At 41.1% G+C, this 72,089-nt stretch overlaps 2 protein-coding genes and 1 long non-coding RNA gene across 3 annotated transcripts; 1 reads left to right on the top strand and 2 right to left on the bottom strand.

Annotated features, from left to right (window-relative positions):
- Positions 1 to 39,490: 39,490 nt before the first annotated feature.
- LOC149022323 (uncharacterized) lies at positions 39,491 to 42,174 on the bottom strand. The gene is made up of 4 exons (XM_089147588.1): positions 41,983 to 42,174; positions 41,835 to 41,884; positions 41,540 to 41,735; positions 39,491 to 41,431 (listed from the first exon to the last, which is right to left on the bottom strand). The coding sequence occupies exon 4, from the start codon at positions 40,592 to 40,594 to the stop codon at positions 39,491 to 39,493; it is 1,104 nt and encodes a 367-aa protein (XP_089003714.1). The 5' UTR covers positions 40,595 to 41,431; positions 41,540 to 41,735; positions 41,835 to 41,884; positions 41,983 to 42,174.
- A 694-nt stretch (positions 42,175 to 42,868) lies between these two features.
- LOC149022322 (uncharacterized) lies at positions 42,869 to 44,571 on the bottom strand. Its single transcript, XM_089147265.1, has 5 exons — positions 44,341 to 44,571; positions 44,011 to 44,068; positions 43,504 to 43,739; positions 43,247 to 43,399; positions 42,869 to 43,125 (listed from the first exon to the last, which is right to left on the bottom strand). The coding sequence occupies exons 1-5, from the start codon at positions 44,371 to 44,373 to the stop codon at positions 42,943 to 42,945; spliced, it is 663 nt and encodes a 220-aa protein (XP_089003391.1). The 5' UTR covers positions 44,374 to 44,571; the 3' UTR covers positions 42,869 to 42,942.
- Positions 44,572 to 46,205: 1,634 nt separating this feature from the next.
- LOC149022321 (uncharacterized) lies at positions 46,206 to 56,278 on the top strand. Its single transcript, XR_016172029.1, has 4 exons — positions 46,206 to 46,294; positions 49,016 to 49,153; positions 49,839 to 49,911; positions 56,016 to 56,278. It is a non-coding gene; the product is annotated as an uncharacterized LOC149022321 (long non-coding RNA).
- The last annotated feature ends 15,811 nt before the right edge of the window (positions 56,279 to 72,089 follow it).

The raw sequence follows: 72,089 nt of genomic DNA, 5'->3' as shown, positions 1-72,089 counted from the left end.
AAAGGCCCCTTCGGGGGGTCTCCAACCCGACTGGATGAAGACGGGATCAAGAAGGAGTAATCCCTTGGAATCTCACAAAAATCTCTCAAACGCTTAAGATGGGTTTGTTTAAGATCTCCGAGATAGAACTCGGGACCCGAGAGCTTAAGGACATAATCAATGTGAGACGGGGTTTTTGGCTTACTCCTTTCCTTAAGAGATGCCTCTTCAGAAAGCAACTCAGTATGGAGAAATGGTGGCCAACGATTCCGTCAATCTTGAGGACGAGAAAGGGGTGGACGAGGCGAAGAATGCCTTTGACTCACAACTCGAAATTGAGCAGGAAGAGATTGACTAACACTATCAACTTCTTGCTCGGGAAAAGAATCCACAGAAGGCTCAAAATCGACTAAGTCAAGCCTTAAGTTAGAGCATAGGGGTTCTTGGTCAAGAGGATCATCCTTAGCTAAGTTGGCCACTGCTCTCACAATATGAGAGTCAGAACAATCAAGGAGGTCATGTTCACTAGAATAAAGCACAGACTGAGTTCGGGAGGATGCCTCAGGATTTGAGACTTCAGTAGTTGGGACCTCCAGTCGGGAGGTTGTTCGGGCTAATCCCTTGCCTTTTCTTAACTTGTCCATAATACAGAAATGACAAAGGAAAAGAAATCGAGAAGAGTTAGAGATGACTTACTGGTTGAAGAGTTGGAAGAGCGAGTTGAAGAAAGCAATAAGCTAGTTGAAGAAAGCAACGAGCTAGCAACGGTGAAGGAGACCCTAGAGAGAGTTTGCAAGCAAAAAATGAAAATGAGGATTGAACCTCTATTTATAGTGAGGAGGAGGAAATGAAGAGACACATCCAACGGTTAGAAATCAAGCAAGGCGACGGTTGAGATCAGGTATGTGAAAGGTCACAATCCAACGACCAGCGATGAACAGACACAACGGTTGAGATTGAGAAGGCTCAAGATCTCAATTGAATGGTCCACGATCGAGTATCTCAAACGGCTAAGATTGCGTGACCGTTGGCATATTAGAATTTGCAATAGATGCATTAGTTGGAAGTTAAAAGCCACAGTATTTAAGACGACTTTGGAAGAGACGACTGTCATCAAACGACACGTTGGAATTTCTAAGAAAGAAGAAGAGACCTTCAAAAAAGGTGTGAGAAAGGCATTCCATGCACTCGGGAGACCAATTGCACGGAATGGGGGGCTCTGTTGTGGAGAACGTATATCCCGAGGACCCCCCTCGGGACGAGCACACACCCCTACTCGGGGTAGAGAAGTCATCTTAAGAGGATTCTAAGAATCCTCTTATGGAGCATAGCACATACCCACTCGGGACATGAGTCTTCTGCAGGCCTCGGATGAACAGCGCTCTCTCATGAGAGGCACAAAACACCCCCTCGGGAGAGGGCTTATTGACCCCCTCGGGAGGAAGCATATTCACTCCTTCAAGGAACATGTTCGGAATAAGCCCAAGAATCCCACTTGGACTAGGTCCAAGAGAGACGTTGAAGACGGCCAAGTCAAGAGAGTTAGTTACGGATAACTACTCAGTAAGGCCGTTCCGAGAATTGGGGAGACGAGTCATCAGATAACGGCTCTATCTGGTCCGACAAAGAAGGAGCCGTAACTCCGAAGATATTCCACTCACTCTTCAACTGTCAATCCAAAACTCAAGGAAGCGCCGCCTCCAGGTAACTTCTATATAAACCCACCTCCTACATGGAGAAAGGTACGAACTTCATCTGATCAATTATTCATTACATTCTTGAGAACTCTCAAGAACTCTTATTGTTGTCTAGGCTGACTTGGGCGTTGGAGGTGGTTCCCCGACCAAAACTTGGCCAGACCGTTCTTGTTTTCTTTGTGAGTGCAGGCATCTCAGCTATTCCAACTTGGCTGGGGAGCTCTTAAGGTGGTTATATTAATATCCAGCCCACGAAGAAGTTCTAGATGCAACAGTAGGTTACATTACTGTGAAAACCACACATTGGCTGAAGAATGTGTGGTAGCCAAGATGGCAATGTTAGTAGAAGAGGCTCAAAAAACAAATCCATAACATAAAGGCTCATAGATGATTGTACAAAGTACTACACCCCATGTCAGTAATAAGTTACTCAAAATTCAACATATTCTACTAAACCTCCCTTGTTGAAGTCTCTTCTGATTTCTGGGTTTCTTGATTTTTGCAGTTGTAGTGTCCAGTAGCATTAAGTTTTACAGTGATTCCTGCTGCATTAAAACTACACAGCCTACAAAGATGGTTTCACTTACCATTGGTTGTTCTGGTTAGTGCGTGTCTGTGTACTCTTATACTCTACACTAGTTGCAACTTTCTACACACTTACAAAGGCAGCAGCAACTGGAGTTCTTATAAATGGAGGTGATTATCTTGAGATTCTAGCTCAGATTAAAACCATGGCTTTCGATAAGACTGGAACGATAACAAGAGGAGAATTTGTAGTTACAGATTTCAGAACTCTCTCTCTCATGATTTTAGCCTTTACACATTGATTTACTGGAACAGTCCAATCTCCTTCATTGTGACCAAAATAAGCTTCTTCTTTTTTCCACTCTTCATATAAAGCTATTGGATGTTTTGAACTTTGAAGGATTTCAAGCGTTGAGAGCAAATCAAGTCACCCAATGGCAACTGCTCTTGTTGACGATGCAAGGTCTAATTCCATTCAACCAAAACCAGAAAATGTCACAGAATTTGAAATTTTTCCAGGAGGGGATATTTGGAAAATTTTATCATTTTTGTTGGGAACAAAAAAATTGCAAGGAGAGCTGGTAGTGAGACAGGTAAGAACATCGCTCCACTCTTGTTTCTAATTTTTAAAATTTCAAGCAAATCAGCTATGGAATTTTTCAGTTCCAGTAGGAGAATGTGATACCATTAATGGAGGGGCAACAGTTGGATATATTTACTTACGTTGATGAGAGCTATTGATGTTATGATTGCTAGAAAGATCACAGTTGTGGTAGGGTATGGAGATGTCGGCAAGGGATGTGCTTCCGCTCTCAAGCAGGCTGGTGCCCGTGTCATTGTGACTGAGATTGACCCCATCTGTGCCCTTCAAGCTTTGATGGAAGGCTTCAATGTCTTGACCCTTGAAGATGTGCTTTCAGAAGCTAACATCTTTGTTACCACTACCGGTAACACGGACATTGTCATGGTGGACCACATGAGGAAGATTAAGAATAATGCCATTGTCTGCAGCATTGGGCACTTTGACAATGAGATCGACATGCACGGTCTTGAAACATTCCCTGGTCTGAAGAGGATCACCATCAAGCCACAGATAGATAGGTGGGTCTTCCTTGACACCAACTCAGGCATCATCATTTTGGCTGAGGGTTGCCTGATGAACCTTGGATGTGCCACTGGTCACCCCAGCTTATAATGGTGGCAGTTTTGGGCACTTTCATGGAGTTATTAACAAAACTTGGTTCCTGCTACTTTGAAGCAACAACCGGTTGGAGGGCTTCCTGTTTCAACCTCACATTCTGTGATTCCCGCTTCTGTTTCAATTGATCCAAGGTAATAACTTATTTCTTATTTGTTAATTTCTTATCTCAGATTACCTTCCACTTTGAATGCTGAACTGAGTCAACTAATTTTGTAGGAACATCTCAAAACCCACAGGGCCTCAACAAGGTGGAACAAGGTCAAAAACATAATTATACCAGTTGCAGGTAAACTTCACATGAGAGTATTCACTTTCATTTAATCCCCACACACCCTTATTCCTTGTTCCTCGAGATCTGTGAGTTGGGTGATTGGTTCAGGAATTATATTTTGATGGACTCATGGAAGTATATTGTTGGAAAATGCCCAATCAGCATTTGCCACATCGGCCTCCAATCAGTTTTGATGATGACAAACACTCTACTAATGATTTCATGTAGATATGTTTTGTCTAGCTCATCACTACAGTGAATCTCGATGCAAAATAACCGGATTAAAGAATTACCGGAGATTCAAGCTCAAGACCAACTCAAATCATCTTAATCAAAGAACCAAAGTCAAGATGAGTATCAAGACCGTTGATCAATATCAAGTCAAAGACCAAGTCGAAGATCAAGACTTAGGCTGAATTAGGGCTTAGGACACTCTCGCATACACATGCATGTAAATGCATCCATTATATGTAATTCATGTTACTAGAGTGACCTAGGACATGTTAGTGAGGTGTACAATGCTTAGGGTTGACCAAAAAGTCCAAAAACCCAAGCCATGTCCCAGCCCCAAAACTGTTCAGCAAAACAGAGCTCAGACGGTCGACTTTCTAGTTTGGTAATTCTGTGTCTCAGAACAACAGAAGGCCAGACAGAATTTCCATCTGGCAAACGGAATTCTGTCTGAGCATGTCCAAGCCAAACCGACGACCGTCTAGGCAGACGGTCGTCCGTCTGGCCCTAATTTGAGTATACGGCTAGTTTTAAATGAATATTCTCAATAGCTGTGTTTCAACGGATACTTTTGAGATGGCTGACCGTCTGGAGAAAAATCTCGCTGAGATTTTATATCCATTGGGGAAATGGGAGGGCATTGAATTGAGGTTTATAAAAGCCCCATTTGAGAATCATTCTTCTCCCCCCATCAAGCATATACTCACTCACAAGTGAAAGAGCCAACTCTTGGTATTTTAGCACCATTACTGTCTTCACAACTCCATTTAACTTAGAGGGATATTCCAAAGTTAATAAGCAAGTTCACTGAAGCAAAGCTTGGAGTTATTGAAGGCCATTGGAGTCTTTATTGATGCATTGTTGTTCTTGATTCATCCATTCATTGCATCACTCACACACAAGGGGTAAAGTGTCAATCTCCTTGTTAGGTAATATCTAACACTTCTTGTATTCTGAATTGGTTATTGTATTCTAGTCTAGGTTGATTAGAATTTGTTGTTTGGGTGCTCTTGTCCGTGAACAAAGATTACTTGGGTACTCTTGTCCGTGAACAAAGATTGTAAAGGGTACTCTTGCCCCGTAACAAAAATTGTAAGGGTTTGAATCTCTACCCATTGTATTGAAAGTGATTCATTAGTGGAAAACTCTCTTGAGGCTAAGAGAGGAGTGGATGTAGACTCATAGAGTCGAACCACTATAAATTTTGTGTTGCGATTGATGTTTTTCTTAGATTTGGTTTTAAATCGTCAATTCATTTTGAAATTGCAATCAAACTGAGAATTTAGTATAAACCACGAGGTACAACCTAATCACCCCCCTCTAGGTTGCACCAACAATTGGTATTAGAGCGGGAGCTCAAATTGAGATTAAAATCAATCTCAAAAGGAGTAAATATAATGGCATCATTATCCAATCAATTCTCCTCAAGACCCGAAGGTTTAAATACCTCTAGGCCTCCATATTTTTATGGAGAAGGGTTTGCTTATTGGAAGAATAGATTTGAAGACTTTGTATGTGCTATTGATATAGATGTTTGGGACATAATTACATATGGACCCAATAAGATTACCAAACTTGATAAAGATGGTAACAAAATTCCAAAACCAAAGACTGAATGGGATGGAATTGAAAAAATAAAATCCCAAGCAAACCACAAGGCTAAAATGTTCCTACAATGTGCCTTGAATGAAAAGGTATACAATAGGTGTGGTACTTGCAATAATGCAAAAGAAGTTTATGATAAATTAATAGTTACATATGAAGGAACAAACCAAACAAAAAAGATAAATTTGGATGTTTATATGCTTCAATATGAAAACTTCAAAATGTTAGATAATGAGGATATAACTTCTTTGTTCACTAGGTTTTCTAACATTATAAATAAGTTGCATAGCCTTGGAAAGGAATTTGCAAATGAAGATGTGACAAGAAGAATCCTACGAGCTCTTCCACCATCTTGGAGACCCAAGAAAACAGCAATTCAAGATGTAGGAAATCTAGAACATATCACACTTGATGAGCTCATAGGATCTTTACATGCACATGAGGCAGAACTTGAAGAAGACAAGAAGTATGAAGAAAGCCATTCAAAAGAACAAAAGAAGAAATCTATCGCTCTTAAAAGCTCCATCAAAGATGATGAAAGCGATGAAGAAAAAAGTGACTTCGACAATGATATTGCCCTTATCACAAGAAAGTTCAGAAAAATTCTAAAAGGAAGGAAATGAAGGTTTCCATCCAAAGGACAAGAGTCAAAAGAATTCAAAGGTAAAAACTCATCAAAAGGTAAAACTTCATCTACTAACAGTCAAGATGTTATTTGCTTTGATTGTGGAAAACCAGGACATTTCAAGAACAAATGTCCTACCAAAGGGAAAAAGAAAGCATACAAAGCAGAAGTAATCTACACTACAAGTGATGATGAAGAAGAAAGTGAAGAGTCCGATGAAGAAAAGATCAACTTAGCCTTGATGGCCAGTTCACATGAAGAACAAGATCATGAGGTAAATTCCATATACAATAGTCTTGATTCTATGCATGATGAAAATGATATAGATAACATTGATAAAGAAGACTTAGCTAGTGGTTCTGAAACTCTATACCATTTCAGCAAGAAAATTGAAAAGAAAAACAAAATCTTAGAAGAAGAAGTACTATCTCTAAATGATACAGTAAGTGACTTACGAGAGTACATTAAGAGAATAAAAAAAGAAAATAATCACCTAAACAAAAACAATGTGAAATCCACAAGTGAGCAAGAGGATCTAGATGGTCTTCTAGGAGAAGTACATTATGTCAATAACATCGTAATTGAATTACGAGAACATATTGAGAAAATAGAACGAGAAAATGTAGACTTAAACAATTCTCTTGTGAAATTCACAAATGGTCAAAAGAACTTAGATAGTCTTCTAGGAACCCCCAAAAAGAATCCACAAGACAAAGAAGGACTAGGATTCAACAGTGAAACTTTAAATCCTAGAAAAGGGAAAGAAGTTCGATTTGAAAAAGGGACATCCAGTAAGAACTTCTTACCAACACCCAAAAATGTTCAAGGAAACATTCAAGGTGGGAACAAGACTCAACCTCAAACAATCAAAGGAAAGATTGAAAAGAAAAATTACTACTCCCAAAGAACAAGGAAAAATGGAAATCAAAAGAATGGACCAAAGAATAATCAAGGACAAAATCATCATAATCAAGATTATTCAAGAAGAAATAGTAGAACTCAAAACAACTATGACCATAGGCAAAATTACCAAAATGTCCAAAGCCAACATCATCAATTTTGGCCAAACCAAAATCAAATGATGTTTGGTTATAATTGGCCATACCCCTATTTTGCACCCTATGAGCATATCCCTCAACCTCCATTTATGCCACATATGCCAAGCCATCAAAAACCTAGAAGAAGTGAAAACCTCTTTAAAAATACAAACAAGATAAATGGACAAAGAAGTCAAAACTTCAATGGACCAAGGAAACAAAAACCTCAAGTCTAAGAACCATTTGACATTTGTGATCCAAGATTTCAAAAACCAAAAGGATATCAACCTAGTTGGTTCAACATGGAAACAATAAGAACTAACCAATTTGGACCCATGTAGACGTGGGGACCAATGCACATCTATCCCTTCTTCTGTAGGTTTGCTTGATGAACACTCAAAGAAGTGAATGGTACATTGATAGTGGCTGTTCCAAGCATATGACGTCAAATCCAAGCTCTTCACAAAGCTTAGATCATATGATAGAGGATGCATCACCTATGGAGATAATAGCAAAGGAAAGATAGTTGGCATTGGTCAAGTTAATATTAGAGGTACATCTATCTCAAATGTATATCTAGTTGATAAACTATCATATAACTTGCTTAGTGTAAGTCAATTATGTAGCATAGGTTATAAAGTCACATTTGATGTTTCGTCTTGCTATGTGAAAGATATAAATGAAAAGTTAATCATTAAAGGTATTAGGAGAGACAACATTTATACTTGTGTGTTCAATGAATCATCTCTTAATATGACTTGTCTCATGTCTCTTAAAGAAACTCTAATTTGGCATAGAAAACTAGGTCACATAAATAAGAAGCAAATTGAAATCATTGCATCAAAGAATCTAGTTAGAAATCTTCCAAAAATGAAGTTTGACAAAAACTATTTTTGTGATGCATGCCAAAAGGGAACTAGTCTTGGTGGAAAATACTACACTTTTGTCATTGTCGATGATTACTCAAGGTATACGTGGACTTTACTTCTAAAGCATAAAGATGATGCATTTGAGGAATTCATTATTCTTGTTAGAAAAATTCAAAATCATAAAGGATACCTCATAACCACTATCCAAAGTGACCATGGAAGGGAATTTGACAACAACAACTACTTTGGAGAATTTTGTGACAAAGAAGGCATAACTCATAACTTCTCTGCTCCTAGAACTCCCCAATCAAATGGAGTAGTAGAAAGAAAGAATAGATCACTTCAAGAAATTGCTAGAACCATGCTTAGTGAATTATCAATGCCTAAATATCTTTGGGCAGAAGCCACAAGCACCGCTTGTTATGTCTTAAACCATGTGCTAATTAGAAAATTCCTAAACAAGACACCATATGAACTCTATCACAATAAAGTTCCTAGGGTTGATCACTTCTAAATATTTGGATGTAAGTGCACTATATTGAACACTAGAGATCTTAAAGGAAAATTTGAAGAAAAAGTTGATGAGGGAATTTTCTTAGGATATTCTCAAAATAGTAGAGCATATAGAGTACTAAATAGAAGAACCCTTGTTGTAGAAGAATCAATGAATGTCACATGTGATGTATCTCCACCTAAGGATAAATATAAACCTCTAATTGATGAGGAAGATGATGGAAGGACTGAATAGGTCATTAGGGAAAAAGTGGATAACCAATCCCTAGAAGAACCTCAAAATGTTCCCGAAGATAGTAGGACCCCCTTTCAAGAATTACCTAAGGAGGTAGTTACTTGGAAAGACCATCCTCTTGACCAAGTCATAGGCGACTTAGGTCAAGGAATCCAAACTAGATCCAGGGCCCAAAACTTTTGTAACTATGTTGCATTCTTGTCAACTATAGAACCCAAGAATGCCAAAGAGGCCCTAACTGACAGTTATTGGATCATGGCCCTGCAAGAAGAGTTAAATCAATTAGAAAGAATTGATGTTGGGGAACTCATCCAAAAACCTCGAGACCATACCATCATAGGTACCAAATGGGTATTTAGGAATAAACTTGATGAAAATGGTCAAGTTGTTAGAAACAAGGTACGATTGGTTGCCCAAGGATATAATCAACAAGAAGGCATTGATTTTGATGAGACCTATGCACCCGTAGCCCGATTAGAATCCATAAGAATGTTATTGGCATGTGCATGCCATAAGAACTTCAAGTTGTATCAAATGGATGTGAAAAGTGCATTCTTAAATGGATTCATTATGGAGGAAGTTTATGTTGCACAACCCCCGGGTTTTGAAGACTCCACCTTCCCCAATCATGTCTTCAAACTCAAAAGGGCACTCTATGGACTTAAACTAGCTCCACGAGCTTGGTATGAAAAACTAAGTAAATTTCTAGTCCAAAAGGAATTCTCAATGGATAAGGTCGATAGTATAAGAAAAATGATATTATTATCGTATAAATATATGTGGATGATATCATATTTGGTGCTACAAATGAATCCCTATGTCATGAGTTTAGTACCTGCATGAGAAACGAGTTTGAAATGAGTATGATGGGTGAATTATCCTTCTTCCTTGGTCTACAAATTAAACAAAATGAAAATGGCATCTTCATTAGTCAAACCAAGTACATAAAAGAACTCCTTAAGAAATCTGATGTCACATCTCAAAAGGCAAATGGAACACCCATGAGCACATCTTTGAAATTATCAAAAGATGAGGATGGGAAACTTTTTGATGCCACCAAATATAGAGGCATGATTGGAAGCCTTCTATACTTAACAGCTAGTAGACCGGACATCATGTTTAGTGTTTGTGCTTGTGCAAGATATCAAGCCAATCCTAAACAGTTTCATGCTTGTGCCGTTAAGCGAATATTCAAATATTTGAAAGGCACATCAAACTTAGGACTATGGTATCCCAAAAGTCAAGAATTTAACTTGTTAAGTTTTTCGGATGCTGATTTTGCCGGGTGTCATGTTGACCGGAAGAGCACAAGTGGCACATGTCACTTGCTTTGACCATGCCTAGTGTTATGGTTCAGCAAGAAACAAAACTGTGTTGCTCTTTCGAAAACCGAGGCGGAGTACATTGCCACCGGTAAGTGTTGTGCACAAGTAATTTGGATGAAACAAACCTTGCTAGATTACAAAATTCAATTCGAAAAATGTCATATCAAGTGTGACAGCACTAGTGCCATCAATCTTAGCAAATATCATGTGCTTCACTCCAGAGCCAAGCACATTGACATTAAACACCATTTCTTTAGAGATTGTATCCAAAAGAATGAAGTTGTCCTTGAATTCATTGATACAAACCATCAATTGGCGGATATTTTCACAAAACCCCTAAGTGAAGACCGTTTTGTTGAACTAAGAAGGAACTGGGATTGATTGATCTCTTAGAATAGAGAAAGTCATAAAAAAAAAAAAAAAGCACTCCTAATCCTACTTCCCAAAAACTGGGCAGTTTAGCAACTCAGATGGTTGACCGTCTGACTACAGAGTCCAGACGGAAATTCCGTCTGGCCTACTGTGTTCCAAAACACAGTAAAGTATAAACTAGACGGTCGTCCATCTGGCTCACTTAAAACACACACGCATGTGTTTTGATTTCAAAAATAAAACCCTTTCACTCTCTCTCCTTCTCTTCCATAACCTCCCACGATTCAAAATCCCTGATTTTTCTCCTCAAATATCTCCTTCTTCCTCCTTAAAATCTATCTCATTCTCTCCATCTCTCTACATCGTGTTCAAGGCCCACGAACATCAGCTTTGATTTAGAATTTGGAACTGATTGTTCTCTTTGCGTGTGAAGACCAAAGTGCACAGACCTAAAATCCTCTCTCTCTCCTGCGTGCATATTCCTTGGTAAGTCCTCAAAGCTATCACGTTTTTCTTTGATGCATCCAACCATGCTCATCTTAAGTCTCAACATGCAGTATCTTTCTAGGTTGCTGTATGAACTTCTACTTCTGCTTCTTGGTTGCTTCTGTGTACTAGAACATGATTTTGAAAATGCAAAATCTTCAATTTTTTTAAAATCAAAATTCTGGGTTTGAACTGCTATACGACACCAGAATTTTTTTGTTAAGCTTGAACCCTTCAAAATTAATTGATTTCACTCTGATTTTTGCAAAAAGAAGTCCCAATGTTGAAGATCACATGCCTAGGGAATATATTTCTGATATCCTTGCTGGCTATATTCCTCTATTTTACTTCAAAATGGTGAAGTATTTGTTTTTCTTTCAAAAACCTGATTTGGTATCATGGGGCTCTATTTCCCCTGTTTTTATTTCAAAAACCTGTTTTAATTTTCCCTCTTCAAATTGTTTTTGAAACAAACTCTGAGACACTTGTTCCAAATCTTATCCTAAAGAATACTTGTTGATTGAAACAAGTCTCTAAATGAGTGAAACCAACTTTCAACTTCTAAGCTATGAAGATTACATGCCCTTACGGCAAAATGTTTGTGTTTTTCTTTTGGGCTAAATTTTTTTTTTTTTTTGGCTTATCTCAGTTTCTGAAATCTTATCTGGCTTGTATCATGATTTCAGCCATTGAATTCTAAACTCTGCCCCAAGCACATGAGTCCATCATGCATCTCTTATAGAAATTCTCAAAATTTATGTGAAGTGTGTTTGCTTATACCTATTGGCATCTTGTTTGATTAACAGCTCAATCATGTCTCGCCGCAAGAATCCGTCAGACTGAGGTGGTGCTGCCGCATCTAGAGTCCCCACTCCTCGCTCTTTCAAAAACCAACCCTCTGAGAGCCCACCTAGAATAGACAAATGGTTTAGGGATGCTAAGGCTCAACGGATGTACCCTAAAGTTGCTGCCCGGAGCATCGAGCAAGGCTCAACTGTTGACCTTGATGCCTTCTCAAAATTTCCCATCAAGGACATGTTCGAAGCTATGGGTTGGGAATCCATGCTTCATGTAGAGGAAATCACCTATGGCCGGCTGGTGAATCACTTCTATGCCAATCTTCAACATGAGGGATCCGGGGCAAATCTGACGGTCACCTCCTATGTGAAAGGGGTAGACATCATTCTCATCATTCCCTCCTTTTCCCCATATGCCAGCTCTCCACTGAGGATGATCTTCGCTTTTGGACCTACAAGGATACCCCACCTGAGGATGTTCAGATAGATACAGTCTATCAAAGTCTCCTCCCACCTAAAACCCCTCTTCGCTACCATGTGGACATTAAAGAAACAATGTTCACTGAACAAGCCAAAGTTGTCAGCAAGATCACTCAACGGAACTTAATTCCTAAAATGGGACATAGGTCTGATATTACCTCCTTTCAAACATGTGTCACCTACTGCATTATTCATCAAATACCTCTCTGCCTCCCATATGCCATCCTCTCCTACATGATTCAGTCTGTTGTGACTGGGAACAAATGTCTACCTTATGGCAGTCTCCTCACCAAAATCTTCAAGCATTTTAAAGTCAGCTTGAAAAATGAGGACCCTACCTCACCCCCCCCCCCCCCCAAGGATAGACGCCAAAGGCATTGTTCCCTCCCGCAAGTGAACCGCAGTCTAAGATCGCCAAAAGCGTGCCTCTCAGCCCATGGATGTAGAAGGCACATCAGCTGGGTCACAACAGACATCTTCCTACTCCTCTTCAACTGCTTCAAGATTTCAAGCTCTTGATTCTTGCCTCACAAACATGCAACAACACTTTGATGCCCATATTGACTCAATGGGACATTGCGTGGACACTGTTGAAGGGATGATTGCTCATCAGACCATCATGATACAACATATGATGACTCATCTCAAAATTCCTCCTCTACCAGTTCCGGGGGTCAAAGCAGCTGAAGGCAATGACGAAGACGATGAGGATGAACAAGGAGATGCTGAAGATGTTGAAGCCAGTGACAGTGGCAGTGGAGATGAAGAAGGTGGAAGTGGGGATGATGAAGAGGGCAGTGACGAGGAAGACTAGTTCAGTTGTCTCTTGTTTCTTGATTGGACTATAATATGTTTTCTATTTTTGGTTTACAAAACATTTTTTTCCTGTCCTGTTATTTTCAGCTGAACAGCTCTTCTGTGGCTGTCCTATTATGCTGTCACATTTCTTTTTGTTCACACTTGTATTTACATCTTTTTATTGGCCTAATTGATGAAAATGACATATGATGCAATGCAAATATCTGCTTCTATCTTAACTACTGTTCTCCTGTGTTTCTAATTGTGTTTTGATACAAGGAGAAGTTCATATTTAGGGGGAGCATGCCATGCCTCTTCTCCTTTTTGTTTCTGACAAAGGGGGAGAAAATAAGGGAGTCAGTTACAATCTTAAACTTCTCCTTAGATTGTAGATCTTAATAGCATGAAGATTGGAAATATATATGATAGATTATATGATGCTTACTTGGGGTAATAAGCACACTCCATAGCTATATGATCATCCAAGTGTGTAAATGATAATGTTTACAGTTTTTCTATCATTTTATCACTTACATGTTTGTCATCATCAAAAAGGGGGAGATTGTTGGGAAATGCCAAGTCAGCATTTGCCACATCGGCCTCCAATCATTTTTGATGATGACAAACACTCTACTAATGATTCCATGTACATATGTTTTGTCCAGCTCATCACTACAGTGAATCTCGATGCAAAATAACCGGATTAAAGAATTACCGGAGAGTCAAGCTCAAGACCAACTCAAATCATCTTAGACAAAGAACCAAAGTCAAGATGAGTATCAAGACCGTTGATCAATATCAAGTCAAAGACCAAGTCGAAGATCAAGACTCAGGCTGAATTAGGGCTTAGGACACTCTCGCATACACATACATGTAAATGCATCCATTATATGTAATTCATGTTACTAGAGTGACCTAGGACATTTTTTTTTTTTTTTTTTTCCTCCCCCCCCCCCCCCCCCCCCCCCCCCCCCCCCCCCCCCCCCCCGGGGGCGCCCCCCCCCCGGGATCCATGGTTTTAGTCTATCAATAATAATAAATACAAATACATGAATCAAGAGCAAGAATAGTACAATAATCAATAAAAAGGTTACAGGAGTCCAAATACTCCAATAAAAATCCAAGAACGAACGAAAGAAGGAAGATCAAGAATCAAAAGTAATATTGAGTTTAGCGGAAGCAAAATAAGTAACTAAATAGTCTTCATCTTCAGGAGGCTTCATGCTCTGCAAGTCCATGTACCACTGTCTGTCTCACATCAGCTTCATACGAGAAAGCTCTTTCATATGAATCATCTCCAACTTCCGACATTGTGCAACTATCTGTACAATTTATATAATACATACAATGAAAGGAATGAGTTCCAACGAACTCGATGAAGGAACAAGCAATTCTCATATATATGTCAATACAATCCACGAATGCACATATGAAATGATATGGATGATATGCAGAAATATGAATGCTACTAAGATCTAACTATGCAAGTCTCTAATGGCTGACATGCTTTAAGATATACACCAGCCCTCCTTTGGGTAAGTCTCATCACTCTGATCCGGCAAGGACTGGTTACCTCTGTAGGGATCCTGGGCAAAGGGGTAAGTCCACACCTGGCTCTCAAAACCGTGGCTGGGGGTTAAGTCAACACTCTCTCACCACGACCATTGGCAATGAGTACTGGCGCATGTCGGGGTTTCTAATCCAATGCAAGGTCATAATGGTAACATACTATATGAAGTCCAGATACTTCCCCTATGGCACCAACCAACTCGGTTCAAGTATCCTTCGCAACCTAGGAGTAAGAATCCTCACGGACTGGCTACCTCTCGTTGGACTCCACTCCTTAACCCTATGGTCATCCACATATTATTGGGGCGGATGCTCTCATGACTCCTCGCGACACCCGGTCCGCTCCTTGGACGTCCATGAGCCCAACCCTAACATATGCAACCCTACCATTACATGACCAATAGTGGACCACTGAGTCTCCGCACGGACTGGTTACCGCTGTTGGATGAAACATAGTCACGTCACCATTGTCACGGGTCACCCGGCTTCAATTCCCCTGCCGAAAGGGTAATAGCATGTGGGGTACCTAGCCATGCAATTCTAGACTCCCTAAGTATGTCATCAAGTAATCATGATAGTGCTGGAGACATCAGCAGGCATGTGTCCCATTCCACAAACCTTCGATATCCCAAGCCAAGATATCCCAATGGAATACCCCTTCCATCACAACTACACTACAATCACTCTTTATCATACCATGAACAGTTGTGCAATATCATGAAAGATGAAGTACATCAAGGAATACCACAAACAGCGAGTATACAATAAGATTTACATGCTTTATACAATTACAAAGAAGATACATGATCAAAGAATAGTAAATAGAACAACAGGAATCATCATGTATGTGTAATTGCATATAAATAAGAATGCATGTCCTTACCTGTAATTTAGTAGAAGTCCTCTAACTTGCAATCCAAAAACTATTATAAGACTTTTATTTGAAACAGAGAACACCTAGGCATAGGGTTACAAGAATGTATAAGTCACATAAACCAAATTGAATCAAAACCGAAATCTATTTGGTCATCATTTACCAACCAGTCGCTCGCTTGTGCCGGTCGCTTAGGTTAAGCGACCGCCACTAGTGACCGCCCCAAAAACAATGGAGCTTCAATCCGAAACTCGGGCTTCGATTACTCGATTTCAATCCGGTTTTCGAGTAATCTCATCCTAAGTCTCGAATTAAACACTCCCAAAGACAAAAGGGTAAGAGAAAGCAATCCCCTATCATCAGTGGATTATCCCTAACCCTCTCCTTTATTGAATTTTCCATCTCACAGAAGCAGGGTTTTGTTTATGGTTATTCCATCTCACGCAGATAAAAAAAAGGGTAAAGAATAACCAAGGGGTAATCACAGTGATGAGGAAAAAGGGTAAAACCAAACTAACGGAGATAAAAGAGTAGAGAACGAAGGGTTAGTTTAATACCTCACACCAGAAAGCCAGAGAAGAAGAGAACTGATCCTCCAAACCACCGTCGCATACTCCGGAGACTCTTTCGGATCTTCCCGCGCAGCCGTCTTAACTCCCAAATAAGAAATAACGAATAAAGTAATCGTTAAAGAGACGGAGTTTGCCTTTTATAGAAGTCTCTGGGGCAAAATAGGGCAAAATCCCCGAAAACAGACCGGGCGGTCGCTTGGGCCGGTCGCTTAGGTTAAGCGACCGCCACTAGTAACCGCCCCCATGAAATTTGTCATACAAGGGTGCTTTGCTCATGGGGTTGAAGACCAAGTACAACCAAACCCAAATGAAGACATGGGGGAGATCATAGTCCGAAAAATCAATCATAATAGGTTTGTAACAAAGAGGTTAGGGTTTCATCATAACATATGGCTCATGAAAAGGTTATGATCACGGAAAGAGAGGGAATGATTGTTATCAAGAAAATAGCAAGAAATCATAGGAAATCTAGTTTATGTTAACAGAACATTACCCATGAGGTTTCCCTCACATGGAAGGTTACAAGAGGTTTCCGAAAAGATCATTCAAGGGTTAGGGTTTCAAGGAATTTATTTGGCTAGGGTTAAGATCATGATGATGATCATAGATCTCAAAGAATAGAATGAGATCATGGAATAGATGGTTGCAAGAATGCATCATCTTCTTCCTGATCTCAAAAAGAACAAGAACGAAGAAAGAATAATTAGAAATCCTAATTAGGTTAAACATGGATCATGAATAAAATATAGTGATCAAGTTTAGGTTAACACAAATATCACCCAAGGGAAAGAGAAACAACGAATGCACAATCTGAAAAAGGTGTTGGGGAGTTTCCAACAGATAAAAGAACAATAGGGTTTCATATATGGTTACCTCTCATAAGAGTTGGTTACCTCTCATGAGAGTTACCCATAATTAATTCTCACAAAAACAACCCAAGATAGATAAAGGAATATCTCATTAGTATTTCAAAATAAAGGATGGAATTAGGAAGGGTCTACTAATGAGAGAAAATAAGGTTCTCAATTAAAGTGAAGGGAAACAAATTCAAATCATACAATTAGGGATTTACTAACAAGAATCCGTGTATCCCACGAAAAGACTAGGGAGAATAAAGATTCACCCTTAGGACACAGAATTTACAATCAAGAAAGGTTTTGGGGAGAGTCCAATGAATTAATAGAAAATAAAAGGGTTGCCAATTGTTCCAAAGAAAAACAAGGATCAACTCCTCAATCATGAGGACACAAGGGAAGGTCATGGTAATAATATGAGACCTTCCCCACAATAATAAAGATAGGTAGGAAATTAGGGAAAGTATCATTAAGAGCTTTGGTGGAATCAAATTCAAGGATCATCGCCATATGGCTTCAAGATCATAGAGTGAATTGGGGGATTCACTCTAGGGTTAAAAGAATTAAAGAAGAGGTCATTACAGTAGTGTAACACCCTTCTCATGATCAGAAAATCAGAAGTAGAGAAGAAAGAATGAATTAAAGAAGAAGCGAATTGAATACCAACATTTTAGAAGAGAAACCGATGAAGAAACCTGAAGAAACCTGAACGGATACTTGAGGATCTTTCTTGGCTTCGAAGGAGAGGATCTAGGGATCTTCCCACGTTCTCCCAAGGCTTAGAAACAGATTGAGAGTGAAACACATGGAGTTCCCCCTTTTAAATAGCACAAAGAGTTCAAGAGTTACTAGGGTTTCACCAAACTGACCAAACTGGCCCTGTTGGTTGATTGGTTGCCAAAGAGGAAGTTCAAAGGTCGATCCCACACTATCTAGAGGTTTAGAAACATGGTGGGAATAGTTTACCACGAAATTAAAAGAAATAAAGCTTTTGAAAACCTTCAAAACAGATATTTACCAAAATGCCACTGCCTGGACAGCTTATTCAAAAATAGGGATTTAATGGGCTAAACTTCAATATTTTTGGATGGGCTTCTTTCAATACATCGTACTACTTACCTAGTATGGAGGGAAGTCTTCAAACCAGGTCCAACTAAGCTTTAGGTCCATCAATCAAGGTCTTCTTCACAAATAAATAGTTCAACACCAAATCAAATAAGGTTTCTATAAGGAAACACCATCATCAATATCCATGGGTTTTGGGTCAAACACCATATCTTCTACTGAGATGGCCCACAAAGACATCTTCCTAAGATTTTCAAAGATAGAAAAACTGAAATCACGGTCAAACTTCAAAGTCAACATTAAATAAAACCCGACTTCACGCAATGGTTGGGTGTCTGGCCCCCCCCCGTTGTGCCCCCCCCCCCCCCCCCCCCCCCCCCCCCCCCCCACCCCCCCCCCCACCACCCCCCCCCCCCGCGCCCCCCCTGGTGTCTTCTCTCCCCCCCCGCCGCGCCCCCCCGAATTCCGTCTGAGCTAGTCCATGCCAAATGGACGACCGTCTAACCAGACGGTCATCCGTCTGGCCCTAATTTGAGTATAACGGCTAGTTTTAAATGAATATTCTCAATAGCTGTGTTTCAACAGATACTTTTGAGACAGCTGACCATTTGGGCATACGGACGACCGTCTAGAGAAAAATCTCGCTGAGATTTTATATCTGTTGGGGAAATGGGGAGGGCATTGAATTGAGGTCTATAAAAGCCCAACCACCCCCATTTGAGAATCATTCTTCTCCCCCATCAAGCATATACTCACTCACAAGTGAAAGAGACAACTCTTGGTATTTTAGCACCATTACTGTCTTCACAACTCCATTTAACTTTGAGGGATATTCCAAAGTTAATAAGCAAGTTCACTGAAGCAAAGCTTGGAGTTATTGAAGGCCATTGGAGTCTTTATTGATGCATTGTTGTTCTTGATTCATTCATTCATTGCATCACTCACACACAAGGGGTAAAGTGTCAATCTCCTTGTTAGGTAATATCTAACACTTCTTGTATTCTGAATTGGTTATTGTATTCTAGTCTAGGTTGATTAGAATTTGTTGTTTGGGTGCTCTTGTCCGTGAACAAGATTGTAAAGGGTACTCTTGCACCGTAACAAAGATTGTAAGGGTTAGAATCTCTACCCATTGTATTGAAAGTGATTCATTAGTGGAAAACTCTCTTGAGGCTAAGAGAGGAGTGGACGTAGACTCGTAGAGTCGAACCACTATAAATTATGTGTTGTGATTGTTGTTTTTCTTAGATTTGATTTTAAATCATCAATTCATTTTGAAATTGCAATCAAACCGAGAATTTAGTATAAACCACGAGGTACAATCTAATCACCCCCCCCCTCTAGGTTGCATCAACATATATAATATTAAGATTTATGATGGTTTGAATCTCTGTTGCCATTACCAAAACAATAGAATCTCTGTTGCATTGTCATTTGGAACAGTAAGAGCAGCAGCAAGACTAAGTGGTTGGTCTATCATGTCACGGGGTTCTTCAAGTGGTTTAAAGGGAATGTGAAGAATATGGACCAAGGGTAGACTAGCATTCATATGAACAACATTATAACTTGCTTTGAAAGCATTGTGACATTACTAACACAGCCCCTGCTGACCAAACACACAGGACAAATGCAAAGAGACTTGGACCTTATTTGCCAAGATATATGTGGCAAACCATCTCCATGGCTTGTATGAGGCTAAAGAAACCCAATGTTTATGAGAGGGTCATTGAGTCCATGGGTTTAAGTTGAGATTTGAATGGATTCTACTGGTGAATTTGGGCTGCTGTAAGGTTTTGGTGAACTAACATTTCAAAAAAGGAAAACAGTAAAAGGGAGGGTAGTTTTAGGGATTTGGAGGTTTCGAAGTAGAAATTTGGATTGGTTACTATCGAATCTGAACTTGAACATAGTGTTATTCAAACTAATGAAGAGTTTGGTTGATTGAGGACCCTCTAGGCTTCCCATCGTCAAGGTGATGACTGGACAACACCAATCCAACTAAATTGAATTCTCAATTGAGCATACATGACTAGAGCTCAGTTTATGGCTGTTAGAAACCTAGATTCTGAACCATGCTTATACTCAATCTATCATATGCTCCTCTCTAGTCAAACCAGGGCCCAGATTAACTCCATTACATCTTCCTCCAATTCCTTGATGAGGCTGACATGATCCTTAAAACAAAAGATATTGAAGTAGGGAAAATCAATCAAAGTATATCATGAGTAAATTATTTCCTGTGGTAGTTCTCTGACATTTCCTTTTATAGAGTTTCATTCTAACAAAACTGCAATTGTGATGTGAGTGTGTGATTGGAGAGTACAAGATAAGTTCCAAGTGAATACAAACACTTGTGAAGACAATAATCAAATCTCAGAGTACACTACTCACACCATTACGTAGAGGTGGGATTTGTTCAAAGTAAAAAATATAAGCATAGTTCAGAATCTAGGTTTCTAACAGCCATAAACTGAGATCTCAGGAACATAAAGATTCTTAGCATTGAAGAGAGCCTATATCAGATCTAGACACCAAGGGATATTTTCATTTATTGATTAAGGTATTCCACCATTAATTGGCAACAAGACTTTCTAATTCTACTTCAATTACCTATCAATGTTCTTAATTCTTGCTTTGAAGAGAGCCTCTTAAAACTATTGATACTGAAGTGCTTTGTAAAACAAAATGGTGCAGATGTACCCTGATGGCAAACTGAGTCAGTATTTTGCAAGTTTACAACCAGGCGATGTATTAGAAGTCAAAGGGTAACTTTTCATATGCACTGTTATCACCTAGAAAACTATTTTGTTGCTTCTTCTTACTAATTGATGGACTTTGATTTGTAGGCCAATTAAAAAACCGAAATACACTCCCAACATGAAAAACTTTCGATGATCTTTGCCAGTTTGTATTGTTTGATCATATTTGTTTTGTTTTATTTTGACATACTTGATCATAAAACTTTATCTTAAGAAAGGGGTTAGAATTGTAGATCTTCATATTTGACTCACTATTGTGCTTGAGGAGTTGTGAATTTGGTGCAGTTGTGTTATCTTTTATCCGGAATGGGTGGATGCTATTGTGAAGACCAGTCTTCTACAAGTATGGAGCAACCCACTCCATTATGCTACTGCGGGTAAGGGAGGACGTTGCTGCTGACTTCAAACACAACAAAAAATCCAAGTCACAGATTTTATAGGTGCCTAGATGGTGAAAAGCATCCACATTCTTTTATTTGGGTAGATCAAATGTGTGGCAGTGAAGCAGCAACGTACGTACATTCTAGAGCTTCAACGTCGTATGACAGTGTGAATAGTAGAGGACATGAGGTGAGATTGCCAAAAATATATGACAAGCCACTACGCAATAAGCTGAATTTGGGTGCTGCAAGGCGAGCCCCTACTCATCAAGTGCACAATCAATCAGTGTTTGACCGAATCACAATGTTGTATCATGTAATATTGTTCTTATGTGTTTGGGTTTTTTTCCTTTCTTGTTATGTACTTTATTCAAGAGACATGTAAAGGCCCTACGTTCAAAGTCAGTACTGTAACATAGACAAGAGGACAAGAGTAAAGTGGTTGGGTATTACATATTTATTGTTATGTACTGTATCTATGTCAAAGACTGATCACATTGTATTTTAAGAGTTGTAAGTATTTGTCAAAACAATTTTACCTCTAATATATGATATTGTAGACATTCAATTATATAATTTGTCATATCAATTGTCCATATGACAATTACAGTCTAATGAAACAAATAATTGAAACATGAGCTTCATATTGAAACATATTTTATTCCCTTAAATTTGTATATGGATAGTGATACTAAAAACAATGAAAGACATATGTACCATACAAATTATTGTAACTCTTCATTTTAAAATTTCAGTGACCATAACAGTTCGATGAAACAAAGACTTGGTATGTAAAGTGGTTATTCCAATTTACCAAAAAATTATGAAGATATGAAGATTTGGTATGTATGAATGCACAAACATGTATGCAAACTTGTAAAACGGAATGGTTCCTTTTTAAATGGAAACGGAATGGTTCCTTTTTAAATGGAACCATTCCGTTTCATCAAGACTCATCACGAGACGAAACGGAATGGTTCCTTTTTAAACGGAACCATTCCGTTTCATCAGACTCATCACAGAGACGAAACGGAATGGTTCCTTTTTAAACGGAACCACTCCGTTTCATCAGACTCATCACAGAGACGAAACGGAATGGTTCCTTTTTAAATGGAACCACTCCGTTTCATCAAGACTCATCACGAGACGAAACGGAATGGTTCCTTTATAAACGGAACCACTCCGTTTCATTAGACTCATCACAGAGACGAAACCGAATGGTTCCTTTTTTAACGGAACCACTCTGTTTCATCAGACTCATCACAGAGATGAAACAGAATGGTTCATTTTTAAACAGAACCACTCCGTTTCATCAGACTCATCACAGAGACGAAACGGAATCGTTCTTTTTTAAACGGAACCACTCTGCTTCATCAGACTCATCACAGAGATGAAACCGAATGGTTCCTTTTTTAAACGGATCCATTCCGTTTCATCAGACTCATCACAGAGACTAAACAGAATGGTTCCTTTTTAAACAGAACCACTCAGTTTCATCAGACTCATCACAGAGAAGAAACAGAATGGTTCCTTTTTAAACAGAACCACTCAGTTTCATCAGACTCATCACAGAGACGAAACGGAATGGTTCCTTTTTAAACGGAACCATTCCGTTTCATCATATTCATCACAAAGACGAAACGGAATGGTTCATTTTTAAACGGAACCACTCCGTTTCATCAGACTCATCACAGAGATGAAATGGAATGGTTCCTTTTTAAACAGAACCATTCCATTTCATCAGACTAATCACAGAGACAAAACGGAATGGTTCCTTTTTAAATGGAACCACTCCATTTCATTAGACTGATCACAGAGACGAAACGGAATGGCTCCTTTTTAAACGGAACCACTCCATTTCATCAAACTCATCACAAGAGATGAAACGAATGGTTCCTTTTTAAACGGATCCATTCCGTTTCATCAGACTCATCACAGAGACGAAAAGGAATGGTTCCTTTTTAAACGGATCCATTCCATTTCATCAGACTCATCACAGAGACTAAACGGAATGGTTCCTTTTTAAACGGATCCATTCCATTTCATCAGACTGATCACAGAGACCAAACGGAATGGTTCCTTTTTAAACGGATCCATTCCATTTCATCAGACTGATCACAGAGATGAAACGGAATGGTTCCTTTAAAACGGAACCACTCTGTTTCATTAGATCGATCACAAAGACGAAACGGAATGGTTCTGAAACCACTCTGTTTCATCAGATTGATCACAGAGACGAAACAGAATGGTTCCTTTTTAAATGGAACCACTCCATTTCATCAGCATGATCACAGAGACGAAACGGAATTGTTCATTTTTAATGAAACTACTCCGTTTCATAAATGTGATCAGGCTCATGAAACGGAATGGTTCTATTTCAAGTAGCTTCAGAATAGAACCATTCCGTTTTACCAAGTTTAAAAATATTTCCATTTCCTCCAAAATGCGTTTGAAACAATAACACATTGCATTCGTGAATTCCCTGGGTGTACGCCCATCGACGGCTTTACTAACTTGGTTAAAAGACAAGTTAAATTTAAACTGTATTTCAAACAAGTATTTAAAATGTATTTACGTTTGATTCACTAGATTGGTGCTTTAACTGCCACCATACAACATGGGCGTTCATAACCCAACCATATAAACCATTCTGCTGTGGGGAACCACAGATTTTCATTCGTATAAACCCCTCATGGAGATCACCATGCAAGAAACTACTTTTAACTTCCATGTCATAGAGCTGCCAATGATGTGTAGTAGTAACTTAAATCAATATCAAACAAAAGTACATTAGCTGATGTGGGCATGCGTTTGTCATATCGCATATAACTTGTAATCTTAGTGTCACGTTAAACTTGTGTTCAACTTATCTGATCCTGTATCCAATTAAAATTTGATTAAATTTTTAATGAAAATATGTGACCATTTACTTCCTTCATGGGAGGTGTGATTAAGTTACAGTTAAAACCAACAAAGGTGCATTGCAGTTGTCTAAGCCTTTATTTAATGAAACTATGATTAAACTTGTAATGAAGATGTGCAACAATTCACAAGTTTCATTGATGGGAGGAGTGTTAAGTTACAATAAAAGCCAACTAAGTCCCTTTTCCTATTTAAACCCCTTTGTCTCACTGAAAATACAAGATTCAGAAATAGAAAAAAGGAAAAAAGTAAGAAGATTGAGTCAAACAAATTTTTAGATTATTCTTAGGTGACAACTAGGATCTAAATTGAATTTTCCCCTATGACATGCTTCTCTAGAAGCCACCCCATCAGCACAAGAGTAATGAGTTCTTCATCAGTTACACCCGTTATAACCTACTAGTACATGGGGAGTCACAACCTATAGTTCAACCCCTTGTAGTTTTACACATTAAGCATCTTACAAGATCAACTGTAGTTACACAAAGATCAAATTTGAGGATCAAAGGACAACAACCTTCTCTGTTCATCTGTTGGATTCAATAGTCATCAACAATCATGCTGCCCCAACCACTGATGATAAGTAAGGAGAGCATTGCTAGAAAACCAAAATGTGAAACATCATTTGCAATTATAGCTACTCCCAACATTACAAACTTTGCAAGGCTTGCCACTGAAAATGTCTGCCATAGCAATTAGGTTTGCCTTGGAAGTTGGCATTCTAGTTTCAAGAATTTGAGCTCCAACAACACCGTATGACATATGACCCAATCTTGACAATGCCTGCACCAGGAAAAAGACAGGACAGTTACAATTGGAAATTATATCCACTCATGCTATACAAGAGAACGGTGTGACGCGCATGCAATTGTACTTGGTTGACAACATCACCTTTCTCAACCACAAAAATACCAACTTACAAAACAAACAATGCATGTGAACCAAAAACATTCAGTTCTGAGCACCAAGCAAAAGAAATGCAAAGAATGGTTGCCAAAAGTACACAACGCCTGTCAAGTGGGTGAACTGCCAAGTATGTGAATGAGAAGTACGAACTAACATGCCCCCTCACATGCAGAGGGGTTGTAAGCACTCTACATATGAACAAAGGGAGGGGACACAGAGAGGCGGGCACTGTGACCCATTGTAGCATAAGGACCTACTTCGAAATTACATTAGATTTCCATTTCAAAATATGAGACCACAAAGTGGAGGGCTTGTTGTTACATGAAGGGAATGGGGATCCCACAATGAATAGGGAAACCATAAGTTTTTGACATACCTTCAGCAATTTTCTTGTGTACAGGAATAGACCACTCAATATCACCATTTCCTTTCCTAACAAAGCAGTTTCTTCCCATGATACAGATAGGCCATATTTCGTCCGAATCTTCTACAAGATCAAGCAACATCTATCTCAGAGCTCCAGCCCATGAACCCAATTCAACCTTGGAAAAAAGAAAAAAAAGAAACAAGATCCAATCTACTCAAAACTAAGAATTTCAAAAGCAAATACGTCTTTCAAAAAGCATAAATATATCATACCAAGGTTTGTTTACTGAGACGAAGTTGCTCTAGTACATCAGCTGTCAAACGATTTGGTAAAACTTCTAGTAATGTGGCAACCTAACATCTAGCAACTTCTAGTAAGAGACACCAGACTTGAGAAACAGACATTAGAAGTAGCTTTTCTCCTCAGTATGATATTATAAAGTTGTTCTTACGATAACGTCCTACGGTTACGTGAGAACAAAAGAGCACATTAATGGCTGTAGGATGGGGAAAATTGAAAAGGAAGGAAAAGATCACACAAGAAGAAGTGGGAAGAAGAGTGCACACTCAACACATAGGCTCTCAAACCATTAACTGAATCCATTCTATTCAATATGTCCTTAACAATGAGGAACTCTCTAACTAAGACAAATTTAATTTAGTCTACTAAAAGAATTAGAAAACAAATTTATTGTGCAACTAATTTCTTCAATAAGGATAACAAATTAAATAAAGACGTTATATCCCAATAGCATAGAAATTCCAAAAATCCTACCAGACCCTTCAAACTGGACCCGGTTCATACTAGCTGGGTTTGAATTGGTCCATGGAGGGATGTGCTTGGGTGCACCAGGCACACCCATCTAACATTTGAGCCGTTTAATTCAATGGCTCAAATGTTAGACGGGTGTACGGCTACACATCCAGCCGTTGGCTGCATGTGCAGCCGCTGCACTGAAGCAAAATTGGTCCATGGAAGCTATCTGCATCAACTGTCCCAGCATAGGGAGGAATTTATCCACAAGGTTTTGTGAATTGAAAGTATCACCACAGGAGGATTGACATCCAAAAATATTAACTTTGATGGGGTGATGATCAAATGCACCTCATGGTCACTAATAGTTGTTAGCAAACTCTGTCTCTTCAATGGAAATCATGGGGTTTCAAAATCAAGATCAAATTGTCAATCCATTCTTCAATCTAAATTTCGATCAAACACTGCACATCAATTTGTGGGTGGCTTTTATTGTACATAAACATCTGATTCGCTTTCTAACAAATATATCATGATTGACATCATAGAAACAGTTGCTAATATTCGAAAGCTCCCAAGGACTCGTAGTCAGTTTAGAAAGTTTGATTTGCAATCAAAAGAATCCATTGCTAATTGAAACAAGTAAATCATGATAATTAATCTCCATGCAATGTTTAATGATAACAATGAAAAAATTGTAAATGGATGCTGAAATTAGAGATGAGAATGGTTAAATTTGGAAGAAAATAAAATAGAACAAAAGATAAGAGAAGAAATCTGAGAAAGTGAAGGGGGGGGGGGGAAGAAGAGGACGATAGGGTGAAATCACTCGGTCAGCCCAACTTCAGGATAAAGTTAAGAGGGACAAACTTGGAATAATAAAAATAAAGCAGAAAAAGATATAGAGGTATTTTGGAATTAAAAGAATAATAAACAGAGAATAAGGAAACTTGGGTTCACTTCAAAAGAGTATTGTTGCAAGTAACGGGCTTTAAAATACGGAAGTATAGCTTAATATGTAATTTATTAACCTATCATGTCTCCCTTTCCACCACTTCATGAACCTAATGATCACTTGGTCATAGAAAGCATCACCAATCAATATGTCCAATATGTAGAAGGTACTGAAAAAGCCTGCTGGGGTTTTAAAATTGCCAATTGAGCTGTTTACTGCTGAAGCTTGTTGCACAGAGAAGGTAAGCACCTGGAAATGTATGCACCAGAAATAAATTAGTATTGATGCGGATCACTTATGTTTCTGGATCCGATTGAGTCACCTCTCGTATCCGATGATGCGGATCACTTATGCTTCTGGATCCGGTTGAGTCACCTCTCGTATCCGGGACGATGAGTCCTGCAAGAAAGGTTAGATGCGGGCCGGCTTGTGTGCCGGGCAGCCGCCTCCGATGGCAAAGTTAGATGATGAACCGAATGAGGTCTCGTGCAGAAGCTACACAAGATTATGCTCAAAGTGTATTGGTTGCTTACCGGAGGGGTAGATCTGTGCATTTATAGTGTGGGTGTTACCTTTTATGTATTTGGTAAGTCAGCCAGACAAGGGCTGATGTTTCTCCTTGGATCATGCTCCCTTGTTGTTAGTCCCGTTCAATCAGCTGCTGAGTTGACCTTCTATAACAAGGATGATTGCCATATCTGTGGCGTACGTTACGCTTTTGGTCATGGGTGATCGGCATCCTTCCCGATCAACTGTCATGTGGAGCCCCATTCGGTCCAGGCCCGATCAGGTTTTGTCCTGTTTTAACTGAGTGGAACCCGACTAATATGACAATGTATAATATTCGGGTTATACCAGATTGGTGCTCATCTTTCCGTATCATAAGCCCCCTATTCCGATCGTTGCTTGCGATGTTCGGGATAGCTAGATGGTTGGAGACAGTTGTGCTTCGGGAGATTCCAGGAGTTCCCTTTCCTCGGGAGATTCCAGGAATACCCTTTAATGGACGCATTAAATGCCTGCGAACTAAAGTGACCAGCCGTTTTTCATAACGGCTACCTTCCAGGACTTCGCCCAACCTGGGATTGACACGTCAGGCGGCTAGGCGTAGGCTCATAATGAGAGCCTCGGGGGAGGCGAACCGTCTTCATTTTGTAACCGTCGATCATCAAGAGTCGTAACCGTCTGATCAAGAAATGTAATGACTCTTCCGGCAATATAAATAGGGGCCTTCCCCTTCATTTTCTTCCCACTGTTTTCTTTGCTCTCAACTTAGCAACGCTCCCGACTGACTTCTGAAGCTCCTCAAGCCTTCCCTGCTTTTAATCAGTAAGTTTCCTTTTCTTATGGCCCCGAGGAGATATAAGGCCCCGAAGAAGCCAAAAGTAAGCTTGAGAGGGTTTAGGTATCAGAATAAGGTTCCCGTTCCCATCTACCGTGATAGGGGTCGTCGGGCTGAGGGTTATACTAGTGAGGGTGATAGCGATCAAACAAAGAAGTATAATCTGACCGGGGATCGTCTGAAAGAACTCCACGAGCAATCTTCTGATGAGGAGAAATCCAAATCTAACAGCTGCTCCACCCAGGACGACGATCGTCGACTCTATAATGAGATCCAGGAGATGTTCCGCAAGGACAAAGAGAAGAAGTGATGCAAGCCTGACTACGTCCCTTGTACCCGATGAAGTAGAAGGGGAGGTAGAGGTCGGGGTAGAGGCCGAGGAAGAGGCCGAAGTTGAGGCCGAAGTAGAAGCCATTCCTAGTGTAGATTCTCGGGAGGGTCCCGATCATAGTTCAAATTCGAACCACCGCCCTCGCTTCGATTCCGCTACTCCTTCTGCCCAGAGTGCCCTAAGACCTGAGTCTACGGCCACTTCCCGAGATCCCCCTGCTGTATCTTCCCAAGCTTTCCTTCGGACGGATGTCCCGTCTACCTCCCGGGTATCTAGATCGAAAGCTCCTCCTCGTCCACCTTTTCAACGTCCTAGCGGTTTCCGGGGGGCCATTCCCCGTAAACCTGATTGTAAGAAACTCGACTCCGCAGCCTTAGAACTGCTTCGATCAGAACCCTTAACTCCCTGGCACATTAACTTCGTCCAGAACTCTTCGGGACCTGAATTCTATCTCTGCTCCCTGTTTCCCGAGGATCTGGATAGATTTTTGGGTAGTTTTGGTATTCCTGAGGGATATCAGGTTATTATCCCGACCGATAGCCAAAGAGTGAACAGTCCTCCCGAGGGATTTTATCCCTTGTATTATGATGCCTTTATCGGGGGGTTACGTCTCCCGTTGCATGATCTTTTTATAGATGTGCTTGACCATTACAAGCTTAGCCCTTCTAATTTGAGCCCGAACAGTTGGAGGATTATGATCGGGTTCGTCGGCTTCTGTAAGTCACTAGGGGTCTTCCCGACTTTCGGCTTATTCCATCATTATTACTCCCTTCATCCTCACAGCCAACGCAGTTGGTTTTTTCTATCCAAGAGAATTTCCCCTTCTCAAGGGAACTTTATCTTAAAGGACTCCCTCCCGTCTACCACCAAGAAATGGCGGGAGTTTTATCTTTTCTTTAAACCGCCTTCTCCCGAGCCCTTCCATACTCAATTTCAAGAAGTTCCCAAGGGAAAGATCGACCGCCTGAATATTCCTGTCGACCTACATCCCGACGAGGAAAACTATATTGACATAATAAACATGGTTGACGATGACGAGCTCGTAGTCCATGGGTACTCCATGGAGTACGAGTCAGTTCTTCAGCTATGGGGTTTCTCCCTGAGTAAATCTCTGTTTTATTGTTTTTGTGTCATCTATGTTGTGCTGACCTGATACGTATTCTTTGTTTTCCAGTGAGCCAAAATATTTCTGAGGATGATCTTCTGGCAATGGCGCTCGGGAACATGGACGAGGCAAGAAGACGGAAACCTGTGCCTTCCAGCAAACCTCCTTCGGGAGTGCTCAAAAAAGCCCCCGCACAAGTTCCTGCGGCTGCAAAGGCGATTGCCCCCTCCAACCGGCCATCTCCCGACAAGAGTCTGAAGAAGAAAGCTCCTTCCTCGGGAGCTGAGAAACGTAAAGCGGACGGCATTCCTCGCCTTCCAAAAAGGGTTCGTATCGACGAACCAGCTCGGGAGGTTGCCCCCTCTTCTTCGGCCGGTGATTTCAGTTTTAACACCATTTTCAGTGATTCTGAGTATGTTGAACAGTGGCTAAATGAAGCTACTAACGATGCTGATGCAACGTATCTGCGCAATCTCCCGAATAGGGAGTTTTTTAATGAAGGATTCAGGTACCTGTCTTTTTCTTCCTTTTTCTCCCGAATCACTATTATCACTCTTCTTACCCGGGTAATCTTTCTTCAGATACGTTGCTGGTGCTGTACACATTTTTTTTGAGTCTCTTCGTAGGGCTCGGGACCAAGCAAAGCAGTTAGCGCTGGCCGAACAGCTCCACGGGGAGTCGAACGTTCGGGCCCGCACTGCTATCACTGAAAAGGAAGAGGCGGAGAAGAAACTGAAAGATGCCGAAGAGAAAGCGGCCAAGCTGAAGAAGGAAAGGGATGTCCTTTCCAAAAGCAAAAGTAAGTATAAAGGGAAGGTCAACGACCTGGAAGAGAGAGTCGGGAAGGTGTCTGAGGATTTGAGGGCGTCTGAAGCACTCTTATTGGCGGAGAAGAATGAGAATGCCCAGCTGAGAGAGAAGTTGAAAGAGCTGGAGTCCTCGGGTCCTGAAGCCTCTAGACGAGGTGTGTTGGAGGAATACTTCATGACTCAAGAATTTAAGAGTCTCACTTTGGCTGTTGCTACTCCCGCCTTTAAGAGAGGTATGCGGGTTGCCTTTAAAAAGGCTCTGGACCAAACTGATCTTCCCCGTCCCTTAGAGTTGGGGAAGCTGTTGGATCCTTTGATTTATGATGAGCTCAAACGCCCTCGTCCCGAAGGTCTTCCCGAGCTTGAAGACTTCCCTTTTCCCGACGCTATGGATTATATTGATCCTCCTCCCCAACCTTCCCCTGAGGATGAAGTAAGAGGAGAGGGTGAAGATGAAGAAACCATAGCTCGAGAAGAGGTTAGTGAGCTGCCGGATGAGCATGATCGGGGTGAGGAGGAGGTTCAAGGTTCCCCTGCCGATCTTGTAGGTATGCTAGAATCCCTTGAAGGCGCGACTGAACCAGCTACTGGAGAAGATCTTCCCGGGAGTCCTTCGGTGAAAATTGACTGAAGCTTGGTACCAAATATTGTAATCTTTTTATGAATGAATCAAGTTTTTTCTCTATTTTTGTTGCACATAAGTGACCAAACAACTTCCCCCTGTGAATTAATCGAGATAGACCCGAGTGATTTGTTAACCAAACGGGAGTGAACCCAAGTGAATGGTATCTTTAAGACAAGATGCAAGTTCCTTCTAAAAAGGAGTAATTAAGCAAACGGGAGTGAAACTGAGTGAGTGGTATCTTTCAGAAAAATATGCAAACCTTTTAAAAAAGGAATTATTGATCAAACGAGAATGAACCCGAGTGAACGGTATCTTCAAGAAAAGATGCAAGTCTTTTAAAAAGGAGTAATTAATCAAACGGGAGTGAACCCGAGTGAATGGTATCTTTCAGAAAAGATGCAAGTCCTTGCAAAAGGAATAATTAATCAAACGGGAGTGAACCCGAGTGAATGGTATCTTTAAGAAAAGATGCAAGTTCCTTTAAAAAGGAATAATTAATCAAACGAGAGTGAACCCGAGTGAATGGTATCTTTCAGAAAAGATGCAAGTCCTTGCAAAAGGAATAATTAATCAAATGGGAGTGAACCCGAGTGAATGGTATCTTTAAGAAAAGATGCAAGTTCCTTTAAAAAGGAATAATTAATCAAACGTGAGTGAACCCGAGTGAATGGTATCTTTCAGAAAAGATGCAAGTCCTTGCAAAAGGAATAATTAATCAAACGGGAGTGAACCCGAGTGAATGGTATCTTTAAGAAAAGATGCAAGTTCCTTTAAAAAGGAGTAATTAATCAAACGGGAGTGAACCCGAGTGAATGGCATCTTTAAGAAAAGATGCAAGTTCCTTTAAAAAGGAGTAATTGTAAACGGGATGGACCCAAATTTATTGTATCTTCCTTAGAAAGATTTGATCTGGTAAAAGACGGAGGCACAGACGGAACAGACCCGACGTCTATAATGATTATTGGTAGAACTTTCTCAAATTAGTGGAATGCCATTAACGATCAATCGGTTTTCCGCTTTCTACATTCTTCAGTCGGTATGATCCCGGCCTTGTTTCTTTTTCTACCAGGTAAGGTCCTTCCCACGTTGGAGCTAGCTTTCCTTGATTTCTCGGGTCTGAAGCCCCTGTACGTCTTAAAACCAGATCTCCCGATCTATATCTTCGGTTCTTAACCCGAGAATTGTAGTGCTGTGCTGCTCTTTTTTGATACAATAGATTCTTCTGTTGGGCTCTTGCTCGGGCTTCTTGCAAAAGATCTAAATTCTCCCTTAGTCCTTGATCATTTTGTTGCTCGTTAAATGCATCATAACGCAACGATCCAGCCAATACTTCCACGGGAGCTAGGGCCTCAGTCCCATAAGCTAAACAAAAAGGGGTTTCGCCAGTTGGGGTTCGCACCGTAGTTCTGTATGACCAGAGGACGCTCGGGAGTTCCTCGACCCACATTGCCTGTTTATCCTCCAATCTTTTTTTGATCCCATCAAGAAGCGTCCTGTTGGTGACCTCCACATGTCCATTGCTCTGGGGGTAGGCAACCGAAGCGAATCGATGTTCTATATGGTACCTCATACAAAAGGATTTGAACCCGGCGCCTTCAAATTGTTTGCCATTGTCCGTCACTAATATCCGGGGTATCCCGAACCTATATATTATCTTCTCTTCAAAAAACTTTTCCATTTGTTTCTCCGTGATGGAAGATAACGGTTCAGCCTCGACCCACTTTGTGAAGTAATCTATTGCGACCACCATATACTCCCGATTCTTAGGAGCTTTCCGTCTCAAAGGTTTCTACTTCCTGGATACTCGGGCTGTTTAATTCTTCAATGTAAACCGCCGAGTCTAAGTTTTTGTAGCTTGCCATTGACAATCGGGAGAGTTCATCTGCATTTTCATTCTCTTTTCTTGGTATCTGTCGGTATGTTACCCGTTCAAAGAAAGTTTGAAACTGTCCAACCTTGACTAAATACTTAGTCATTCTTTCATCCTTTGCTTCATACTCCCCCTTGATTTGGTTGACAACCAATTGAGAATCGCTCCTTACCTCCAGCTCCCGAACCCTGAGGGCTCGGGCCACTCGCAAGCCTGCTATGACAACCTCATACTCTACTTCATTGTTTGAGGCTGGGAATTTAAACCTTATAGCATAGCTAATAGTGAAGTTTTCGGGACTACAGAGGGTCAAGCCTGCTCCCGACCCTGAAACATTGCTCGAACCATCTACATGCAGAATCCACAAGTCGGATACTCCAGCCGTTGGTATTTGGTCGTTCCTCTGTGGTATAGTGCTTTCGACAACAAAGTCGGCCAGTACTTGGGCTTTTATGGCCGTCCTCGGTCTAAATTTGATCTGGTACTCGCTAAGTTCCACAGACCACCCGACCATCCTTCATGCCACATCAGGTCTTTGTAGTATTTTCTTTAATGGAAAATTAGTCGGGACTATTATCGGGTGTGATTGGAAGTAAGGCCTCAGTTTTCTTGATGCCACGAGAAGCGCCAACGCCTGTTTATCTATGTCCGGGTACCGCTTTTCAGCATCTATAAGCACATGGCTCACATAGTAGATCGGGTTCTGAATGGTATCACCCCGAACCAAAACTGCACTGACCGCCGTTGGCGAAATTGCCAGATAGATCGTAAGGACCTCCCCAGACAGGGGTCGGGCCAAAACAGGTGTTGTCCCGAGATACGTTACAAGATGATCGAAGGCCTGTTGGCATTCCGGTGTCCAAGTGACTGTTCCCGAGCCTGACGTAGTCTTCAAGGCTTTGAAGAATGTGTTGCATTTTTCCCCCGCTCGGGATATGAACCGGTTCAAAGCGGCCACTCTCCCGGTTAAACACTGGATTTCTTTTATTGTAACTGGTGGTGTCATCTCGATCAGTGCTTGAATCTTTTCTGGATTAGCCTCGATTCCTCTTTGGGAAACCATGAAACCAAGGAACTTTCCCGAGGAAACCCCGAAGGCGCATTATTCAGGGTTCAGGCGCATTCGGTACGTCCTGAGAACATCAAATGTCTCTTCCAAATCAGCCAAATGTCCTGCCCGAACCAAGCTTTTTACAAGCATGTCGTCTACATAGACCTCCATATTCGCCCGATTTGCCTTTGAAAAATTCTATTGACAGCTCTCTGATAAGTTGCCCCTGCATTTTTCAAGCCGAACGGCATTACTCGGTAGTAATAACTCTCCCGATCAGTCATAAAGGAAGTGTGTTTCTCGTCCTCCCGACTCATCAAGATCTGGTTATATCCCGAGTATGCGTCCATGAAACTAAGGACTTCGTGACCAGCAGTGGCATCGATCAGAAGATCAATCCTCGGGAGAGGGTAACAATCCTTAGGGCAGGCTTTGTTCAAGTCAGTGTAATCGGTACACATTCTCCATTTCCCGTTTGACTACATTGGCCAGCCAGGTCGGGCATTCGATTGGTTCTATGAAACCCGACCTCTCTAACTTGTCAACCTCGACCCTGATTGCCTCGTGCTTTTCAATCGCAAAATTTCTTCGTCTTTGGATGACCGGGGTTGCATCCTTCCGTATCCAGAGCTTGTGCTCCGCTACTCGCCTGTCTATCCCGGGCATATCATTTGCCGACCATGCAAAGATATCCGCATTATCACACAAGAACCGGGTAAGTTCTTCCTTGAAATCTTCTGGTTGTTCTGAGCCAATAAACGTTCCTCGGTCAGGAAAGGATTGACTAAGTTGGATCCTTTCCAGCTTTTCCACGGGTTCCGCCCGTTGCATGCTTTCCTCATCACGATCATCCCGAACCTCGACGTTCATGGCTGTTCCCGAACTTTCTGGCTTACGCTTTTCCTTCAAGTAGTTTGTATAACATTGTCGGGAAGCCGATTGATCCGAGCAACATTCCCCGACTCCTGATTCGGTCGGGAACTTTAACTTCATATGTCTAGGAGACACCACTGCTTCAAGTGCATTCAATGTTGGTCGTCCCAGAATGACATTATATGCCGACAGCTCCCTGACCACCATAAAATTTACCCGAACCAAGGTATCTCGAGGTGACTTTCCAACTTTGAGATCCATATGGATCGTTCCTTCGCCACTTGTGGATGATCCTGCGAAACCATATAGTGGCGTTGATGATGGTGTCAACAAATCATCAGCCAACTTCAATCTTCTGAAGGCATCATACGAGATGAGATCGACAGAAGATCCTGTGTCCACCAGAACTCGGTGAACCTTCCGGTTTGCTATTTTGACTTTGATGATAATCGCGTCATCATGTGGTGACGTGACACCCTCTAAGTCCGCGTCCGTAAAAGTTATTGGCTCGGGACATGCCGGATTTTGCCTTTTCTTAGGCAAATGAACAGCCCCTACAAACCGAGCCTTTTGCTTTGCCTTTCTGATTGATTCCACAGTTGGTCCCCCCATAATCACGTACACAGGCGTTTCTTCCCGATCCGCCTTCTCCTTTCCCTTGTTCGCTTTTTTGACAAGTTCTTTTGGACTTGGGGATCGACCTCTTTTCTTTGGCGCGGGTGAGTACGCTCGGCTCTTCCCCGATTGCTTTACATACTGACCCAGCTTTCCTTGCTGAATCAATTTTTCTATTTCAAACTTCAGATTCCGACAGGCATCCGTATGATGGCCGTAATCCTGGTGGAATCGGCAATATTTCGTCATATCCCGATCTTCTGGAGGTGCATGTATCTTCCCGGGCCATTTCAACTCCTTTTTATCCCGAATATTCATCAGAATTTCTGACGGCTTCGAGTTTAGAGGAGTATAGTTCACTTGTTCACGCTTCCAGTTACTTTTTGACCTCTGATGCTTGTCACTTGGGGATGGTTTATCCACGTCCCGATCTGCTTTGACTCGAGCATTTATCACTTCATAAACACTGGCTTGCTTTTGGCACCTGAGTAACAGCATCCCGTACGTTCTTGGCTTATCCGTCAGCAAGACTTCCAGAAGCCTTTGGTGGGTAATGCCACTCCAAAGCGCACTATATGCAACTTGATCACCAAGTTCCTCGATCTCGATGGCAACTTCGTCGAATCTTTTCAGATGATCCCTGTCACGCCCTCCCAGCCGGTACCCTATCTGGCATACCCGAGAGTGTGATCCACAGCCCGAAGATCAGGTATCGAGTGATCAACCTCCCACATAAACAATAACATAATCATGAACAACCATAACAAGAGTGCGGAAGATAAATCATAGATCCAATAATGAAAGAATGAATCATAAACGAAACGGAATAATAGATATAATCAGAGTGTCAAACAGATAAGTAAAGTGAAGCAAAAATCCCACTTTACATCCAGCGGAAAAGTAGCTCTAAAGAATAAACTAGATAAAATCTAATCCCAGTAGCAAGTACATTGGGTAACTAAATTATTCTCCACTTTGTAGACGACATCCTTGTAGGTGTAGATCTCATAAATAGCACAAGGACGCTTCCACTCAATGGTCGGACTAAGCATCGTACGGAGCATAACCACCCGTGGGATCTTCCGAGTAATTGTGGTAACCGCAATCACCTTCCCGGAGATATGTCTCTTCGCCTTGCGCTTCCTCATAGGGACCGTCATAGTATTCCGTACCTGCAGGATAGTCTAACAACATTGTACAATAAAGGAATGAGTTTCAAAGAAACTCGGTAAAGCGATTAAAATCCATAATAACATAAATGGCGGATTCCGAACAATCATAAATGCAATATGATATGAGACAAACAATGAATGAATGAATCTAACTCTAAGTATGCTTTGGTCTCTATTGGCGGACATGCTTTAAGTCATAGCACCGTACTTCTTTAGGAAAGTCCACTCACATCCTCAACCATTTAAGATATCTTGGATTCTCTCACGGATCATTTCACCGGTCTTGAGCAGCCGATTGGTAATGGGTCCTTCATCCCTCGGGACAAACCTTGGCGGGGGTTAAGTCAACACACTCTCTCACAACCATTTGGTATAAGTCTTGGCGCATGTCGGGGTAATACCTAGCCAAATGCAAGTCTTCTACTTGGTTACATCAAGTCGATCCGGATACTTCCATTCCTCGTCCCCGACGATCCTTTCCGGTATCCTTCACACTAGAGTCGGCGTATCCTATGGCACCGACCAACTCGGACTACGGACTCATCAACCCTATTGGTTATCCACATATGGTAAACGGGAAGCTCTCACGTCCTCTCACGGGTTGGTTACCGGTCTTAAGCGCCCGTGAGCCCAAGTCTAACCATATGCAACCCTACCAACAAATGGCCCCCACAATGTGATTCCTGTCCTCTCACGGGTTGGTTACCGGTCTTGAGCGCCCATGAATCCCCATTGCTACCACGGGTCGTTCGGTCTCAATACCCCTCCGATTAGGGTCTGACATAACAGGACATCCTAGCCAAACACTACTAGACAATCCTATATATGTCATCCAACAGTTTAGGAAGGTGTCCAGAGGGCATCTCCGGAAACATCCCATAATATTCCCGTAGTAGTCCAAGGACAGAAATGTCAAAAGGACACCTCTCCTTTCCAAACCATACGTAAGCATACACATGCATCAATTCTTAACATCACATATATGGTAACTCCATATAAGGAAAGAAATCAATATTTACAATCACTTGTATAACAATGTTAAGTAAATCATTCATGAATCAATTCAACATGAATAAGTAATGCTACTGTAATCAAAGTTATGCAACAGTAGTATATCATTGTAAGAATCTAATTTAGGAAACATATTAATGATATTCAAATATAGAAACTAGATTCATGCTATCTATGTAATTAAGGAAATAACCATCCTTACCTTTTATAACTCGCAAAAGGATCCTAAGAAATCAAGTAAGATCTTGGCAAACTTGAGAAGAAGGTCCTAAACAAGTATATACAACATATTAGGAAAGATCCCTAACAGAAAATATATCAAAACATCCGAAACAGACCAATTCCGGAGTTGCTTGTACTCATTGGTCGAGTGGATTGGTCGAGTGGTCCAGTCGACCAATCGATCGACCAATGCATACGATAGCTTAGAAAATCAGAGTTTTGAGATATGAAACCCGAATTTGGTGGTTCAAAAGGGTACTAATCAAGGGGTAGACTACATCAGTAGTATTCTAGCATATAGGGGACCTCAAAACACTAATCAAATCAAGGTATCAAGATCCAAATTAGGAAACAAAAAGTTACCATAAATAAATCAAACATGGATCTTGATGAATTTTGAAATAGAAAACAAAGATAAGAACTATAGGAGGATGGATCATTGCTTTTGGTAATGAAAACATGAAAACATGCATAGGTCTTCATGGAATAAGGCTTAGAAGCATAAATCTAAATAAGGAAATAAAACCTACCATATATGTACTATCATGCATCATGAAGAACACATAGTAAGGTAGAAGAGAACAACTAGAATTCTATGGATTATGGATCATAGAAAGAAAACACAACCATTAACCACTAACATGATCAATGAAAGAAGATCCAAAGAGATCAGAACTCATATTAGAAGATTAACAGAGATTAAATCATGGTTTGATCATGAATCCTTCAAAAGCTTGCAATGATCATGGTTAAGATCATTGTTCTAGCCTTAAATCCTCAGGATGATCATGAGAACATGTTCAGAGATGTTTGCAACAGAGGATGCAGCATCTCTTCCACTGTCTCAACTCAAAAAGGAAAGAAAAACAAAGATGGAGGAGAAGAAGAGAGAGTAGACATACCTTTTGATGCAAAAAGAAGAGTTCCGACGAAGATCCGCCAAGAAAACTCCAAGGATGCAAGAGAGATGACTTGCAGAGGTCTTTGGTTCGTTCCAGAGGGTTTGGAGGCAGCAAATACGAAGTGGACTCGAGGTTAGACTTAAATAGAGCAAGAATCAACCTAATTGCCAAAGACAACACCCATTGGTCGAGTGGATTGGTCGATCGGCCCAGTCGACCAATCGACCGACCAATGCAGACAAGAAGGCCAAAACGAGGAATTGAAGGCCCGGATCAAATCCAAACCTAAAGGGGTTTTGTACACAAGTCAAGTGACTTACCTAGTAGGTAGAAATGCCTTCAAACCAAGATAGAGAGCACTCCAAGTCCATCAACTAATTAGATCTTCATCAGGATTCTGTTTCCATAAATAGAACCTCATCATCAACCTTCATGGATTCAAAGCCAGACACCAAGTCCTCTACTGGGATGGCCCAAAGCTGACTTCTTACTTTACTTCGGGTCATCGGACCTACAAATAACAAGGTTTCCGGGTCAAGGTTAGGGCTGGGTTTCACAATCCCGAATGGACTCATTTCGTCCTTGTCGTATGCCAAAGAGACTGTCGGACGTCTTTTTACTCCCGATCGCGCTGCGGAATCGGGCTATGAATTTCTGGGCCAACTCCCGGAAATTATTTATTGATGCCGGTCGTAGACTACTAAACCATTTAATAGTCGGGCCCTTGAGTGACGCTGGAAAAGTTCTGCAGAGCAATTCATCCTCCCGACCTAGCACAGTCATTACTGATTTAAAGTAGCTGATATGCTCCTTTGGATTTGTTTTCCCTTCAAAAGGGGTGAAGGTCGGCATGATGAAATTTCTTGGGAGAGGCATGTTCATGATTTCGTCTGAGAACGGCTCCCGATCTACTACGTCAAGATCCTCGTCATGATCCCGATCTTCCAGCTTTCGCTCGACCTCGGCCACTCGCCTTCGCAGCCGGTTCTGCCTTGTACCATCCTCATCGGATTCGACACGTTCCCCCTTTGAACGAGGGTTTGTAGTCTCCTTCCTTTGGGATGGTGCCCGAGAGGTCGAAATTCTCGACCTTGAAGGTTGGGGTTGGCTTTCCCCTTCTTCCTCCTTATCCACGATCTCATCGACCTCTTCTCGACGATCCCTGGGGGGCAAGGATCCTGTTTTAGGCGGCAACGAAATGCGCTCTAAAGCACTGATCCTTGTCCCATTAGGCGTGGTTTGGCGCTTGCTACGATCGGGTTGTACTTCCCTTTGTTCCCAAGTATTTTTTGTTCTCGGGATACGCCTTGGATGTCGGGCTCCTCGTACCGTCCTGAAGGCTTTCATTAGCCTTCCAGACTGGGTATTACGCCTTGGTCCTTGTTCGACCCCAATTTGATGCACTAAACCGCGTAATACCCCTTGCATTTCGAGCATACCTTTGCGTATCTCGTCCATATCTGCCATAATGGCCTGGTCCCGGGGACCTCGCGATGTTCCTTCTTCATTTGGATCGTCCAGAACCATGTTGTCTGGAAGTACCTCTTGTTCCTCGTGAACCGATGGATTAATCATTTCTTCGGGAATTACACGATCATCCCCTGTATTTTCTTGTCGGGAACGTCCGTTAGTTCGTCGCACCATGACTTCCAAGCTTTGTCGTTCCCACAGACGGCGCCAAACTGATGCGGATCACTTATGCTTCTGGATCCGGTTGAGTCACCTCTCGTATCCAATGATGCGGATCACTTATGCTTCTGGATCCGGTTGAGTCACCTCTCGTATCCGGGACGATGAGTCCTGCAAGAAAGGTTAGATGCGGGCCGGCTTGTGTGCCGGGCAGCCGCCTTCGATGGCAAAGTTAGATGATGAACCGAATGAGGTCTCGTGCAGAAGCTACACAAGATTATGCTCAAAGTGTATTGGTTGCTTACCGGAGGGGTAGATCTGTGCATTTATAGTGTGGGTGTTACCTTTTATGTATTTAGTAAGTCAGCCAGACAAGGGCTGATGTTTCTCCTTGGATCATGCTCCCTTGTTGTTAGTCCCGTTCAATCAGCTGCTGAGTTGACCTTCTATAACAAGGATGATTGCCATATCTGTGGCGTACGTTACGCTTTTGGTCATGGGTGATCGGCATCCTTCCCGATCAACTGTCATGTGGAGCCCCATTCGGTCCAGGCCCGATCAGGTTTTGTCCTGTTTTAACCGGGTGGAACCTGACTAATATGACAATGTATAATATTCGGGTTATACCCGATTGGTGCTCATCTTTCCGTATCAAGTACACCTAGCTTCACCTATGGTGTGAGCTCCTGAGAGAACCACTATTTCCTCCATCGTGAAACCTTTGTTGGAGAAACTAGAGATGAGGTCACTGAGATTTAAGCTTGGGGCAAGAAGGTCACTGTTGGCCATGCTAAAGCTTGTTGTAGTTGAATCTATTCTTCCCAACAGAATCGTCCATGGAAGTCCATCTAACTGCAACGCACAAATCTTGTTAGTAATTTAATTTGCACAAATTAAAAAGCATAAATATGAAACAACTGTATATAAGCTAGCTACGGGTGATGATGAGGGCTTGCTTACAGCTACAATAGAGTCGCGAGCAGCAACGGCGACAATATCGGCACACGAGACAACGTTAGGGCACAGATGCTTTCGACTTTGGACTTGATGAAGTCTATCTTGTCAAACCCTTCGAGTGAATGGTGATAGAGAATACTTTTTGATCAACTAGCTTACCACTAAGGAATGAAGGGTAGCCAGAAATAATTGTAGCATCCTGCATTTTGTTGCATAAAAAAGCAGACTTTAAGTTTTGATTGGTTTATAAATGTGAAAACAGAAATGCTTTATCATAGAAACAATGTATAGCTATTACCATGTGCGTGGAAGAACAAGAAACATACAACAAAAGTCCAAACCCAGAGGCTGAAAAACAATCAAAGGGTTTAAAGCCTAGTAAGATAAACACATATGGATCCTATGTATATATCACCAGAGAGTGGATCTTGTTTCTCAGAAGGTACCTCGTACCAGCCACCACGTGAAAGTCATCATCCAAAGTTCTTTTTAAGAACTTTTGGAAATCAAAATTACTTCCTTCTGGAATGTGAGCCTAAGAAGAAGAACAAGAAAGAAATCTGTTAAATAAAAAAATTGCAATTTAAATAAAGATTCTCAAGAAGAAAGAGATCTCCTTATATGGGACCCTTGCCCATGGCATGTCAAGTACTATCCCTAACCGTGCCTTCTTGAAGTCCACAAAATAAAAGAAAAAGATTTCAAGTAAAAAGTTGTCTAGGTATGCCACTGTGACACAGTATCATCAATGACTTCTCAGAAAAAAAGAATCAATCTCCAGATCTGATCTGTGGTTTCTGAAAAAACCCATATAAATCCAAGATATTCTCAAGTCTTCTGTGCCATTCAGTACTATACAACCTGTACTACTGTAAAGTTGGTACTCTAGGGTTTCAACCACTTAATGGTCCATAACTTAAAAAGGTAAGGACAAGGACAGCAATGGCCAATAGGTGGTGCAACTGTTCCTAAAATTTTCAACCTTCATTATTCATAAATTTAATTTCTGGGTTTTCTAGGAGGGGGAAAATTACAACAACTTATCTTGGTTTGAGGTACTGTTGACCAACTAATTAAACAATCTTGGAAATAGATGCGGACACAACAAGATGAGAAAACAGTACATTTATTTATTTATTCATTATTTCTTACTATAAAAAGAATATACAATGATGTGTAAGGTTTTCTTCCCCTTTCTTCTGCATAAATTAACTAGAAAGTAATCAAAGTTTCCATGACCCAGTAAGCAATAGCTCATATTAAATTACAGAAAGAAGTTACAGGAAATAATTGACAAAGAGAGAGAGAGAGAGAGGGAAAGATGGTCTTACTTGTCTCTTGAGATGGGATATATTAGGATGGGGCCCTCAAATGTACTTGGTGAGATGTTCTCCAACAGCAAGTCTCTAAACAGGGCAATTCCTGACTTGGGCACAAACATATTCAGCCATGGATGAGGAACATCCCAGAGCCCTATCTCTTTCAAATTCCTCCATCCTAACCCTATTCAGGAAATCAAAGTATGACACTTCTACACTGTACAGAAGTGATGGCATGAAGCTCAGTTTGCTAGATATCTCTTCAACAACCTGGAAAAGCCCAAACACACCATTGATCAGTTAATCTTGTTTGCATTTCTCACATAACAATACCATAAATGAACGTGCAGATAAGAGAAGTAAATAGAAAGGGTGATTGAAGATTTTTTACTTGGTCTAGATTGGTGTTCTGGCCAGGCTTATCATTGAATGCAAATTCTATATAGTAGTACACTTTAGAAGGGTCTAATTTGAACTGCGGATTGGAAGCCAAATTTGAACTACGGTCAGGCTTATCATTGACTGCAAGTTCACTAACATCCACCTGCAGAATGGCAAAATTTTTCATTAATCAGATAAATATCTTCAGGAAGGTATAAACGAATGGAAGCTATCAAAAGAACCACGAAGACTAGGCCTTAATATTACCTCAATGATAATTCCCCTGGTCATAACACCCAAAGAAGTATACATCTGACCAATGGGATTTTTCTTCACTCCAATTATCTCTAGGTTAAATGTGCACTTAAGCTCAGGGTGTGTAACATGGGCCTTAGTGAACCGCAAGCCGGAAGGACAAATGAACCATTCATACTTTGGAGGCTTCCTTGTAAAACTAGGTCCCATGAATGTGGCCTTGGTTATCATCCTCTTCCATTCCTTTGCTGCAAAATAAAAATATTAGGAAACTTTCATGTTCGCATGTTGGAGAAAAGAAGTTCAAAATCATCTCATCACATCAAATAAGCTCACAAACATGTACACCAGCATGAAAGGAAAATACCTAACAATCTCAAGACTGTAACAGAAGTCAAAATTTGCAAAAACGAAATGCAGAGTAAAAATAAGAGGAAAACATGAAACAACATTAATCAAAATGAAATATAAAAACTTACAAATCAATATAAGAATAAAAATAAAATAGAGGAAACTCACTTTTTCGTTTACCAGTCCTTACGACCCTGAACATCTCATCTTCAGCCACAGGTCTTACCTGCAGGGAAAAATAGTTCACCATTATAATGATCTCCAAGAGTTAGAAGTGTACTGATTCAAAAAATCTACCAAGTGAACACAAACTATTAACGTAGCCTCAAGAGGATGACCAGAGAAAGAGGAAAATGGAGTAGAAATTGGAACGGTGACGGCATTAACAGGGAATAACTCTCAAATAGACTACAATACTCATTCTTCACATTCTTAAGGACTTGAAATCCAGATCTTATGATACTGATGTTACAAGTGGTGAAAGCAATTCCAACTTACCTGAAGCTTCAATCGTCTCAGAAGTTCGAGCATTTGACAATTCTGACTCTAGAAAAAACCGCCAAAACTTTCAGAATCCTCAAGGTTCAAGTTCAACCATAGCTCCATTCTCTTCCGCAACTTTGGGGTTTCCATCTCCTTCCTTCAAAACCTCATTCATCCTCTGAAATTCTTCCAAAATCCCTAGGATTGAGAGAGAGCGAGCTCAAGAGACGTAGGAGAGAGAAAGAGAGCGAGCTTGAGAATGAGGTTTTCAACTCTTGTCTTCCAAAAACCCAAGAATCCTATTTCACAATTACTGCTGAAAATGAAAATTGAAACTGAAAATAGTGAAAAATTGGGGCGGGGTTGAGCGGGAGGAAGGAGGGAAAAGCCGGCGGTAAAATATATGAGGAAATATAGGGTTATTTGCAGCGGTTCTAATAAAACCACTGTTATATTGATATTCAGGGGTGGTAACACTGAAAACACCACTAATATATTGATATTCAGTGGCGGTACCATTAAAAACGCCACTAATATCTTGATCTTTTGTAAGCAAAACGCCACTAATATTTAAATAATTACCGACGGTTCTTAAAACCGCCACTAAACCCTTCGATCTTTCATCCGTGTGTTTCTCTCATTAGTGGCGGTTTTTTTAAAATTGCCACTAAATATACATTACTAGTGGCGGTTTATGGTAAACCGCCCCTAATTAAACGTCACTAATTCTACTTTTTCTTGTAGTGATTTGTTACATCCAACAAATATCCACTCCTTTACAACCCAATGACAAATCCCCGACCTAATAACTTCTACTCAGTTACACAAATCCTACTTAGACATCGGCTGCACTTAAAGATTTTGCCAACCACATATGAGCACTAAATATTTTCTTTGCACAACAATTTGAATAACTCTTGGCTTCTCCTTCATCCTCTTCTCTCCTTACATGATCACCAATTATCCTATGTTGATAGCAGAAAAAGATTCAAAAAGTGCAGGAAGTATTACTAATGTACAGTGAAGAAATGATTCAAGCCAGTCAATTTTACCCAAGGCAATCGCTATTGAATTATTCAGCCAAATGCATCCATCTTTTGTACTTCAAAGAGCACACATACCTTTAGACTTGGTATAAGCTTTGGAACTAAATCCGTGAATCAAGTTGCAAAAGCCTTGGGTTCCCAAGTTTATAAGACATAATAAAACTCCTTTTATAGGAATTGAGAAGTAAGATCAAGAAATGAAGATTAACCTAAACAACTTTGTGTTGTAGCTGACCCTTGCACTTTCCTGTAGCTTAAATTCAACCCACTCATCTGGATTGAGAGCTGAAAAAGGAGCAGAAACCCAAAATGAATGCATAGAGTAGGTTGTCAGGAACATATGCAGTAGGGTACCATACAAACTCCAAGTTTAGAATATTTGCAGTAAAATTTTTAATCAGATTTTGAGGTTTGTCAACATGGAGGCATCATTTTAAAGGCTTCCTCTTGGTCAGCAAATAACTGAGTACCATGTTTGCTTATTGACTTCTAAAGCTAAGAATGATATACTTTACAACAGTTCAACAATAAGTGATTGTTTCAATTTGTTTTCATTTCATTATGGACGAATACGGTTGAGTGGAATTTGGAAACGTTGGAAGAACAGCTGACAAGCCTTACAGTCACCGCACAGTTTATCCATATCGGAAATCGTGACGTTTTGTTTCCAACTTCTCAGTGATTTCTTGACTCATTCCTTTCGGTTCTCTTTACTCTTTTGGGCGTCTCTTGCAGCTGAAAAGCTAGTGCATGCATGGGTTTCCTCATTATTAATTATTAATTGGATAAGTGCGGAGTTGCTTCGATCGACTTTTCCAAGACTCATCAGCACAGGCAGCAGAGTAATCTGTCTCTCTCTCTTCTTCCGTTGCTGCTGCTTCTTCTGCATCTACGTCTCCTCCTAATTATCTGCGTCTTTTCAGGTACTAATGCAATCTTTGCTTTCATTACGTTTTTCCTGTGTCTTCTTTACATGAATTCTTTTGTGATATTCTCTTCCCATTCTCTTCTGATCTTTCTGTGTTTTAAGAAAATCCCCTTCATTTCAGGTAACAATTTCGGAAATTTTCTTCTTTTCAACTATACACATGCTGTGGAATTCTCTGCAGATTTCACATTCAAAAAATAGATAAATAAATAGACAATATAGTATGAAAACTAAACAACTTTTTCATCCGCCATTTCAGTACTGTGATCCAGCTGAACCTGTAACCAAAGAAATTTCAACTCTCAACATTCAATCAAATAACTTACTTTCTACCGGAAAAAAGATCAAACAAATTACTAAATGTGTATTAAGTAAACACTGAAAGATCAGAATTGTACAGTAATCAAGAAATAAAGCAAGACAGAAAAAGGCACCTAAATCCTAACATCCATGACAGAGAATATGAGAACAGTAAAAATATAAACAAAAAGTTAGGTCCAACGCTTAACAAAATTTGGTCAAACAAGCCAAAATCTAATTTAACTTTGATAAAAATCAAATAGACAATACAGACGTAAAGCTATTTCTATTATAACCATTAAACCAAACTCAAGAGATCCAAATGCTCGGAGAACACAGATTTCCTCCAAACCGAGATGAAGATACCGTGCTTGAAAACCGGACAACAATGAACCTCTGATACTCAAGACACATCACTGCATCTACAAGCAGTTCCCACCGAAAAGACTAATCTACAGCAGGAACTACCATATTCGGCAAAGAGCAATAGTAGTATGAGATTCCACCAGAAAGAGCCGCGATTACTCCAAATGGAATTCTAAAACCACCAGAATTCGGTTTGGGTCCATCTTTGAATGTATTGTTCAATACAATTGGAGTAGCATTTGATAATCTTCTAAAGAACAGAGCCATTTTCGATCTCCGAGACGAAGCAGAGATGAAATGAGACTCTTCGATCGTGAAGCAAAGCAAATAAATGGACAGGAACGATCAAGACTTTTGTTCAACCTCCTGCTTCTTCTTCTTCTCAAGACTTTCACCGAAAAATACCTTTTTGGGATTCAAGGAAGTAGATGTTGACACAGATGATGAGTGTAACCGTTTCGTCTGCTTTGACACAGATGATGAGTGTAAACGCGTACTAAAGCTCTTTACTCTTCTGCTTCGATCAAAACTAGAAGCTTTCAACTCGTCTTCTGCTCTGCGACTTCGTATTTTGGAAGTTGGGGCTTTTGATTTTGAAATGAAACACGAGTTCAACTCGTCTTCTCCTCTGCTTCTTTCTTCCTCAACCTGCTGCTGCTCGAGCTTCTCCAAGATGCGAGCTTCGATCGATCGTGTAGCAAAGCAGAATAATCCCCAGCAACTGATTTCGATCAACTCTGACGGTAAACCCTAAACCTCCTCCTGCTTGCTGTTCTTCTTCTTCTCCAGATTTTCAGAGCTCCAAATTGTTCACACGAATGTTAAGATTGGGCGGTGAAAGCCATGAGTTTTGTGTATTTCAAAACATTTTGAAATTCTCAATTGAACCGCTGGTTTTGGTTTTTGAATTCGTATATATGTATTTTGTATGTTGTGTTTTTAAAACGTATTAACCAAGTGTATGGAATACCAATACTTGAGTTACATAAACCACTTGGACCGCTGTATTGTCATTGGACCGAACTGTAAGCAAAACAAAGTATTAAAGGTGGCTTTATGTTATTTTAATGGAAGGATGAAGCCAGCCGTCCGATCTAATCGGACGGTTGACTTGACTGTCATCCACATTTATGGCGCACGACAGAAGCAAAATTTGACAGAAAAAGGCATAGCATGGTTTCCAATGAATGCATACGTTTTAGGTAAGTTACACAAAGTAATTCATAGATAGGGTTAATCTTTTGTTACTGCTGAATCCCTCAGAAGGACATAACCAAGCCTATTTTGTTACTGCTGAATCTCTCAGAAGGACATAATCAAGCCTATATGAAGCAAAATACTATATGTCAATTTTAAGATAACTGACAATTCTGATACGACATAAAAACAATGTACGGTCAGTGGTTTAAGTTGATGGCATAAGATATATCTGACAAAAGACAGCATGACTCAGATTTCCAAAAGGGTTATCTCAATTTTGCTTCAGTAGTGCCTCATAAATGCGCTTGACCGTCTAGTCAGCCGTTCGATCTAATCGGACGGCTGGCATCATCCTTCCCTTAAAAAATTGCAAAACCCACCTTTATTACTTGGTTTATGGTGACAGTTCGGTCCAAGTGGTACTTGGCGGTCCGAGTTGGGCGGTTCGAGTGATATGGGTAAGTAAAGTATTGGTATTCCATACCAATTGGTTAATACGTTTTAAAAACACAACATACATAATACGTATATACGAATTCAAAAACCAGCAGACTGGTTGAGTTGAGATTTTCAAAATGTTTTGAAAAACACAAAATCCAATCTGGAACCGCCCAACCCTCATTTCGTGATTTCGACTTTGATGCATCTGGAGAAGAAGAAGGAGGTTGAAGAAGATTCCGGCTCTGGTTGTAGAGCATTGTTTCAAGCTACCTTTGGTTTTCTACAGTCTCTCTCTCTCTCTGTGTCCTCTGCTCTTTCCTGCAACGACATTCGAAATTTTCAAGCTTTGTTGTAGAGCGTTTGTTTCAAGCTTTGTTGTTAATCTTCTCTTTGTTTGTGATGATTGCAGAGAAGCAGCCGAAGAGGAGGTGTGGAAGACAAAGAAGATCAGAAGACGAGAGGAGAGAGATTGAGAGAGAGAGAGAGAGAGATAAAGATGGGCCCTTAAAAGCCTGCAATCGAAATGAGTGGCACTGCACCAGGAGGAGTAATGCTCTCTAGCTGCTTGTTTTTATTCTTGTGTGGCTTCAGGATCTTCTACCTTCTGGCTTTATTAATAAATCCATCATTCTTTTACTCTCTCTATTCCCTCTTTGGATTGTGCAAGGCTTTTCTTTGTCTTTTTCGACCCCTTCCATTGCTTTTACCATCATTTCCTTTTTAATTTGTATTCCAATCCCCTCTGTTGTTTCTCTTTCGATTTGAAAGATAATCCTATTTCGTTTTTAAACTTTAATGCGTGTTGGTTCTGTTTTATCCATGAAAAAGTTTTATTGGGCCTCTTAATAGTCTTTGTAATTTTTGAGAGAGAGAGAGAGAGAGAGACAATCTTTTGCATTGATTTTATGGGTTAATAAAATGCATGGAGTCCTTTGGCCTCTGAAGCCAAAATCTTTTTGTATTTTTGGGTTTGGGGAGGAAAAATCAATCTTGTGATGAACCAAAACGAAGCTAAAGATGGTAAAGAGACGCACATCTTTTTGGCTTTTGATTTGATTGTTTGGAGGAAAAGGAAAATGATGAGTCCTGTGGACTTTGTCCTGTGCGTTCATGTTTTTGAGTTCAGTTTGGGAGCCTACTTTTAACATCAATCAAATGTATGTTCCTTTCAAGAAAGTCATGAGATGAAAGTATGAAAGCTAGGAAATAATGATTTCATATTCTTTGGTCAGGTTCTATGGAGGAAATTACATATTAGTTGGTTCATTCCTTGGTTGAAGGTGCTCTCCTCCATATGGGTGAGAGGTACGTTATAGCTCAATCCTGTATTCTAGCCTTTGTTGCTACTTTAGACTACTGTTATTGGTGTCTTTATCTGAATTCATCCGTTGAAGTTCATAATTTCTGAATCTTTTATTCTGATCACTATCTGTTGAAGTTCTTCACTGGAGTTTATCAAATTAGGAATTCTTTGGCCTAGAAATTGTCTTCATAGGAATGCTTTTTTGTGTCTCTCATGCTTTAAAATGGATTAATTCTCTCTGCTATTATATCTTTGTTTTAGAGGTAGAGAGTTCAGTTTGATCCCTTAATAGTGTTCATCTTCTTTCCTTTGTTCAAAAAGTTGCAAATACTGGATGATTTACATTTTAAAGGCTGAGGGTTCAATTTGATACAATAAATTTCTGTAATGGCTGTAATTTTCTCAAGTCTCTCAGGATAGGCATGGGCTCTATGCGTTTTCAATGTTCAGAGTTGTAGTTCAAGTAAATATTTTTGTTTGATATTCTTTGAGTGTTTTTCTGTTGTTTTCCTGTTCCCATATCCACTAAATAACTTGGTTCCTTCCTTCTGTCTGTTACAACTCCAACCCTCTATCTGTGGCAGTAAGCTTGTGCAAAACTAGAGCGTCTCCGTAAGATTGCGACTTCATTATCTTTTGTTGTGTACTCTAATAATCTCTGCTAGGTCCCATCTCATTGCTCATTTCCATTAGTTTTCTAGCTCTTGCTAAATTCCACTGCATTGAAGCAACTTTGAATATTTATATTCAAGTTCAAAATAGTGTGCTATTCTTTTCAGTTATTTGGTTATCGTTTATCTGATTCATATTCTGGTTATTAATTTAACTTTTTGTAACTGTATTAAATTAATTGATGCATTGCATCAGATACATGGTTTTAGAACTGGAATTAGCCAATCCTCTTTTTAAAGCCTTTCAGAAATTATGAAGGCAACCTCAAGTGCTTGAGATGCATTCAGTCTTGGATTGCAGTGTGGTATTGAGAGGAAAGATCATCAGAGCTTCACTCTCATGTTCTCAGCTCCCATCCTATTTATCACAGTAATTCTCCCTGGCTTGTTCTGTGGGTTCAGAATCTCAATGAGCTCCTGATATGGAGAGTTTATGATCAGACCGGGTTCATACCTTGTCCGACCCTCGACCCTGGTCGAGACGGAGAAAACCGAATCGCTCCCGAGCGAACCGGATCCGGAAGATGGCTTGCTAAAGAAGAAAGCTTATTCGGCTGCAAGCGTGCCCTAATCTTACTTATGGATTAGGGTAATCACCCTGATGACGGCAGACTCAAACTGACGGCTGCGGATAATCATTATCGAAGGGATAACCATCGCATAACCTAAAGGTTATCTCAGGAGTCCTCTACTAGCCCAAACTAGTAGAAGTCTATCGCTCAACGGATCTCACTGATAAGATCCAACGACTACCCAAAGAAGGCTCAAGTGCATCCAATGAAGGAGATTCGAAGGTACACTCTATATAAACCTCACTACCATACAAGGTGAAGGACGGATCAATCGATCAAAAAGAATACTATCTGAGACTCAGGTTCAGATACATACCGATAGACCTAAACTATCGGCGTTACGCTATCTAGATCACCTTTCCCAGCTTCTTCATTCCTTAGCTCGTGCTTCTAGCAGAGCCGTTTGTGATTAAGTTCATCAACTGACTTAGCCTTCGGAGGTGGACTCCCGACCCCAGCGGTCGGGCCACATCTGACGCTTTCGTTTTGTAGGACATCACGTGGAGATCCAAGGGCTGAGCAGATTTTGGACACATCATTTGGCGCCGTCTGTGGGAAACGACTTGAAAAGCCATGGTGACTAGATCAGCAGCCGCAGCAGCCTCTGCACAACACAATTCCGGTGTTCAGATACCTGGAGTGAATAATCCAGATATTCCCCAGGAAAGCCAAAATCCTATCGAAGTGGATGATGGCCAGGGAGGACGTAATCCTCCTCCTGATACAATCCAAGATCAATTGGATCATGTAAAGATTCAACTCTTGGAGGTGAGCCAAGCACTCCGCATGCTCACCAGACGAGTGGTTTTACCACAAGAGCCTGATCAACGCGATTCAGGGAGACGTGCATTGCCACGTGACCAGAGAATGGCTGAAGACCGGAATGTTGATCAGAATTTCCGTGAAGGAGACCGAGGACTTCGGAGGATCGATGATCAACCGAGGCGAGGCGATCGGTTTGACAGACCGCAAGAGAGTACAACTGATTCAAGCACAAGGTTGGATACAGGGGTAAGAACTCACTCACCCACTGTCAGAAGAACCGTTCGTGATGATCGAGCAGTTTGTGACGAGAGGAATGTTCGGGAAGGACGGGCTGTCCGTGATGATCGAGTAGCACGGGATGATCGTGTTAATCGAGGTCGTGATCATATTGCTGAAGATCACCCGACCCAGATTGGTCAAGAATTGGCCAACATCAATGAGAAATTAGGGCGGTTGGCTAAGGGAAGAATAATCGAGGATATTTACTCGGTCATTCGGAAGACTCCTTTTGCTGAGCCAATTGCGGGATATCGGTTTCCCCATAACTTCCGTTTGCCTACCTTCTCAACATTCGATGGCTCCGGAGATCCAACAGCTCACATCGGCTATTACCAACAGACCATGGCAGTTTCAGGTAATTCTGATGAAATTTTATGTAGGGTTTTTGGTTCATCTCTAACTGGAGCAGCACAAAAGTGGTTTTCTAACCTCCCCTCTGGAAGGATCGTAAACTTTGACGAATTGGCGCGCCAATTCATAGGGCGATTCCAGAGTGGGATACAGGTCAAGAAAACGGAAGAAACCTTGTTCTTGTCAAACAAGGAAAGAGCGAATCGATCAGAGAGTTTCTGAAAAGATTCAACAAAGTGACAATGGAGATAGAAAACTTGGATGAACAAGTAGCCAGAACCGCTCTATTCACAGGACTCACTAATCGGAAACTCCTAGAGTTATTACTACAGGATATACCTACGACTTATGCTGAGTTGGTACAGAGATGCCAGAAGCAGGCTGATGTGAAATCCAGCCCAAACCTAGCCAGGGCACCCTATCTGTTTTGGGTAAAGAAGGGTTAGTTTAAATGTTTGACCTTAAAGTTGGACCTTGATTTGATCTTAGCTTGTTGCTTGTAGACCCTTTTGGTTGACGATTTGGTGTCAGAACCCAAACCCATGGACATTGTCGATGATGCCCCTCACTTGAGAGCATTGTCAGTGTTAGTTTTGAATCTGCGCACCGAAGAGGGGTGAATTAGTTGAAATATCTAATGAACTCCTGTGCTCAATACAATTATATTTCCCAAAACTAGACTTCTTAATGGACTTCCAGGAGAAAACCCCACTCAATTTGACCCCATATAACCTTTCAAATCCCTGTCCGAAGTTGCTGAACTATGTCTGTCAAATCCTGCTTGCGCATCAGAAGAAGATGAGCCTATTTGGTGAACCTAATGAACTCCAATTCTTGATCCGAAGGTATTTCTGGAAACTAGACTTCTTGATTCACTCGTAGAAGAAAACCTCACTCAATTTGACCTTGTATAGCCCTCCGAATCCCTGTTTGAACCTTGCTGTCCTGATTGGTCGACTCATTGGTCGACTGGACCAGTAGACCAATCCAATCGACCAATGGTGTCTGAATTTACCAATTTGGTCCAGTCTCCTCTATTTAAGCCTAATCTCGGTAATACTCCGCCTCCTATGCCTCCTAAGCCTCTGGAACGAGTTAGAACCCTAATCTAATCAATTCCCTTGCATTCCTTGGTGATCTCTCTCAAGACTTGACGTAATCTTCTTCCTCTCGCATCAAAGGTATGTCTACTCTCTTTTCTTTCTTCTCCATCTCTGATTTTCTTTCTTTAATCTGTTCTTGGCTGAGATTAGGAAGAAGATGATGCACTCTTGCAACCATCCACTCCATGATCTCATCTTGTTCCTTGAGATCTATGATCATCATGATCTCAACCCTAGCCAATGGAATCTTTGAAAACCCTAACCCTAATCCTTTGAAACCCTAACTTGGGTGATTATCTGAGAACCTTTTTGGTAACCTCCCATGTGAGGGAAACCTCATGGGTAATGTGGAGGTTGATCTAAATTCAATATTCTTTAATTCTTCTTGTTGTAATTGGCCAATCATCAATTCCCTCCCTCCTGTGATCTTAACCTTTTTATGGGAACCATAAGGGTGAAACCCTAATTTCTTGGGTTAGATCAAGAACCCATCTTTTGACCATGATTATCTTCCCATAATGTTTCTATTAATCTAAACAAGATTTTCTTATTATGTTCTTGATTGCAACCATTCCCTTTCTTCCTGTGATCATAACCTTTTCATGAGAGCCATAAAGGTTGAAACCCTAATTTCTTGGGTTAGATCAAGAACCCATCTTTTGACCATGATTATCTTCCCATAATGTTTCTATTAACCTAAACAAGATTTTCTTATTATGTTCTTGATTGCAACCATTCCCTTTCTTCCTGTGATCATAACCTTTTCATGAGAGCCATAAAGGTTGAAACCCTAATTTCTTGGGTTAAATCAAGAACCCATATTTTTACCATGACTTGATGATTTTATCTTCCCATATGATTCTAATACATCCTAAGAAGTTCCCCTTCGAATTTCAGATCAATCCGACTTCAAACGAAGAAGTTATGGCCAAAACAGTTTTCACTATTCCGTCTCGACTCGATTGGTCGATTGATTGGTCGACCGGGTCAGTAGACCAAGGCAATCGACCAATGAAGTCAGTAGCTTCAATTTTCGCTCGATTTGATTCGTTTGCTCTCTGATCTTTTAGGTATCTTTCCTAATGTTGTATCTATTCTTGTTAGGAGTTTATTTGCCATGTTTGGTGTCTCTCTCTTTGATCTTTGGATTATCTTCGGCGATAATCAGGTAAGGACAGTTGATTCCTTAACTACATAGATTGCTTGTTCTCTGGTTTCTACTTTATGAAACTATGAGATTACCTACTGTTATTGTATTTTAATTCTGATCTCCTACTGTGGGAACAGTAGCACTTATTTATATCATCTTTTCATTGTTTATGTTATATGAATTACTTATTACTGCTTAATCTGATGTTGCTTTTACATTCTCTTTTATATGATGAACTACTGGTTGTGTATGTCATGACTGATTTGAGAATGTGTTTGCTTAAGTTTGGTTTAGGATTGGGAAGTGTCCTTTTGACACTTCTGTCCTTGGACATTATCGGAAATAGTATGGGATGTTTCCGGGGTTGCCCATCGACACATTCCCTAATCAATGTTTGTCATACCTATGGATGTCTAGTAGTGTTTGGCTAGGATACACCCCTGTTATATCAGACCCGATTCAGAAAGGTATTGAGACCGAACGACCCGTGGTAGCAATGGGGATTCACGGGCGCTCAAGACCGGTAACCAACCCGTGAGAGGACGGGAATCACATTGTGGGGGCCATTTATTGGAGGGTTGCATATGGCTAGACTTGGGCTCATGGGCGCTCAAGACCGGTAACCAACCCGTGAGAGGACATGAGAGCTTCCCGTTTACCATATGTGGATAACCAATAGGGTTGATGAGTCCGTAGTCCGAGTTGGTCGGTGCCATAGGATACGCTGACTCTAGTGCGAAGGATACCGGAAAGGATCGTCAGGGACGAGGAATGGACGTATCTGGAATTGAGTTGATATAACTGACTAGATGACTTGCATTGGGCTAGGCTTTTCCCTGACATGCGCCGGTACTTATGCCAAACGGTAGTGAGAGAGTATGTTGACTTAACCCCTTACCATGGTTTGATGTGGACTTTACCCATTACCAATCGGCTGCTCAAGACCGGTGAAATGATCCGTGAGAGAATCCAAGATATCTTAAATGGTTGAGGATGTGAGCGGACTTACCCAAAGAAGTACGGTGCTATGACTTAAAGCATGTTTGCCATAGAGACCAGCATACATAGAGTTAGATGCAAACATACATTACTTGTTTCATATTGCATTGCATCTTGTTATGGTTTGCTTCCATGTTATTTATGTTGTTATGGATTAACTTGCCTTACTGAGTTTCTTTCGAAACTCATTCCTTTTTTTGTACAATCTGTTGTTAGACTTCTCTACAGGTTTGGATATCTTTGACGGCCCGTATGAGGAAGCGCAAGGTGAAGAAGATGAAGACTGAAGAACAAGAAGAGCTGACTGAAGATGTGGATTAGATTTCCTTTGTTTCTTCTAGACTTATCTTTTACTTTACTTGTATTAGCTTAGAGCTTTACTTGGATTCCGATCTACCTTCCGCATGTATTTGTAGGGTATAATTCCGCTATACTCTACAGTTGTCTTTTGATTTTGGTATCTTGTTATTCCGCACTCTGATATTTTTTTTATGATCCTTCTGAGATCCTTTCTTGACTTTTATTATAAATTACTTGAACATTATGATTTGTTCTTGCTTTTGATTATGTTATTGTGCGAAATGGATGTGATCGTTCCTAAACTTGATCTTTTGGGCTGTGGATCACACTCTCGGGTATGCCAGATAGGGTACCGGCTGGGAGGATGTGACAGCTGAAGTCATGGAGATTCTAGATGCGCGCCAAGGAGATAATAAAGTCTCCAATAAGGAACAAAAGGCTCCTGAGCAGAAGCAGAAGCCAAAGAAAAATGTTCGCGATCGGGTTGGAAAATCCCAGCCTTGGCGCCAAAGATCCCCCAGTAGAAGTGAGTACACTCCATTGAATGCTCCTCGGGCTGATATTTTGAATATCCTCAAAAGAAAAAATATTTTGAAGTGGCCGCCTAAAATTCTTTTGAAACCTGGAGAGCAGCAGGATCGGGAAAAGTATTGCCGATTCCACAAGGACTATGGTCATTATACTAATGACTGTCGTCATCTGAAGGCAGATATTGAAAGATTGATATCTCAGGGACATCTGTCTAGTTTTGTTAGCAGGAGAAGGGAGGAGCCACGCGGGCCACGTGCGGCTGCTCCAAAGAGGGATCGTTCGGTTAGTTTAGAACGATCGAGGGAGGCCCTGAAGTCTAAAAAAGGCAAGGAGGTGATTGAAGCTGCTACTCGGTCACCGATCCTTACCATCTTCGGGGGACCAGAGCCCGAATCATTCCGGAGTCTAAAGACAAAATCAAAATTTGTTGGAGCCGGAGAGGCGCAAGAAGCAGAAGAAGCTGAATGGTGAAGATTCTATCACCTTTAGCGAAGAAGACGAAAGAGACGTATGTTTACCTCATGATGATGCTATAGTCATCAAGGTAGAGATTGCACGGCGGGAAGTGCATAGAGTTTTGATTGATACAGGGTCTGCAGCTGACCTAATTTCCTACGAAGTGTATCAAAAATTGAAGGTGGATCAGGACTTGATGAAACCTTCATCTACACACCTATATGGCTTTGCAGGGTCATCTGCAGTAGCGGAAGGATCGGTTCAGTTGGATCTATCCATTGGAAGTTTTCCTAAGGAAACAACTGTCCGAATCAATTTTTTGGTGGTTCGAGAACTACCAGCCTATAATATGATTCTCGGGCGACCATCTTTATCCAAGATAGGTGCTATTGTTTCGACAAAACACACCGAAGATAAAATTCCCGACGATATGGGAATTGGTCAAGTCTCCTCGACCGACGGAAGATCTCTCGGCGGTGTTATGTTGCCTATTTAAAAGATAAGGAGGGTCCGAGGAAGGTTACTGCCCTCCCCATAGAAGTTCGAGATGATCGGGAAGAGACAGAGATGCAAAGGCCCGAACCGGTGGAGAAACTGGAGCAAATTCAGCTGTGTACCGAAGATGAGAAAAAGATTACTTATATCGGGTCTGAACAGCTAGAAGAGTTTAAAGATGAGTTGAAGTTTTTTCTTCAACAGAATAAGGATGTATTCGCATGGTCTCCGGAGGACATGCCTGGGATCGATCGGGCCATTGCAGAGCACAAACTCTAGATAGACCCTAAGGCGAAACCAGTGATACAGAAAAGAAGAAATTTCTCTATTGAAAAGTATGAAGCCGTTCGGAGCGAAGTTGAAAAACTTAAGAATTCTGGTTTCATAGAACCAATCGAGTGCCCAACTTGGTTGGCCAACGTGGTGATGGTGAAAAAGGCGAATGGGAAGTGGAGGATGTGTACAGACTACACAGATCTAAACAAAGCTTGCCCAAAAGATTGCTACCCGTTGCCTTAGATTGACCTCTTGATAGATGCGACTGCAGGGCATGAAACTTTAAGTTTCATGGATGCCTACTCAGGGTATAATCAGATCCTTATGAATAAGGAGGATGAGAAGTATACGGCTTTCATGACTGATCGTGAGAGCTATTATTACAAGGTCATGCCTTTTGGCCTGAAGAATGCAGGAACAACATATCAGAGGGCCGTCAACAAGATTTTCAAAGAGCTGATAGGAAAGAATGTTGAAGCGTATGTTGACGATATGCTAGTGAAAAGCTTTACAAAAGCAAATCATATTGCAGATTTGACTCGAGGTTTTCTCGATCGAGGAAGCATCAAATGAAGTTAAACCCGAGAAAAATGTGCCTTTGGAGTCTCCTCGGGCAAATTTTTGGGTTTCATGGTATCACGAGAGGGGAATTGAGGCTAATCCTGCCAAAATACAAGCTCTGATCGATATGGAGGCTCCCAAAACCGTTCGGGATGTACAATGTTTGACAGGGAGAGTTGCTGCTTTAATCGATTTATCTCCAAGTCTGAAGAAAAATGTTTGCCTTTTTTCAAGGCACTTAAAAACCTGAAGGGCGATAGGAAGCAAAGTGGACTGAAGAGTGCCGAAAGCTTTTGAGGAATTAAAAGAAGCACTTGGACAACCACCGATCCCGTCCCGGACCGAGAGAAGGGGGAAATATTACAGCTATATCTAGCGACGTCCCTTTCGGCGGTCGGTGCGGTACTTGTTCGGGAGAAAGATAAAAAACAATGGCCGATTTACTATGTAAGCCACGTGTTGCTAGATGCGGAGACGAGATATTCGCAGGTTGAGAAGCGGGCTCGACTCTCATGATGGCCGCCGGAAGCTAAGGCCATATTTTCAGGCTCATCCAATTGAGGTATTTACAACTTTTCCTCTTAGTAAAGTTCTTAACAAACCTGATTTGTCCGGAAGGATGGTATCCTGGTCGGTTGAGCTCGGCGAGTTCCAAGTGAGCTTTAAGCCCGGAACTGCAATCAAGGCTCGGGCATTAGCCGACTTTGTAGTAGAAACTACTGCACCAATGGAGCCCACCATTGAGGATCCCATTATACCAACCACTTGGGAGGTATATGTGGATGGTTCGAGTAATAAGGATGGAGCAGCGCTGGAATTCTATTAAAAAGTCCAGCAGGATTTATTATTCGATATGCTTTGAGATTCGCATTTGATGCAAGTAATAACGAAGTAGAATATGAGGCCCCGATAGCGGGACTTCGGTTGTCAAAAGCATTAGCTATTGCAGATGTTACTATTTATAGTGACTCTCAGACTTATAGTCAACCAAGTCCAGAGTGAGTATGGCATTAAAGAACCACGCTTGCAAAAATATCGGGAGATAGTGCGGGCATTTCAAAACCAATTTCGGAATTTGAAAATATCTCAGATTTCGAGGAATGAAAATTCGATGGCGAGATGAGCTATCCCGACTAGCCAATGCCAAGGAAAAGAATCAAGACCCTTCGGTCTACATTGAAGAGATAACTTTTCCAAGTTATCATGAGAAAGAAATTTCTTATATTGAAGCGAACGTTGCTTGGATGGATCCAATAATCGAGTATCTAAGGGATGACAAATTACCCGAGGATCCAGTAGAGGCAAGGTTGATCAAGATTCGATCAGCTAGATTTGTCATTCGGAATGGGAGACTATACAAAAGATCTTATGCTGGACCCCTTATGAGATGTATAGGCCCCGAAGGAGCAAAATCAGCTTTGGTTGAAGTTCATGAAGGAATTTGTGGCGCTCACATGGGTGGCCGAGCCCTGGCCCACAAAATTCTAAGACTTGGGTTATATTGGCTTAAGGTCCAAGAGGCTGCTATGGACTACGTTCGTCGATGTAGTAACTTGTCAAATTCATGCTACAATGATCGAAGCGCCCGGTGGAAACTATGACTTCAATTCTAAATCCCATTCCCTTTGCAATGTGGGGAATTGATATCATGGGCAAATTCACCAAGGCATCGGAGCGGACGGGAATATCCGATAGTAGCAATTGATTACTTCACAAAATGGGTAGAAGCCAGTGCACTGGCGACAATTATTGAGAAAAAAGTGGAGAAATTTGTGGTTGAATCAATCATATATCGCTTTGGAATTCCAAAGATTATTGTCACTGACCATGGTACTCAGTTCGACTGTCCACAGTTTGAGCAATTCTGTGGAACATATATGATCGAGCATCGTATGTCCTCAGTGGCATACCCCCAAAGCAATGGCCAGGTAAAGGTTACTAACCGAACGCTCTTGGAAGGAATAAAGAGAAGACTCGAAGCCGACAAAGCTTCTTGGGTCGAAGAACTACATAATGTCTTGTGGGCTTATAGAACTACGGTTCGAACACCCACGGGAGAAACTCCATTCGAGGTTGGCATATGGATCCGAAGCATTGGCACCAGTGGAGATAATGGCGGGGACATTACAGGATCGTGAGTTCGAGGAAAAAGCAAATGAACAAGGACTGCTTGATAGTCTTGATTTGTTGGACGAAGTTCGGGCAAAGGCAATAGCACGAACTCAACATTATCAAAGAAGGATAGCGTCTCATTATAATACTCGAGTAAAGAATCATCGATACTTAGCCGGAGATCTGGTGTTGAGAAACACCCTAGCTTCCGACCCGCGTCACCAAAGAAAGTTGGACCCTTCCTGGGAAGGACCTTATATGGTTGTGAAACCGGTCGGTTCGAGGAGCTTACGGGCTGAAGAACATCGATTCCCAGAAAGAGTTGGATCGTTCGTGGAATGCTAGGCATCTCAAAAAGTTTTATCCTTGAGGATGATTTCAATTTTGTTCGCGATGTAATCATTTTCAACTCAATCAATGCAATTTTTGGCTTTCAACAAACTATCTTTTGATTGGGGGGCATCATACACCACATTCAAGAACAAGATCCAACTATAAGGCATCGGATGAAAATTCGTATGGGTCCTTGAACACTTCAACACTTATGGAAATTTTTCGAACTTTCTTAAGTCAGGGCATCGGATGAAAATCCGAGTGAGTTCCTTTTGCAAGGCGTCGGCTTGAAACCCGAGTGAGTTCCTTCGAGACTTATTGAATTTTTGAATTATCCTTAAGTAAAGGCATCGGTTTAAAACCCTAGTGAGTTCCTTCTCAGACTTATTGTATTTCTCCGAAAATCCTTAAGTAAAGGCATCGGTTTAAAACCCGAGTGAGTTCCTTCTCAGACTTATTGTATTTCTCCAGAAATCCTTAAGTAAAGGCATCGGTTTAAAACCCGAGTGAGTTCCTTCTAAGACTTATTGTATTTCTCCGGAAATCCTTAAGTAAAGGCATCGGTTTAAAACCCGAGTGAGTTCCTTCTCAGACTTATTGTATTTCTCCGGAAATCCTTAAGTAAAGGCATTGTTTCAGACAACTAAGACCTAATACAACGGCGATTCAAGTGGCTAGCAAAGTTCAAGATAAAGTAATTTCTTATTTCTTCAAAAGATCCAAAGAGGCCAGTATCAAAACAATTACAGGAGCTGGATACAATCTCCGATCAAAGAAGAAAGTCATTACAGGTGACTGTTAACAAGTTATACAAGATCGACGCGACTTTGCTAGAACAAACATATGAGTCAACCATTGGTGGGGAGTCAAGGAAAAGAAGAGAAGAAATGAGGATTACAAAAATATTTCGGTATGCATAAAATCCTCCGCAATTTCATACTCTTTGTCCAGCTTGTCCAGGAGAAGAATGGTCCTCGACCAAACTTGCATTCAAGTACAAGCTCGTCATAATTGACTTCTTCCAGCGGAGAATAAACAGGAGAATCTTCCGGATATTGCATAATATCCGGATCGGAAGGTGGAAGATCAATCTTATCCTTGGTCCAATCGGGAGGAGAAATACCCAGGTTGGTAAATACTTCAGGATGGCAAACAACACTTGAAGGGAGTCGTATCAAAATGAGGATCCTTCCTTAATATTGATTCCCATACTTCGTTCTCACCATCCCGATGCGCTTTGCAAGTTATAAGCATTCAGCATATCAACAAAAGGCTTCTTGTGTAAATACTTGAAGACGCAGGCTCTGCGAACATCAGTTGGAAGGGATTCGGGCAAAGGAACGACAGCTTGCCTTTCGGGTAACGTTTGAGATCCTTTGGCTCCCGACTTTCCAACTGTTCGCTCCATCGCCGGATCTTCTCCCTGGCATCATCCAAGTCCGACCGAAGACGACCAATCATCGAATTTTTTCTCCCGCCACCTCCCAAGCTAGATTCCGAAGGCGAGCAATCTCAACATCTTTAGCTTCAGAGATTTCCCGAAGCCTATAAACTTCATTGCTCAACCTACTGAGTCTAGTAACTGCTTCCACTTGGTTGTGGAAGTTACCAACAAGACTCTTGCAAACAACTTCCGAGTTAGCGAGGAGCAAAAAAGTAATTTTTCAGAATCAGAGGATAATGAAGAAAGACTTACATCACCAGTGACTTCGTAAAGACTTCATCCGGAAGTTTGGAAAGAACTGCGCTCTCGAAGTCATTCGAGCAGCGAGACACCATTCCAACGCTCTCGTCAAACTCGTTTGACACTAATTCAGGCGAAGGATGAGAAGGATGAACTACACCAAGCGAAGGATGAGCTTCATCACTTGTCACCCGACGGCGCTTCCTAGTGGCAAAATCCTCCAACTCAGAAGGAGAGGAGGAGGATGCCAAACAAGCACTAGAGTTAGAAATAGGAGCAACACCTGCTGGGACCACACCTTCATCAGATGCCAACATAGTTGCCTCGGATGCCCGAAGAGTCTCCTTCGGGGGTGCACCAACAGGCTCACCAGCAGGAGCGCCGGCATCACCATCGGCAACGGAGTGATCAAGATCTTCCTGGGAAAGACGAGCGATCACTTCGGTCAAAGGAGGCGCGAGGACGGCATCAATAGAAACCTGCAGGAATCGACTTGAAGATTCACCGCCAGCAGTCGCCTTACGTTTGGAGGATTCACTAGCTGAAACCACCGCACTGGCCCCAACCACCACCGACGGAGCGATTTTCTTGCAAGATTTTGCTCTGATAAAGTTTGGGTTGATCTTGGGAGCCACTATGCAAAACAACAAAAAACCAGCCGTATCGATACGAGAAATAAACGACAACAACAAATGGGGAAACCCTAGTTTTCTACAGCTTCTGACAAACCAACAAACTAAACCCCAAGTATAACTACTGTGCAGTTTACTCAGGGGGGAAGTGAGGAAAGAGATGAGTAACCAAAAAACTCACTTGTTCAGAAGTGGATAGAGCTGTCGTTGGAGTACGAGGAATATGGAAGCAGGCCGAAGGACGAAAGGTTGCTTTGGCACTCTAGCAAATCTATCTTGCAGAAGTCAGGATAGATGGAGAGTACCCACGAAGGCTTTAAATAGCCTCAGGTATAAGACGATGGTTGAAGGCTAAGGACAACCAACGACCCAGATCGAAATGACGCTTCGAAATCCGCAAAAAGCAAGATCAACGGTCGAAAGGGATGCCACATGGAAACATGTGGAAGCGAGCACCTGATGCAGAGATACCTCCAATAGTCGCACGGCCATTAAAATAACAGATGTATTTCCAATTCATTGGAAACAGTGAATGGTATACAAAAGCAGGAAAACGTTTGAACTTCCCAGAAGGGAAACGTGCGGACTTTGCAATAAATGAAGTAGTGGGGAAGATTAATGCATCTTCCCGAAACGCATCTTCACAATACTTCTACAAGATAATTATTCAGTGAGGAATGAAAAGTTAAGTGATAAGTTTTATCATTAATACTTTGATATTCAAGGCAAGATTTCGGCAGGAGACGGGGAAATTTAGAGGCCAACATGAAAAAAGAAATGTCTATTCATTAAATTGAGGGTAAATCTTTACAAAAGAACAACTCCCTAAGCCTTTTCTTCATTGTTGCCCGAGGGACCCTGGTCGGGAGGACTTTTCTCAGGACCATGAGAAGAGCCTTCCTCAAGAGTGGCATCGGCTGAATCCTCTACAACAACAACTTGAGACTCGGCTTGTGATTTCTCCTCTGGAAGTGCCGGCTCGTCATTCAAGTATGCCTCATATTGAGGGTCAGCTGGAAAAGGATCATCTTCTTCCTGGGCCCAGTCCGGGAGATCCATACCAACTTTCCCGAAGACCTCTTGGTGGCATACCTCACGAAAAGGAGCAGTGTCGAAGTCAGGGATCGTTCCAAGGATTTGCTCCCAGACGTCGTTCTGCCCCATGCGATAAGCTTGAATGTTGTAGAGACCTAGCAACTCGGAGAAAGGTACGCTGTTCAGGTATTTTCGAATGCACTCCTTCCGAAGCTCTGGCTTTATATGCTCAGGCTTGCTAGGGATCGCCAACTTCAGATGTTCTTCGAGCTCCCTACTTTTGATTTCAAGGCTGTCACCAAACAACGTGGCAGCTGCCTTTTGCTTCCTGGCTTCGCGCTCGGCAGCAGTGACACGAATTTTCGAAGCTTCGAGGGCTTCCTTGAGGGAGATCACTTCTTCCTCATGCTTTTTCTGCAGCTCCACGGTAGCTGCGGTCAGTGGTCTCATTTCGGAATTGGCCTTGGCCAATTTCTCTTCACAAGTTTGCAGCAAGAAGAAGTCGGTGCGACCAACCCGGCTCAATGCTTCCATGTGTTGATAAAAGCTCAACACAACATTCCCCGGGAAGACGGAAGATATCGAAGAAGTCATAAGAAATTATGAAAACATAAGTAAGCAAGAAGACCGGTACCTTGTAGATTGAGTAACAAGGGAGGTGTCATCCAGGGCTTCGAACTCCTGGCGATCAGAAGGAGCAAGACTGAGGGAGCTCCATTCTGCAGCTTTCTCAGGATCCCGAGTAACCTTGTCGGTCATCTTCAAGGTCCACTGGGGGATGAAGACCTCCTCACCATCCGTCGAAGCTTTGGATTTTTTATTGGAGGGAGCATCAATTGTGTCATGCCTACTCTTGGTTCGGGCGGAAGAAGAGACATTAGCCCTCTCCACCATTGGTTTCTTCCCTTTACCCGAAGCATCAGCTATAGGCCTGATATTCCTGATACCCCTATAAGAGGGGTCGGGAGAGGGAAGAGAAGCCTCTTGATCTACGGCCAAGACCCTGGGCGATCGTTGCTCGGCTGTCACAACGGCCCTAGCGGCCTTCACCCGCAGCTTTCGGGGTTCATTCCGGGAGGCACCGCAAAGAAGAAGGACAAGAATCGAGAATTCAAAACATATCACTTCAGTCAAATCAAATGATGATGGTTAGAAGCTCACAATGAGCCAAGCCCCATCTTCGAAGGATGGAGTTATACTCCACTTCATATCCATGTATCTCTTGATACCACGAAATGGATTTGATCTTTCTGATGGCCGCCTCGTCTTCTCTGGATAAGGGAAGGCCCCGGTTACTCTCGGACGAAGAAGTAAACCTCCTCCAGGTGGTTGGGAAGTTAAGATCTGATGGAGGCGCTCGACAGAAAAAGTATCGTTCGCGCCATCTTTTGTGGTTAGAAGGGCAAGTTCCTTTGACAAGGATGCTGCCCCTCCAATCAAGTTCAGCCTTATTACGTTTGGAAAGAAAGACCCATCTGGGAGGATGGGAGATAGAAAGAACATGAAAATGTACAAAAAGAGAAAGAGATGGCGTAATGCCAAGCTCAAAACACAAACCCAAGAAGCCGACGATGAGACGCCAGCTATTGGGGAGGAGCATTCCGGGACAAATGTTCCAGTGATTCAAAACTGCGGAGAACAAAGGATTAAAAAAGGGAAAGCGAACCCCGCTTTCCAGTGCATCTATATACAGAGAAAATTCACCCGAAAGGGATGAATCAACCCTCTCATCAGGGTGGGGAGCCCTAACCTGATATGAGGAAGGAAGGTCAAAATCTTGGACAGCTGAAAGAAGGGTTTCTCCATTGTAAATGGAAGGAACAGAGCCAGGTCCACCATTGGACCCGGAGGTTTGAGGCTGCCTAGAAGACTCGACAATCTTGGAAGATCCAGACTCGAGGAGGACAGGAGAAGTTTCGGTTTTTCTTTCAAAACCTTTTTGAGAAACTTCAGCGAACTCCTGCCAGAGGACGGTTAGGGTTTTGTTATCACTATCCGACTGTTCGGGAGCAAGAGAAGCAAAAGCATCACTACTATCACCAACATGGGGTACTAAAGAAGCCCTATCGTCCGCCATTACTCGTTTCAGTAAACTACAAAAAGAAAAGACCGGTAAACTTACTGATTCAGTGAGACGGAAGCTTGAGAGCGAGGAAGGTGCGAAGCAGACAACAAAGGTTCAAATTCCAGACAGGAAGAATGAAACCTACGAAGACAACGAACCGCTTTTAAAACTCCCGCACGAGTGTTCGGGAATCTGAACGATCGAGATTGATTCAAAATCGACGATCAAGATTGAAAGACGTTTTGAAAGTTTGAACTCATGAATCCGAAATAGGCGTTCAGAAACCGTCGCTTGGATGACGTGAGCCACGACAGATCAACTGCAACGAGATACGTGGCCTTACACTCACAACGCTAGAGGAAAAGTGACCACTGCATTAAATGTGATATGACATTTAATGAAGCACGCAAAGATCATCACCTGACGACGAACCCAGTTAAAAACCAAGCCCTCGGGATCGACCGAACGCTTGGTCTGGGGGGCTTGTGATATGGAGAGTTTATGATCAGACCGGGTTCATACCTGGTCCGACCCTCGACCCCGGTCGAGACGGAGAAAACCGAATCGCTCCCGAGCGAACCGGATCCGGAAGATGGCTTGCTAAAGAAGAAAGCTTATTCGGCTGCAAGCGTGCCCTAATCTTACTTATGGATTAGGGTAATCACCCTGATGATGGCAGACTCAAACTGACGGCTGCGGATAATCATTATCGAAGGGATAACCATCGCATAACCTAAAGGTTATCTCAGGAGTCCTCTACTAGCCCAAACTAGTAGAAGTCTATCGCTCAACGGATCTCACTGATAAGATCCAACGACTACCCGAAGAAGGCTCAAGTGCATCCAACGAAGGAGATTCGAAGGTACACTCTATATAAACCTCACTACCATACAAGGTGAAGGACGGATCAATCGATCAAAAAGAATACTATCTGAGACTCAGGTTCAGATACATACTGATAGACCTAAACTATCAGCGTTCTGCTATCTAGATCACCTTTCCCAGTTCTTCATTCCTTAGCTCTGTGCTTCTAGCAGAGCCGTTTGTGATTAAGTTCATCAACTGACTTAGCCTTCGGAGGTGGACTCCCGACCCCAGCGGTCGGGCCACATCTGACGCTTTCGTTTTGCAGGACATCACGTGGAGATCCAAGGGCTGAGCAGATTTTGGACGCATCAGCTCCCATCCTAGATCATTTGGATCCATTTTATCATAACCTGCATGTCTGCATCAATATCGCCAAATCATTTTCCTCTACCCAACTCCATCTTTATTAACATGCAAAAAGAAATCCATTTGGTATCACAGTTCAAACAATATTTAGAAAATTCATGTAAACTACCATCTACAATGGATAAAAGAGAGAATTTAACTAAAAGGAACCAAGTGAATTTAAACATAGTGGATCAATTCAAGAAACACATGAAGCACTAAGTTTTGTAACCTTCAAAAAATATGACCTAGATTTTTATACCCACTGCTTGTCTTACTCATGACAGGTATGATGCATTTGGTAGTCTTTATAATCATCATGTTTTGTGAGGACTGAAAGGACACTATTGGTTGTTGGTCTTAGGCTCTTAGTTATGACATTATCAAGAAAGTCTAGGGGCTTTGTTTTTGTTTAGTAGATAATGTCTCCTTCACCACTTGAAATACAGTGACATTATCTATATTGGTCAGGATTCTCTCTCTGTTTCGCATACCTAGCACGTATGATTAATGAATGATCATACGTGCTAGGTCAGAAAATCAAATCATAGGTGCTAGGTTGGAAAATCAATCTTCCGTGTTCATATTAAGATTATCTTAGTATAATCTAAGATTTTTGGAGATGAGTACCATCATGATCATGTTAATGGTAACATTGCTAATTTGCAAGTATGTTGGAATAACAGCCTTGTTTCCCAATATTGCAGGTGAAATATCATGATTTGTATGGTGTAGGAAGGCTCTAGTGCATTTAATTTTGCCTTACTAAATGTGTTATTTGGTTGATTTTGTTTACACCGGTTCCTTTTTACTGGTTATGTGGAGCTTATCTTAGGGGCGGCATTTGTCAAATTTGGACTCCACCTCCTTCGTTGTTGCCGGAATGTCTTTGACAGTAATTGTTGTCTATGTTGTGTTCCCTATAAGTATCTCAAATTTCCTCACTGTGATTCCAGGTCAATAAGTTGGGGGAAATTGTATTTGCAACTGGCAGGGATGTGGATAGTACACATTGGTTTAATATCGTCTTTGTCCAAGTATTTATATGGATAAAACAACCTTTATGTAACACTTCAAGAGTTTCTTTTGATGTCTCTTTGTCCAATATTTGTCGTAAAAGTTGTGGCTAATCAACTGCAACTGCTAATTAAGTGCAATTTCAGTACTGTACAACAACGATATAGACTTACCAGTTATCACAACTAAATTGGCAGATTTGTATATATTCTAGGAGACCCACCAATGAATAATGGCTTCTTCATTTTAAAGTTGTTCTTCATTGAGCTATAATGTTCTAAGCTACTGCCCATTTGATCCTGGTCTCTTTTCCTTTTCTATTTCTCTCCATTCTACAAGTGGTATAAGATATCCTGTTCAAAGCAATGCATTATAATATTTTGAATATACAAGTATTCAGTGGAGCAACACTTATTCTCATTAGAGCATTTACAATGACGATCTTATTGAATACATTATGAAAACTAAGTATACAAAACATTGATAACATCCATTTTTGGCTAACAAATGTTCGGTTTCCAGCAGGGGAGCATCAGAGGTGGTGACAATGTTGTTGATGATATTGTGGCTTGGGTAATAATTTGCTAGTGTCACTAACCAAACATCTTGAAGCTAAAAGTTTTGCTCCTGGGGTTGCACCTGTTTCTTTAATAGGTACACATTCTACTTCAGACTGACTGGATTTTTCTATTCCTTACGTGTACTAACAATTCAATACTGGTTTCCTTGTTTCTCTAGGATAGGTGGTGCATTTGATGGTGACAGAAAGATGGATGACTTGAAGCTCCTTTATAGACCTTATGTGGTAGAATCTTTGTCAAGTGGACAGAAACTTAGCCCTTGTTGTGCACTCTATGCCCAGATACAAAGAGGCGTTGAATGAGCACCCCATGAAAGGCACCACTATTGATGCTTCTATCTGGGAATTTTCTTGTTAGCCCCTGAGTTGATGTAGGAGCCACACTATGTTCAGTAAACCTTCTCACTGACTGATTATATTCTTTATATCCCGAAAGTTAATGTAAATAAATTCTCTTACTCAATATACTCTCTCTTTCCATCCAACTTATTCAATCCAAAAAGAAAAGAAACTCAGAATCATTATTTGTTTACTACTTTGGTTGGTTGCGTGGAATTCATCGAATACATCCATATACATTATTGTAATTCCTATTGACCTCCAAATTGTAGGTTCCACTATGAGATACATTGGAACAGTGACAAGTCTTAACCTAAGATTAAACGTAATGAGATAGGTTGGTTGACTTTCTCTCCCCATACGGAATGGAGGAACTAAATTTAAGGAGGTTGGGGGTTTGTTACAGGTTGAACTGGTGTTTGGAAATTCTTGTGCATGGAAGTGACGAAACTGTGCATTAACATGAGCCTTTGACTACCTCATCTGATTTCAGAACAGATCGGGGGAATTTTTCAGTTATATTTGCAATAAAAATCTGATCTCCAAAGAATTGAATATTTTGCTTAGACTGATTCACGCAGTTTTCTTTTAATGGAAATAAAGCATAAATTCATATGTGAAACCAAATTCATGAATGCGGTGTGTTATTTTTTCATACGCATCAAAGCGGAAATGGAACTTTTATAAACTTGGTAAAATGGAATGGTTCCGTTCTGAAGCCACTTGAAATGGAACCATTCCGTTTCATCAAGCTAATGACATTGATGAAACGGGTTGGTTCCTTTTAAAAAGGAACGAACCCGTTTGGTCTCTGTGATCAGTCAGTTGAAACGGGTTGGTTCCGTCTAAAAAGGAACGAACCCGTTTCGTCTTTGTGTTCACTCTGATGAAACGGGTTGGTTCCGTTGAAAAAGGAACGAACCGGTTTCGTCTATGTGGTCACTCTGATGAAAGGGGTTGGTTCCGTTTAAAAAGGAACGAACCTGTTTAGTCTCTGTGATCAGTCAGATGAAACGGGTTGGTTCCGTTTAAAAAGGAATGAACCCGTTTCGTCTCTGTGATCATAGAGATGAAACGGGTTGGTTTCGTTTAAAAAGGAACGAACCCGTTTCGTCTTTGTGATCATAGAGATGAAACGGGTTGGTTTCGTTTAAAAAGGAACGAACCCGTTTCGTCTCTGTGATCACTCTGATGAAACGGGTTGGTTCCGTTTAAAAAGGAACGAAACCGTTTCGTCTCTGTGATCATAGAGATGAAACGGGTTGGTTCCGTTTAAAAAGGAACATTTCTATTTCGGTTTAAAAAGGAACCATTGCATTATACAAGTTTGCATACATGTTTGTGCATTCATACATACCAAATCTTCATATCTTTTCCAATTTTGGTAAATTGGAATAACCACTTTACATATCAAGTCTTTATTTCATTAGACTGTTATGGTCACTGAAATTTTAAAATGAAGACTTACAATAATGTGTATGGGAATTAGTATCACTATCCATATACAAATATAAGGGAATCAATAATGTTTCAATATGAAACTCATGTTTCAATTATTTGTTTCATTAGACTGTAATTGTCATATGAACAATGGATATGACAAATTATATAATTGAATGTCTAAAATATCATATATTATAGGTAAAATTGTTTTGACAAGTACTTATAACCCTTCAAATACAATGTTATCAGTCTTTCACATAGATACAATGTTATCAGTCTTTCACATAAATATAACCCAACCACTTTACTCTTGTCCTCTTGTCTATGTTATAGTACTGACTTTGAACGTAGGGTGTTTATATGTTTCTTGGATAAAATACGTAAAAAAAAAAAAAAAACCCAAACACAAAAGAACAATAATATATTATACAACATTGTGATTCGGTCCAACACTGATTGATTGTGCACTTGATGAGTAGGGGCTCGCCATGTAGCACCCACAAGAGCAATGAAAGTTTCATTTCTGACCTTCATACTCATGTCTCTTACCATTGTGCAAAGCTGAAAGCAAGCATTATAAAGGACATAAGTAATGCAATACATACAACACACTCATAGTTTATCCAAGAAAGGACTCCTTTCAAAGGAAAATGCAGCTGGATTATAGAGGATATTTCACCACACGCATGACACATAAGTAGAGTGCAATGACAGAACATGTTTCTCGTAGTGTCTTCCTCGTTACTTTTTTTCCTGCCTCCTTTGTCTTCCCAGAACACCCCACCCCCCCCCCCCCCCCAAAAAAAAAAAAAAAAAACCTTTGGAATCTGAAGCCGATGATTCAACATCTATTTGTTTCCAATAGGCATGACTACAATAAAGAGACTTTGCATGAGATTACAAAGCACCAGATTCACTAAGTTTCAGAACATGGTCTATGGTTTAAAAACAAAACAAAAAAAAGAGGATAGCAACAAGAATTCCCTTATTCTTTAGCAAGCATGCTGTGTCAGGATTCAAGAATCAAGGGATACTAAGGAATTGCTGAAGAAGCTGATCAAGCAATTGATCAGCAAGTAGAGAGGGAAGGACTCAAAAACAAAGGCAGGGTTAATATTATGCATTTAATAATTCTTGTCGTACTTTAGGTCGATTATGAGGAAAACATTTTGTCCTCAACAATAGTTACTTAGTCAAACTACAAAAAAAAAAAAAATAG

The sequence above is a fragment of the Hakea prostrata genome, chromosome 3 (genome assembly GCF_041222555.1).
Source record: "Hakea prostrata isolate BN-2017 chromosome 3, UWA_Hpros_2, whole genome shotgun sequence".
NCBI lineage: Eukaryota > Viridiplantae > Streptophyta > Magnoliopsida > Proteales > Proteaceae > Hakea > Hakea prostrata.
This window is presented reverse-complemented; position numbering and strand designations above follow the sequence as displayed.

Excerpts from the sequence above, each read along its gene's own strand:
- LOC149022322 (XM_089147265.1), bottom strand. The coding sequence starts at position 44,373 with ATGCTCGAACTTCTGAGACGATTGAAGCTTCAG. Across the intron at positions 44,069-44,340 it reads TGAGACGATTGAAGCTTCAG|GTAAGACCTGTGGCTGAAGA; the intron begins GTAAGTTGGAAT and ends TTTTCCCTGCAG. Across the intron at positions 43,400-43,503 it reads CCAGGGGAATTATCATTGAG|GTGGATGTTAGTGAACTTGC; the intron begins GTAATATTAAGG and ends GCCATTCTGCAG.
- LOC149022323 (XM_089147588.1), bottom strand. The coding sequence starts at position 40,594 with ATGGTGCGACGAACTAACGGACGTTCCCGACAAGAAAATACAGGGGAT.